The sequence below is a fragment of the Oncorhynchus tshawytscha genome, linkage group LG13 (genome assembly GCF_018296145.1).
Source record: "Oncorhynchus tshawytscha isolate Ot180627B linkage group LG13, Otsh_v2.0, whole genome shotgun sequence".
In the NCBI taxonomy this organism is placed as follows: Eukaryota; Metazoa; Chordata; class Actinopteri; order Salmoniformes; family Salmonidae; genus Oncorhynchus; species Oncorhynchus tshawytscha.
Genome location: NC_056441.1, coordinates 89,511,258 through 89,576,509, shown reverse-complemented (window position 1 = coordinate 89,576,509; position 65,252 = coordinate 89,511,258). Strand labels below are relative to the sequence as shown.

Here is a 65,252-nt window from a genome sequence, read left to right as displayed (position 1 = left end):
TGTTAATTTGTATTGTTTATCTACTTCACTTGCTTCGGCAATGTTAACATATGCCAATAAAACCCTTAAATTGAAAGAGAGGGAAAGCGAGACAGAGAGAGAGAGGGAAAAGGAGAGAGAGAGAGAGAGAGAGAGAGAGAGAGAGAGAGAGAGAGAGAGAGAGAGAGAGAGAAAGAGTGTGAGAACAGGAAGAGAGAGAGAGGTAGAAAGAGAGAGAGAGAGAGAGAGAGAGAGAGAGAGAGAGAGAAAGAGAGAGAGAGAAAGAGAGAGAGAGCACCACTAATGAGAGGTTTGGATTTGTCCTTGCAGCCCGATGATGCAGTGCTTATCATAGCCCTGTTCCAAGTGGCAGCCTGTTCCCTTTATAGAACACTAGGCCTACTTTTGATCTGAACCCAAAGGGCCCTGGTCAAAAGTAGGGCACTTTATAGGGAACAGGGTGCCATTTGGGATAAGAGCCGATTACATTAGCATGTGTTTGGCTGATTAGAGACACTGGTTAGGAAGTCAAGGGCTCCTTCTGACAGGAGACACACAGCAGGCTGCTGTGACAGCAGACACAAACACACAAGACCATGTTTGAGTTTGGCTATTATTAGCATTAGCTATCTAAGTCTAATGGGAAAAATGCTTCAAAAAGACAGTCACAGACTGCTATTTCAGCCTAAGTTATGGTAGGCTACACAGCTATAGACGGTTGGAATACCTGAAAGGTAAACAATTTGCCAGATAGTATAATGTGTGCATAGGGTTTAGCACCTAATATACATTTCACACCAGATAGACCGCAGACGCGGTCGATTATTTTATAGATTCAAAGCGGAGTGTGAGCTGTGATTGCCTATTAGGCAATTCTAGTGTAAATCAACGTGATAGTAGTGTATTGTATAACGATGCCTCCGCCCCTCCGCTATACATCCATCCCATATCTAATAGAAATTCACCTTACCTTTAAATCCAGGAGAGTCCGTGTGAAATAGCCTCAAGTCTTCCTCAAAACTGTACATCCAACCTTACACCTGAGAGGTACGGAACATTCTGCAGCATCACAAGAAAACACAGGAGACGGCGCGGGGATGGAGAAGTGCGAAGGGAACCGCTCGTGAGTGGGGGGTTTAAACGCCCAAATGAGGAGTGAGTTTAGAGCGCCGCCCTGTGGCAAAAGTCGGTAATTCTACACACCCACCTGCAAACATATGCTATGCCAGACCCCATGAAGTAGTATGGGGGGATTGGATGCTGTATTTATCATTTTCAGAGGCGGGGTGCTGAACAAAGATGTTTGCCTGCGCTACGTTATAGCTAACGCCTCCATCACACTGACCACTTCTTGCATTTTGCGTCCACCCCAGAAGTACATTTATGTGCAATGGAATGCTGCGTTTTCCTTGCAGCATTGCTTTGCATAGTCAGTTGCAGCACGTTCTGTGTGGAACGTACGTTGGATTTATCGAACGTGCGCGTCAAAACTGGACGCGTGGACGGCTTGACAGAAATGGTAGCAGAAGGCGAATGTTAAACTTAAGGTGTACACATATCCAGATGATGCGGCGTACCATTTAACGCCATGTGATCGAGACATAATACAATAATACAATAACTATTAAAGGCCCAGTTCACAACTTTTGTGAAGAAGAAAATAAAATGCGTCCACCAAAAATAAAATATTTAATTCATTTTTTTTGTTAAATTGTGATCTTTCAGGGGGTGTTGCAGTACAAAGGGAAATCCTATTTCCCGTGGCTATGGCCTACACCTGTCATATCCTTTTTTTTAAATGTTTTTTAATGTTTATTGTCCTTTTTTTTAAACCTTTATTTAACTAGGCAATTCAGTTAAGAAAAATTATTATTTTCAATGCCGGCCTAGGAAACAGTGGGTTAACTGCCTGTTCAGGGGCAGAACGACAGATTTGTACCTTGTCAGCTCGGGGGTTTGTCCTTGCAACCTTCCGGTTACTAGTCCAACGCTCTAACCACTAGGCTACCCTGCCGCCCGGTCCTATCGTATTAGTTGATGTAAATAGCAGGCCTCATAAAAAAATTATCAATATGGACTAAAGTAACCCGCACAGCTGTTCTCAATTGCAACCAACCCTGGCTACGGATTGGCCACTCCCTAACGCAGACGTCCAGGTTATAGTTTAGTCCTGGTCGCAGCCAATCAAGACTATTTCGCCTTCTGGTTGGTATTATCATCGGAGCAATGTAGTCATTATGAGCAGACTAAGGGCGAATCATCATCTATTTGACAATAATTTCATACAACTGAAATGTTTTCAAGTAATTTCTCGTTTACCACGGCATATTGTGATCTATTTACCCAAAACGTTGTAGGAATAGAAAATTACTGTTGGTGTAGCCTACTCTTTTTATGTTGTGTTTCCAAGTTATGTAATTAAATTACAGCTGTTTTTACTGTGAAATATATTTTCCATGACCCCCAAAAAATATTGTATTTTCAGCTGTTTGAAGTTGGTGAACAAAACCGAATGTGAAAGACACAAAAACTAGAACTTAAGAACGGGAAGCATAGAAATAGCGCACATAGAACATATCTTCCGCTTCTTAGACAGGCTTTCAATGAGAATGACAGATCTATAACTCACATTTCTTTTGTGAATTTTTGTCGGTCCCTCAAAAAGTTCGTTATTACTGTTTTTAAAGCAAGTTTTCTGCTGTTTTACACACTTTGCCATGGGGCAGAGAGAAAAGGTTTGTACATTTTCTAACAAATTGTATGCAATTCTTACCATTCTAAAATTTGACATGGCTAATTGAGTGACTGTCAGTGACTGACATTAACAAGAGAAACATTTCTAATGCGCAAGCAAATTTCTATCTTGCACCTTGTGTAATCTCCATTTTGAAGTACTCAATTTTCTTCAACTACTTCCATGAGTTGATAAACAAACTAAAAAGGTTGCACACTGCCAGTTGGAAGGACACTGCCTGGTTCCTCTCTAGGTTTCTTCCTAGGTTCCTGCCTTTCTAGGGAGTTTTTCCTAGCCACTGTGCTTCTACACCTGCATTGCTTGCTGTTTAGGGTTTTAGGCTGGGTTTCTGTACAGCACTTTGACATCGGCTGATGTAAGAAGGGCTATATAAATACATTTAACTGATTGATTGACTGACTGATTGACTGATTGATTGGCTGACTGATTGATGAATTGACTGACTGATTGATTGACTGACTGACTGATTGATTGACTGACTGATTGACTGACTGATTGACTGACTTGATTGACTGGCTGATTGACTGACTGATTGATTGACTGACTGACTGATTGACTGCCTGATTGACTGCCTGATTGACTAATTGACTGACTGACTGACTGATTGATTGACTGATTGACTGACTGATTGATTGACTGACTGATTGACTAATTGATTGACTGACTGATTGACTGACTGATTGACTGATTGATTGACTGACTGACTGACTGATTGACTGACTGATTGACTGACTGATTGACTGATTGATTGACTGACTGATTGATTGACTGACTGATTGATTGACTGACTGATTGATTGACTGATTGATTGACTGACTGATTGATTGACTGACTGATTGACTGACTGATTGATTGACTGACTGATTGATTGACTGACTGATTGATTGACTGACTGATTGCCCAAAATCTGTCTTCTCCAGCGGGAGGTGTTTTTTCCCGCTCAACAAGCAAGTAGTTTTTGTATGGAGGTCAATGAAAGTGTCAAATTTGTTTAACAAAAATTGTAATGGATGATTTGATCGATTTCAAGTTTCGTAACTAGGTTGCTGCAGGTGCACTGATATGAATAGGAGAAGTGACATCACGGCAACTTGGAGAAATATCTCTTTATATTAGAGTTGTGCCTAGTCATTGTCAGTAGTTACCACATCCACAAAGTCATAAACCCCGCCCATTTCTACAATTGATTTTCTAAAAAAGGTGATTTTAAACCTAATTACACTGCTAACCTTGTACCTAACCATAACCTTATATTAGGACCAGAAATATAGTTTTTTGTTTACATTAATTTTCACGATATAGACGATTATGACTTTGTGGCTGTGGTAACTAATGGAAAAAAGTTGTGCCTGTTCTTCACATGCCTGTACCTGTCCTCTCATTGGCTAGAATGGTCCCACCTGATCTTGCCTCCTCCCGACTGCCTTTCCATTTTTAAAGACTTTTTTTTTTTTTTTTTTTTTTTTTGAGGGCGGCATCTGGTCAATATAATCGATAATCTGCGGCGTGGAGAAAGTTTGGATAAGATCCACGGAAAATAGATTCATTTCCAAACCTTTAATGTGGAAATGAGAAGGCTTTACCATCTACAGTAAAACATGTTGCCTATTGAAATGAAGGTGCCATCGAAACGTCTCGTTTGAATTCAAAACACTAAAACAATTGTAAGCCTACAATCAATATACACTCATGGTGAAAGAAGGTGCAAGTGTTTGCAATAGATCAGTAAGGAACGTACTGTAGCAGATAATACACATTGTCTAAATCCCAAATGACACCCTATTGTCTATAGCGAACTATAATGGGCCCTACGTATAGGCAACAGTGATCAATTTGGGACGTACGCATCGATTCCCTTCTACCCTACAATACTTTTTGTTATAATACCAGACAAAAATGTGACCGTTATACAAAAGACAGAATGTCATGTCATCGATATCATAAAATGTCTCAATTAATGCTCTTAAAAAAAAAAAATAGACGACTTGTTAAAATGATCTAAAATGACCAAAAAAAAAACCTATCATGATCTTCATTTACCTCACTCAGCAAATCAAACTACTGATGGATGGGCGAATGAAAGAATGGCTGAACAGATAAATGGGCTAAGTGGTTTCCTGAGATTCATGAATTCAAATGAATTAATTAATGCAAAGAGAGATGATGGTCAAAGTCTATTGGCTGTGTGCTTGGTATTGTGCACCTACAGAGAATCTCAAATTTAGTGACAAAATACTGGATTCAAATTGAATGGCTATTTTTTTAAGTGAGAAACATTCTATTTAAATTGAATGTATATTATGCTAATGACAAATACTGTATTTAAATTGAATGGATATTATGCTAATGACAAATACAGTATTTAAATTGAATGGATATTATGCTAATGACAAATACTGTATTTAAATTGAATGGATATTATGCTAATGACAAATACTGTATTTAAATTGAATGGATATTATGCTAATGACAAATACGGTATTTAAATTGAATGGATATTATGCTAATGACAAATACGGTATTTAAATTGAATGGATATTATGCTAATGACAAATACTGTATTTAAATTGAATGGATATTATGCTAATGACAAATACAGTATTTAAATTGAATGGATATTATGCTAATGACAAATACTGTATTTAAATTGAATGGATATTATGCTAATGACAAATACTGTATTTAAATTGCAAGGATATTATGTTCATTGAGGAAATACTGTATTTAAGTTGCATGGATATTATGCTGTACAGTTAGGGCAGGTAAAAAGCACATGTAAATGTAGTCAGAAAGAGATCCACATCCTACACCCTAACAGGTATGCATACTGTCACGATAAATATCATGGGGAAAAGGGGCACATGCATCCTGAAAACATGACAGTAAAACCTTCAAAAAGAGGTTTGTGACCTTCGCCGACCAGGGTTAGAATCCAGGTGTCCTGCTGTCACGATACTGTGTTGTAAAATCCCACTGAGCTAAAGTCTATTCGGTTCATACACCAAGTCATTCAAAAGTGTCTTAAAAAAACAAACAAACATGTCATTCTGCTCCACTTCAATTTTCAGACTGATTAGACTGTTCTGTGCTTCTACACCTGCATTGCTTGCTGTTTGGGGGGTTTTAGGCTGGGTTTCTATACAGCACTTTGAGATATCAGCTGATGTACGAAGGGCTTTATAAATACATTTGATTTGATCCTTATCTAGTGCACTACCTTTTGACCAGAGCCCTATAGGTCTTGGTCAAAAGTAGGGCACTGAATAGTGTGCCATTTGGGACGTAAACTGAGACAGTGAATAACAGTGAGAGTTCATCTGAGCCATACAGTATAGAGTTATATCCAATAACAGATCTATATTATCTGTAGTCTATACAGTATAGAGTTATATCCAATAACAGATCTATATTATCTATACAGTATAGAGTTATATCCAATAACAGATCTATATTATCTATAGTCTTTACAGTATAGAGTTATATCCAATAACATATCTATATTATCTATAGTCTATACAGTATAGAGTTATATCCAATAACAGATCCATATTATCTATAGTCTATACAGTATAGAGTTATATCCAATAACAGATCTATATTATCTATAGTTTATACAGTATAGAGTTATATCCAATAACAGATCTATATTATCTATACAGTATAGAGTTATATCCAATAACAGATCTATATTATCTATAGTTTATACAGTATAGAGTTATATCCAATAACAGATCTATATTATCTATACAGTATAGAGTTATATCCAATAACAGATCTATATTATCTATAGTCTATACAGTATAGTTATATACAATAACAGATCTATATTATCTATAGTCTATACAGTATAGAGTTATATCCAATAACAGATCTATATTATCTAGTCTATACAGTATAGAATTATATCCAATAACAAATCTATTATCTATACAGTATAGAGTTATATCCAATAACAGATCTATATTATCTATACAGTATAGAGTTATATCCAACAACAGATCTATATTATCTATACAGTATAGAGTTATATCCAATAACAGATCTATATTATCTATAGTCTAGACAGTAGAGTTATATCCAATAACAGATCTATATTATCTATAGTCTATACAGTATAGAGTTATATCCAATAACAAATCTATATTATCTATACAGTATAGAGTTATATCCAATAACAGATCTATATTATCTATACAGTATAGAGTTATATCCAACAACAGATCTATATTATCTATACAGTATAGAGTTATATCCAATAACAGATCTATATTATCTATAGTCTAGACAGTATAGAGTTATATCCAATAACAGATCTATATTATCTATAGTCTAGACAGTATATGGCTCTGAATTTATATGTTGCTATGTAGCGCTAGGCAGTTCTCTGGGGTAGGTTGATGTTGGGACAGCATTGGGGCAGGATGGGACAGCATTGGGTCAGTTCTCTGGGGCAGTTCTCTGGGGCAGGTTGAGGTTGGGACAGCATTGGGGCAGTTCTCTGGGGCAGGATGGGACAGCATTGGGGCAGTTCTCTGGGGCAGGATGGGACAGCATTGGGGCTGTTCTCTGGGGCAGGATGGGACAGCATTGGGGCAGTTCTCTGGGGCAGGTTGAGGTTGGTGCAGCCTTGGGGCAGTTCTCAAGGGCAGGTTAGGACAGCCTTGGGGCAGTTCTCTGGGGCAGGATGGGACAGCCTTGGGGCAGTTATCTGGGGCAGGATGGGACAGCATTGGGGCAGTTCTCTGGGGCAGGATGGGACAGCATTGGGGCAGGATGGGACAGCATTGGGGCAGGATGGGACAGCATTGGGGCAGTTCTCTGGGGCAGGATGAGGTTGGGACCGTCTTGGGGCAGTTCTCTAGGGCAGGTTGGGACTGCCTTGGGGCAGTCTATAGGGCAGGTTGGGACTGCCTTGGGGCAGTCTATAGGGCAGGTTGGGACCGCCTTGGGGCAGTTCTCTAGGGCAGGTTGGGACCGCCTTGGGGCAGTTCTCTAGGGCAGGTTGGGACCGCCTTGGGGCAGTTCTCTAGGGCAGGTTGGGACCGCCTTGGGGCAGTTCTCTAGGGCAGGTTGGGACCGCCTTGGGGCAGTTCTCTAGGGCAGGTTGGGACAGCCTTGGGGCAGTTCTCTAGGGCAGGTTGGGACAGCCTTGGGGCAGTTCTCTAGGGCAGGTTGGGACAGCCTTGGGGCAGTCTATAGGGCAGGTTGGGACTGCCTTGGGGCAGTCTATAGGGCAGGTTGGGACCGCCTTGGGGCAGTTCTCTAGGGCAGGTTGGGACCGCCTTGGGGCAGTTCTCTAGGGCAGGTTGGGACAGCCTTGGGGCAGTCTATAGGGCAGGTTGGGACTGCCTTGGGGCAGTCTATAGGGCAGGTTGGGACCGCCTTGGGGCAGTTCTCTAGGGCAGGTTGGGACCGCCTTGGGGCAGTTCTCTAGGGCAGGTTGGGACTGCCTTGGGGCAGTTCTCTAGGGCAGGTTGGGACTGCCTTGGGGCAGTTCTCTAGGGCAGGTTGGGACCGCCTTGGGGCAGTTCTCTAGGGCAGGTTGGGACCGCCTTGGGGCAGTTCTCTAGGGCAGGTTGGGACAGCCTTGGGGCAGTTCTCTAGGGCAGGTTGGGACAGCCTTGGGGCAGTTCTCTAGGGCAGGTTGGGACAGCCTTGGGGCAGTTCTCTAGGGCAGGTTAAGGCAGTGGTGGGGCTGTGATTGGGTCTAGGGCTGTGCTGGTGGTTGTGGTATAGGCAGGGGTTGGGGCTGTGATTGGTTCTAGGGCTGTGCTGGTGCTGGTGGTGTAGGCAAGGGTTGGGGCTCTAAGCTCTCTGGCTTCAGTCCCAGGGGGAGGCCGGGAGAGGAGAGGGGGAGGCTGGGGGAGGCCAGAGTGTTGAGGAGGGCTGAGACAGAGACGTCAGGAGACTGGAGCTTGGATAGGAGCTGTAGCTGGTCCTGCTCATGACAGACCCCTGCCTCGTTGCAGACGCTGTGACACAGCCCTGTCAGACTCTGTAACATCTCCTCCATGTTCCTCTGCAGATGGGCCTGCTCCTCCAGCAACCTCTTCTTCTCTCCTCTCTGTGGGGCAGAACAGGATGTTACATCACAACCCACTGGAACAATAAAACACAGCTCAGCTATGAATGTCATTGTGTAATTAGTCACATAAGAGGCAAATTATTTATGCGTTGCTCAATTTACTAAACTCCAGTTGAACTATCCGCTATAACATGTATTGCTGAAATGTTTACAATTAAATCAAATTGCCAGATTATAAATAAGATTATAATGCTATATTATGAGATTATAAATGTCAAGAGTAGGGTTGGCGTCAATTTAATTTAAATTCCAGTCAATTCAGGAATTACACCGAAATTGGAATTTGGTTTACTTTCTGAATGGACTGGAATTGAAATGGAATTGACCCAACTCCGCAAGAGAGATGATAGCAAACACAGACGTACCAGTGTGCCGATCTCAGTCTGTAGTTGACTGATGCCTTCTAGCTTCCTCTTGCGACAGCGCTGGGCGGCCACGCGGTTCTTGCTGCGTCGGCGGACGTCGTGGACGAATTCCAGCTGTTCGTGGGTCAGCTGCTGGCATCGGAGGAGCTGTTGGAAGGCACTACGACTCACTGACGAGATCTGAACCACCGGGAAGGGCAGACGAACCTGGACAATACACCACGGATGGGTGTTAAAGACAGATGGTCTCTGGTCAAAAGTATTTGGTAACTCATTACACCGATACACTGTGACCTTTCAGTAAGAACTCTGACCTCTTGTGCTCTCCTGTTGTTGGCCTCTCTCTCCGTGTCTCCGTCTGTGTCCAGGTCTCCGTCTGAGTCCTCTCCTGAGTTAAGAGATGACATGTAGGGACTCATCTCAGACTGGGACAGGCTGTGGTTTCCACCGGGGGTCTGAGCCTCCCCGGTCTCCTCCACCCCACCCATCACACCCGTCTGTCCTACCTTACCCATCTCCCCCACCCCCCCTACCTCTTCCATCCCCTCTGCCTCTCCTGTCCCCAGGTCTCTAAGGAAGGGACAGTCTGCTGGATTTGAGTTCAGGTCTAGCTGCCAGGGGAAGTCTGTAGCCTTCCCCAGACCTCCGTGCTCCATGGTGTCCAGATTAGGAACTCTCCCCAGACCTCCGTGCTCCATGGTGTCCAGATTAGGAACTCTCCCCAGACCTCCGTGCTCCATGGTGTCCAGATTAGGAACTCTCCCCAGACCTCCGTGCTCCATGGTGTCCAGATTAGGGAGACTAGGGAGAGGTTCAGTCTGTGAGGGGTATAAATCAGGCCAGAAACCCTTGGCCAGATGTTCAGCCACCTCCCTCTCCACGCTGCTCCGCTCTCCATACCCCCTACCATCAGGGGTAAGACCACAGAGGGTGGGGTCAGAGAGGGAGGGGTCAGAGAGGGCGGAGTCAGGGAGATGACCCTCAACAGCCACGCTGCCATCCAGACCAGGGTCCTCTCTCTGCATTAACACAGGTAGCTGATCTACTTGACCTAATCGTCGTGGCCTTGGGAGCATAAGGCATCCACCATGGCTCTCCCCCTCACTATTTTCTGAGTTAGGGCTTTTGTGTATTGCCAGGAGATCCAATACAGGTAGCTGAAGCTCAGCCTCCTCTACCACCCCTGAGCCTCTCAGTGGGCACGTGCTACAGGAACCTGGGTTACACCCAGCTTCTTCAGCCATCAGACTCCCAACAACAGGCTGGTCATCATCCATCTCTCCAACCGTTGCCTCAATAAGGTCTGATGGGCTCGCGTCGTCATGGGACGGCAGTTCACAGGAGAGTGGGCAATCTCTCAGACTCCCCTCACCCATCGTCATGGGACACACCGCTGCCTCCATCCCTAGGATGTCTCCATCACTGAAAACGGAGTCGGGGTCTGGCTTACGGTCAACACCACCAGGACACGGCATAGCCAGGATGGGACAGACACCAAGACCACTGGAGGACGGCAGTCCCCCGAGGGATAAGGGTGACATGTTGGGGCCACAGGTCTGTAAACAGAACTTCTCCCGACCACTGCTGACCGGGTTGACTAGTAAGGCCAGGCTCTTTGGACATCGGGATGACGACAGAAAGTTTATTTGTAAGTTTCCGTCCGAAGGCACTGTTAAACTCTGGTGTGACATTGTTCCACTTGGGTTGGCAGTTGAACACTGTGCCCTGACGTCACTTCCTATGTTCCTGACATCACTTCCTGTTGTCTGGCTTGGGCCCGTGTTCTTGGGATGAGGTATAACCTGCTGCTCTCGGTCTCGGTTGGTGTCTGTATTGTGGGCTAAACTGCCACTAGGCAACATGCCCTGGCTGGGGGTCATGCCACTAGGCAACAAGCCCTGGCTGGGGGTCATGCTCTGGTTGGGGGTCCTGCTTTGAGACTGACAGCCTGTACAGTGGGCTGACTCGACACTGGGGGACCTCCTCTGGCCGGGGGACCTGCCACTAGGCAATCTTCCCTGGTTGGAGGACCTGATCTGGGACCTGCCCTGACAGCAGCCTCCTCTTCTTCTTCTTCTTGTCTCCTGGGCTGTAATGTTGCTACCCTCTAGGAACTTTGGCAGAAGGAAGTCGAAGCAGCTAGTCTCCAGGTTGTGAAACCCCAGGAGCCCGGCACACCTGTGGATGGCCATGATATTGTCTTTGGTGAAGAGCAGCTTGGAGGTGTAGCAGAACTGTAGCAATGGTTCAAACCCCTCTGCTGTTACCTGGAGAGGGAAATATGTTAATATCTAACCTGTACCACAGCACACTGACTCAGTACCGGTACCCCCTGTATATAGCCTCCACATTGACTCTGTACCGTAATACCCTGTATATAGCCTCTGTACCGTAATACCCTGTATATAGCCTCCACATTGACTCAGTACCGGTACCCCCTGTATATAGCCTCCACATTGACTCAGTACCGGTACCCCCTGTATATAGCCTCCACATTGACTCTATACCAGTACCCCCTGTATATAGCCTCCACATTGACTCTATACCAGTACCCCCTGTATATAGCCTCCACATTGACTCAGTACCGGTACCCCCTGTATATAGCCTCCACATTGACTCAGTACCGGTACCCCCTGTATATAGCCTCCACATTGACTCTATACCAGTACCCCTGTATATAGCCTCCACATTGACTCTGTACCGGTTCCCCCTGTATATAGCCTCCACATTGACTCTGTACCGTAATACCCTGTATATAGCCTCTGTACCGTAATACCCTGTATATAGCCTCCACATTGACTCAGTACCGGTACCCCCTGTATATAGCCTCCACATTGACTCAGTACCGGTACCCCCTGTATATAGCCTCCACATTGACTCTATACCAGTACCCCCTGTATATAGCCTCCACATTGACTCAGTACCGGTACCCCCTGTATATAGTCTCGTTATTGTTATGTTACTGTGTTACTTTTTACTTTAGTTTGTTTGGTAAATATTTTCTGAACTCTTCTTGAACTGTACTGTTGGTTAAGGGCTACACACGTTGTTTTCAGTGCATGTGACAAATAAAACGTTTGATTTGATGTGGAGTTAGTCAGCGTCCCAAATGACACCCTATTCCCTATATAGTGCACTACTGTTGAGTAGAGCCCTACGGGGGTCGGTATTTTGGGGAGGGTCTGGCCTGCCCTTCCGTACTTTCTTGCCCGTCCAAATAAATTATTTTCAATATTGATCACTTATTTTCCCAAAGATGCGCACCGACAGAAAGACTCACCAATCAAAGGAATAAATATCATAACCCCCCCCAAAATGCTAACCTGCCTTGTTATTGTGATGGTGAGAGGTTAGCATGTCTTGGGGGTATGATATGAAATGCTAACCTGCCTTGTTATTGTGATGGTGAGAGGTTAGCATGTCTTGGGGGTATGATATGTAATGCTAACCTGCCTTGTTATTGTAATGGTGAGAGGTTAGCATGTCTTGGGGGTATGATATGAAATGCTAACCTGCCTTGTTATTGTAATGGTGAGAGGTTAGCATGTCTTGGGGGTATGATATGTAATGCTAACCTGCCTTGTTATTGTGATGGTGAGAGGTTAGCATGTCTTGGGGGTATGATATGAAATGCTAACCTGCCTTGTTATTGTAATGGTGAGAGGTTAGCATGTCTTGGGGGTATGATATGAAATGCTAACCTGCCTTGTTATTGTGATGGTGAGAGGTTAGCATGTCTTGGGGGTATGATATGAAATGCTAACCTGCCTTGTTATTGTGATGGTGAGAGGTTAGCATGTCTTGGGGGTATGATATGAAATGCTAACCTGCCTTGTTATTGTGATGGTGAGAGGTTAGCATGTCTTGGGGGTATGATATGAAATGCTAACCTGCCTTGTTATTGTGATGGTGAGAGGTTAGCATGTCTTGGGGGTATGATATGAAATGCTAACCTGCCTTGTTATTGTAATGGTGAGAGGTTAGCATGTCTTGGGGGTATGATATGAAATGCTAACCTGCCTTGTTATTGTGATGGTGAGAGGTTAGCATGTCTTGGGGGTATGACATTTGTGCGTCTGTAACTTTCTCACTAATTATTAATCACGATTCATTAGACTATCTGTAATCGTGGTAGCATCGACAATAATGTCAAAGTGTTTACAAACATTCTATTCTTACTTACAATTTTATTTTAAGTGACTCCAAAATGACACAATACATTATTTACCATTAATTTCTTTTGGGCAGAAAATGATCTGAAACACAACCAAACCAAAGAGCAAACTGGTCGTGTTCATGCCACATTGAAAAGAGAATACATTTTTACTGTTGAATAACATGTCTTTACTATAAAACGCTTTAATTATTATTATTATTTTTTTACCTTGGAGGTTCTGTAAATAAAACATGCCCCCCTATGGAAATTAAATGCTCATCCAACTGATTCATCTGGGCTCAGACCCTGGAGCCCCCCCTACAGACCCTGGAGCCCCCTACAGACCTTTGTTCCCTACACAGTGCATTACTTTAGACCAGAGCCCTTCTATGGGCCCTGACACTGTATTCCCTACATATAATGTCACGATACAGTGCATTCGGAAAGTATTCAGACCACATGACTTTTTCCACATTTTCATAACTCAGCCTTATTCTAAATGGATTAAATAAAACATTTTCCTCATCAATGTACACACAATACACCATAATGACATCACAATACCCCATAATGACATCACAATACCCCATAATGACATAACAATACCCCATAATGACATCACAATACCCCATAATGACATCACAATACCCCATAATGACATCACAATATACCATAATGACATCACAATATACCATAATGACAAAGCGAAAACAGGTTTTTAGATTTTTGTTGTTGCAAATGTATTAAAAATAAAAAACAGAAATACCTTATTTACATCAGTATTCAGACACTTTGCTATGAGTCTCAAATTTGAGCTCAGGTGCATCCTGTTTCCACTAATCATCCTTGAGATGTTTCTACAACTTGATTGGAGTCCACCTGTGGTAAATTCAATATGATTGGACATGATTTGGAAAGGCACACACCTGTCAATATAAGGTCTCACAGTTGACAGTGCGTGTCAGAGCAAAAACCAAGCCATGAGGTTGATGGAATCGTCCCCAGAGCTCCGAGACAGGATTGTGTTGAGGCACAGATCTGGGGAAGGGTACCAAAACATTTCTGCAGCATTGAAGGTCCTTAAGAACACAGTGGCCTCCATCATTCTTAAATGGAAGAAGTTTGGAACCACCAAGACTCTTCCTAGATCTGGCCGCCCGGCCAAACTGAGCAATCGGGAAAAAGGGCCTTGGTCAGAGAGGTGACCAAGAACCCAATGGTCACTCTGACAGGGCTATAGAATACCTCTGTGGAGATGGGAGAACCTTCCAGAAGGACAACCATGTCTGCATCACTCCCCCAATCAGGACTTTATGTTAGTGGCCAGATAGAAGCCACTCCTCAGTAAAAGGCTCATGACAACCCACTTGGAGTTTGCTAAAAGGCACCTAAAGACTCTCAGGCCATGAGAAACAAGACACTCTGGTCTGATGAAACCAAGATTGAACTTTTTGGCCTGAATGCCAAGTGTCACGTCTGGAGGAAACCTGGCACCATCCCTACGGTGAAACATGGTGGTGGCAGCATCATGCTGTGGGGATGTTTTTCAGTGGCAGGGACTGGGAGACTAGTCAGGATCGAAGGAAAGATGAACGAAGCAAAGTACAGATAGATCTTTGATAAAAATCTGCTCCAAAGTGCTCAGGACCTCAGACTGGGTCGAAGGTTCACCTTCTAACGGGACAACGACCCTAAGCACACAACCAAGACAATGCAGGAGTGGCTTCGGGACAAGTCTCTGAATGTCCTTGATGGCCCAGACAGAGTCCAGACTTGAACCCAATCGAACATCTCTGGAGAGACCTGAAAATAGCTGTGCAGTGATGCTCCCCATCCAACCTGACAGAGCATGAGAGGATCTGCAGAGAAGAATGGGAGAAACTCCACAAATACAGGTGTGCCAAGCTTATAGTGTCTTACCCAAGAAGACTCGAGATCACTGAAAGGTGCTTCAACAAAGTACTGAGTAAAGGGTCTGAATACTTATGTAAATGTGACATTTACATTTTTTTATTTTTACAAATGTGCAAAAATGTCTTTTTGCTTTATCATTATGAGGTATTGTGTGTAGATAGACGAGGGGGAAAAAACAATTTAATCTTTTTTAAAAAATAAATATGGCTAATAACGTAACAAAATGTGGAAAAAGTCAGGGGTCTGAATACAACTGTAGCAACTTCGGAAGTTAGATCGCGTTTCTTAATAAGGCGTTCTGTTTAACCCTGCGCTATTGGCATTTCCGGCGCCGACAGAGATGGCCGCCTCGATTCGCTATGGGCAACAAGGTAGTACGCTTTCTGAATACAGGGTGCCATTTGAGACAAAACCACAGTGTAGTTTGTATATGACCCTGACCTGATCAGGCAGAGTGAGCACCAGGCTGGGGCTGGTGTGGTTGAGGATCCTGCTGTGGAAGTAGTCACTACAGGAGGCCAGTACAGAGCAGTGGGCCCTGAACGCCCTGCCACCTGCCACTAGTGTAACATCACACAACACATCACTCAGTCTCTGGTCGTTGAGACGCGTCAGGACGTGGGAGCTGTGAACCGTAGACTGGAACGTGAACACGGAGGTACGGTCGCCCCTGAGAGACATGGCGGTGACAACCTGACAAGCTGCTGGGACAAATATCAGACAGACATAAACAAGATAAAGACACGAACAACTGTTGGGATTGTAAACTATGAATTCTCGCTAATAATTGTATATTAGTAATATATTCTCTACGATTGTCCGAATCAATGTCCAATTAAAAGTCTGTGTGTCCGTTGTGTGTTTGTGCGTTTTCCTGGGGTTGAGCAATAGCAGGAAATGCTGACTCATGCTTAGGCAAGTGAAGGAGAAGCATCGTTTTTTCGTTCGTTCTAGACTTCTTTTAAAAACAGTTTTGGATATTGCCGAGTTTCATTTCTTAGTTTTAATGATCCTCATTCCTCAATATATGACTAAAACAAATGAATTAGACCTATGCATAGGTAACTTCTGGCTATAATAGCAGAACTGTATCAAATAGAAAACATCGAGTTAGACTATGGGGATCCATACCCTCCCTATAGAAAGCAGATCAACCGATAAAATAACATTTTTTTGCAACGTATTTTCACACACTACCGTTACTTTCACAACAGGACAATGGCAATAAGGCGCAATCATGATTTCGAACTTTCTTCTCGCATTGGTCAGAGTTTGCAAGTAGTTACAATGTATCGTTCCATTGCTACCTCACTGTCTAGAATTTACACATCGTTTCACTTACCTGTCATGTCACCGAGATGATAGTTCCATTTAATGTTACATCAGTTTATGATAAAATGCTGCTTTCGGTTGGTCTACATTCCACTGGTGAAACAAAATGTCATGTGACAATAAACGTATGCACCAGGAAGTATTTGGCGTTACTCTATTTGACCAAAGATTGTCTATTATATTGACAAGATAGTCAAGTGACCGTTCAAACAATGCAAATACGTTCTCAAAGATGGAAGGCAGGCGAGATCAGGTGGGTCCATTCTAGCCAATGAGAGGGCAGATACAAGTGAAAAACAGGTCAGAGATAAAGGACTGTTTCTGTGCCATTATAGCCTCAATTGCACTGCCTGTGCTGTCACAGACGCTATCTCCATTTTAAAGTAGTCAATTTTTTTCTTCGTTGGCTTATTTGCGCCCTTATCTCAGCTCACTGGTCACTACAGCAGGTATATTTCACTGGTCACCCCCAAAGCCAATTCCTCCTTTGGCTGCCCAGTTCAATGCTGCCAATAACTGGAACAAATTGCAAAAATCACTGAAGCTGGAGACTCATATCTCACTCACTAACTTTAAGCATCAGATGTCAGAGCAGCTCACAGATCATTGCACCTGTACATAGCCCATCTGTAAATATCCCAACCAACTACCTCATCCCCATATTATTTTTTTGTTTGTTATGTTTTTGCTCCTTTGCACCCCAGTATCTCTACTTGCACATTCATCTTCTGCATATCGATCACTCCAGTGTTTAATTACTATATTGTAATTATTTTGCCACTATGGCCTATTTATTGCCTTACCTCCCTTAATCTTACTTTTAAAATGTAGTTTTAAATTTAACTAGGCAAGTCAGTTAAGAACAAACTCTTATTTTTCAATGACGGCCTGGGAACAGTGGGTTAACTGACTTGTTCACTACATTTGCACACACTGCATATAGCCTTTTCTATTGTGTTATTGACTGTACGTTTGTTTACTCCATGTGTAACTCTGTGTTGTTGTTTGTGTCACTGCTTTGCTTTATCTTGGCCAGGTCACAGTTGTAAATGAGAATTTGCTCTAAACTAGCCTACCTGGTTAAATAAAGGTGAAAAAAAAAAATCTACAAGTTATAGCAGTCCTCTATCTCAGGCACACATTTTCAACGTTGCCAAAATTCCACGTGCGTTCACTTATATCAGTGCATTCTAACCATTACTAAACTTCTATTTGATCAAATAAGCCTCACGTAGCAAATTATTTTACTAGACACATTTTGGGCGGAGTAAAACCTCTCGCTTCGCCTCTTCCTCTCTGATTTGACTGCGCATGTCAAAAACACAAGTAAACAGAGACCATTAGCGGCTGTTCAGGCTAGTCCAAACCCAATTGCGTCACAGCAAAATAAATCAGTTGAATTTTTCCTGTATTTCAAGCTTTTTAATTTGCATCTTGACAACACAATATAAAAAGTACTCAAATAAAAATGTCATAAAAATTATCGTTTTTTTTTTCTCCCACTGATCGTTTTTAACAATTTAAATGAGCACTATGCAGAAATATTTGCCATTTCCTGGTTGCTAAAATTATAATTTTCCAAATTACAGTTTGTGACAAAATAAGCAAGTATAGTGTAGAGAATAATTGTACCATCTTAACCTCCGTGAAATATATTTTCCATAACCAAAAATATTGTATTTTCAGAAATAGAACACAGAACATATCTGCCAATTCTTAAACTTGCTTTAATAAGAATGACAGATCTATAACTGCACTTCTATGTGAATTTGGTCAGGTCTGCCCAAAATGTCACATATTGCAGCAATAATAATAATTTTAAAAAAGGTATTGGCAGGTTTATTTTGCTTCTACTGTGTAACACACCAAGCAATCAGACAGATCAATCAACAAACTCTTCTATGGTTTTATGTCTAAGAGGAATAGAATGGCTGGCGTTTTGAATGGCACCCGATTTCCAATTTAGACCTCTGATCAAAATGTAGTGCCCTTATATACGGTGCAAATTGGGACGCACACAATGATCTGTGCTCCCTTCTTTCCTTCTTTTCTTTAGGAAAACACTGTATAGTCACATATGCACAGTAAAAAAAATACTTGGGATTCTTTTTATGTCCATTACTGATACAATTAATTCATCAAAATAGAAACAAAAAAAACTTCCAAGCTAAATATTGTTCGTTTTGGGACATCTCCAGTCATGATCTTAATTAATTATCTTTGTCAAGGTCTCAAATGTCACCCTCATTTTTAATTTTTTTTATTCCCTATTTTAGTGCACTGCTTTTGAACAGGACAAATAGGGTTCTGGTCAAAAGTAGTGCACTACATAGGGAATAGGGCTCCATTTAAGACACACCCCTTTATATTGATTATAAAAAGAAAAGAAAAAAAAATATTCCACTCGTATTCACTCTGCACTTCATCTGGCTTATATCAATACCAGTACAATGTCTCAGGCCATAAGTAGTGCACTATGTAGGGAATAGGGCATTTATAGTGCACTAAATTTGTCTGGGAAAAGCCTCATAAGGCTGCATAATAAGGCTCTGGCCAAAAGTAGTGCACTACGGCTGCGTTTAAACAGCCAGCCCAATTCTGATCTTTTGCCCAAGTATTGGAATTAGATCTGATCGGTCAAAAGACCAATTATTGTCTAAAGATCAGAACCAGGGCTGCCCGTGTAAACACAGCCAACAGTATGTAGGTAAATAGGGTACAAGTTGGGACGTAGGCAGGTCTAGGAGATCCTCTCGTAGAATAGGAGGTAGGCTTGGGAGCTCTGCACTTTGCTCTCCGTGACTGGCTGCACACTACTGTCACTCACGTGGAACCACGCCCCTTTCACCGGCTCTGGCTCACCTTAGGGGAGGAGGAAGGGGAGAGGTAATGGTTGTTAAGTTTTGTTTATTTTTATGTTTAGAAACAACAAGCTCGTATTTTGGGTTCTGATGTGGTCCGACAATCAAACTAAGCTCATCATTTAGAAGTTATACTATAAAAATAATCAATGCCTAGTCTTTATATATCAATAATCAAAATGCCCAAAAATGGATGTACCAAGATGGCTACTGTGTGCTTTAAAAAAAATAATTAAAAAAGGGGTCAATGTTTCCATGAACTTGTCCAGTGATGTTGTTGTTGTTGTTGTCAAACATTTATCATAGAAATTAGACAACAATTTCCACGGTGCGTTTCACATGAAGTGTCTTGCGTGGACAAAAGCAGCTGGAGGTAATGACATCACACCTTCATTTTTTATTAAATCTAGAATATCGAGAGAGAAAAAAAAAAAGAAGTGGTTGAAGTGTTTCCATTGTCCTACTATGATGCATTTGGCTGAGCGTACCACCCTTAGTAGCCAGCCTGTACCACCCTTAGTAGCCAGCCTGTACCACCTTTAGTAGCCAGCCTGTACCACCCTTAGTAGCCAGCCTGTACCACCTTTAGTAGCCAGCCTGTACCACCCTTAGTAGCCAGCCTGTACCACCCTTAGTAGCCAGCCTGTACCACCCTTAGTAGCCAGCCTGTACCACCCTTAGTAGCCAGCCTGTACCACCCTTAGTAGCCAGCCTGTACCACCTTTAGTAGCCAGCCTGTACCACCTTTAGTAGCCAGCCTGTACCACCCTTAGTAGCCAGTCTGTACCACCTTAGTAGCCAGCCTGTATGCCTTGCCAAGTAGCCAGCCTGTACCACCCTTAGTAGCCAGCCTGTATGCCCTGCCAAGTAGCCAGCCTGTACCACCCTTAGTAGCCAGCCTGTATGCCCTGCCAAGTAGCCAGCCTGTACCACCCTTAGTAGCCAGCCTGTATGCCCTGCCAAGTAGCCAGCCTGTATGCCCTGCCAAGTAGCCAGCCTGTATGCCCTTGCTCACCTATCATGTCTCTGGTAGGCCGCAAAAACCAGCATGGATAGAATACAAAAATTGACTAAACATTTGCCATATTGTGTGCCAACATATCGCCATGGTGCACAGTAACTCACGCAGGCCTTGATTATCTTAAAACAATGATGGTGAAACTACAACGTGAAGCAATTCAGACACTCTTATTAAAAAGGCAAGACAATCTTCGTCCTGCAAGAGAAACAATATTTTATTGGTAAAAAAAATGATTTTGCAAGAATTTAGAATTAAATGTGGAGTGAAGGTTTATATTTGATAACATCGTGTTACCAGCATACCTTAAATTATTCGGCAATTATAATTTACAAAAAAATATATATATATAGTTTCCATCAACATTTGTCGCATTAGAGACAGTTGGGGGAAAAAATAAAATATATAGTGGTGCAAAAAAGTATTTAGTCAGCCACCAATTGTGCAAGTTCTCCCACTTAAAAAGATGAGAGAGGCCTGTAATTTTCATCATAGGAACACTTCAACTATGACAGACAAAATGAGGGAAAAAAAATACAGAAAATCACATTGTAGGATTTTTAATTAATTTATTTGCAAATTATGGTGGAAAATAAGTATTTGGTCACCTACAAACAAGCAAGATGTCTGGCTCTCACAGACCTATAACTTCTTCTTTAAGAGGCTCCTCTGTCCTCCACTCGTTACCTGTATTAATGGCACCTGTTTGAACTTGTTATCAGTATAAAAGACACCTGTCCACAACCTCAATCAGTCACACTCCAAACTCCACTATGGCCAAGAACAAAGAGCTGTCAAAGGACACCAGAAACAAAATTGTAGACCTGCACCAGGCTGGGAAGACTGAATCTGCAATAGGTAAGCAGCTTGGTTTGAAGAAATCAACTGTGGGAGCAATTATTAGGAAATTGAAGACATACAAGACCACTGATAATCTCCCTCGATCTTGGGCTCCACGCAAGATCTCACCCCGTGGGGTCAAAATGATCACAAGAACGGTGAGCAAAAATCCCAGAACCACACAGGGGGACCTAGTGAATGACCTGCAGAGAGCTGGGACCAAAGTAACAAAGCCTACCATCAGTAACACACTACGCCGCCAGGGAATCAAATCCTGCAGTGCCAGACGTGTCCCCCTGCTTAAACCAGTACATGTCCAGGCCCGTTTGAAGTTTGCTAGAGAGCATTTGGATGATCCAGAAGAAGATTAGGAGAATGTCATATGGTCAGATGAAACCAAAATATAACTTTTTGGTAAAAACTCAACTCGTTGTGTTTGGAGGACAAAGAATGCTGAGTTGCATCCAAAGAACACCATACCTACTGTGAAGCATGGGGGTGGAAACATCATGCTTTGGGGCTGTTTTTCTGCAAAGGGACCAGGACGACTGATCCGTAAAGGAAAGAATGAATAGGGCCATGTATCGTGAGATTTTGAGTGAAAACCTCCTTCCATCAGCAAGGGTATTGAAGATGAAACGTGGCTGAGTCTTTCAGCATGACAATGATCCCAAAGACACCGCCCGGGCAACGAAGGAGTGGCTTCGTAAGAAGCATTTCAAGGTCCTGGAGTGGCCGAGCCAGTCTCCAGATCTCAACCCCATAGAAAATCTTTGGAGGGAGTTGAAAGTCCGTGTTGCCCAGCAACAGCCACAAAACATCACTGCTCTAGAGGAGATCTGCATGGAGGAATGGGCCAAAATACCAGCAACAGTGTGTGAAAACCTTGTGAGGACTTACAGAAAACATTTGACCTCTGTCATTGCCAACAAAGGGTATATAACAAAGTATTGAGATAAACGTTTGTTATTGACCAAATACTTATTTTCCACCATAATTTGCAAATAAATTCTTTAAAAATCCTACAATGTGATTTTCTGGATTTTTTTCTCTCTCATTTTGTCTGTCATAGTTGAAGTGTAACTATGATGAAAATTACAGGCCTCACTCATCTTTTTAAGTGGGAGAACTTGCACAATTGGTGGCTGAATAAATACTTTTTTGCCCCACTGTATAACGCATAAGAAATATTTTGTTGCGTTTTATAAACGCAGATCTAAAATGGTTCTTATTGTAATTTCTGCTCAGCGTCAGACTCATGTTGTGCTTCAGCTTCACTTCTGAACTCTTGAGAATTCAACAATATCATTCTATCAGCACACAGCACTCTGATGTGGAGCTACTGTTCTCCATCATTCTATCAGCAGACAGCACTCTGACTGATGTGGAGATACTTTTCTCACTGCAGCCTATATTTGACCAGTAAAATGCAAGATTAACTTTAAGCAAAATAATAGGAAATAAAGATGGCTGCATTCTTTCTATGATAGGCCTAAACATTAGGAAATATAATGACCCGGCATCGTTTTTGCAAAAAAATAAAAAATAAAATAAAGACCTTTTTTTCATTGTAAGCTCATTTACTTGTGAGGCTTGCCAGCCTAATAGCATCTGCACTTCTGTTGTCACATGATGAAAATGAAGCCATTTTCTGCTGAATGTGTTGCGTTTTCTGTGAAGGAACACTCTAGTTGCGTTTTCAAACAAAACAAAAACACGACATTCAATATAAAAAGCGGCCCGTGTCAATATAATGTATGCCAGCAGCATACCACTGCTGGCTTGCTTCTGAAGCTAAGCAGGGTTGGTCCTGGTCAGTCCTTGGATGGGAGACCAGATGCTGCTGGAAGTGGTGTTGGAGGGCCAGTAGGAGGCACTCTTTCCACTGGTCTAAAAAATATCCCAATGCCCCAGGGCAGTGATTGGGGACACTGCCCTGTGTAGGGTGCCGTCTCTCGGATGGGACGTTAAACGGGTGTCCTAACTCTCTGAGGTCATTAAAGATCCCATGGCACTTATCGTAAGAGTAGGGGTGTTAACCCCGGTGTCCTGGCTAAATTCCCAATCTGGCCCTCAAACCATCACGGTTCCCTAATAATCCCCAGTTTACAATTGGCTCATTCATCCCCCTCCTCTCCCCTGTAACTATTCCCCAGGTCGTTGCTGTAAATGAGAATGTGTTCTCAGTCAACTTACCTGGTAAAATAACGGATAAATAAAAAATACACAGCTGGGCTCACCTGTTGTTACAAAACAAACATGTGACTGGCTCAACTGGCCTGGGGAACTATGGTAAGCTTCATAATGTGACATGATGACCGCGGTACTGCACAAGTTGACTGCAGGTATTGACTTAAAAATATTTAAAAAAATAGCTACAAATATTCAAATGTATAAAAAATAAATACATTTAAAAGTAGTCTAGACGGGAGATGACAAGTGCCTGGATTAGGACATGCGCCGCTTCCTGTGTGAGGAAAGGTCGTACTCTACAATACTTTAGGTGGTGCTCATACAATATGCATTACGATACTGTGATTTTATTGCGATTCGATTTTCTAACCATATTGCTCACCAAATATCTGCTGCAGAGGGACAAGAGAGCCGTGAGGAAACAATTAAATTAGTCATGAAAACAAATTGGCTCCCTATTTAAAAAGATGAAGAACAAGCTATGACGGAAAAATACTGGAGTTTTTGTGCAGGTACAGCCAACTAGCGCAAAAAAATATGATATATTGTCAAAATTGTTAAAATCCCGGTATGGAACTATCTATTTTTGGATTGTTTCAAATGACCATTCTCAGTAGAAACCCAACCGTCTGTTAAAGCTGTACGTTAACAACAGTCCTACCATGTGTGCCCACTCCGTTGTGTGTCGTGGAGGGGTAGAAAGGTCTGGCTTTGACGTAGGCTGTATAATGGCCACTTCTCATAGTCCCACTGTGTTCTACTATACCATACAGACTGTAAAGCACCTGAGAGCCTCCCTCCGACACACCCTGAATACAAAAGAGAAACAACAGAATGTCACCAGACCAGGAACAACTCAGGACTCTATGCCCCATATATATACAGTGCCTTGCGAAAGTATTCGGCCCCCTTGAACTTCGCAACCTTTTGCCACATTTCAGGCTTCAAACATAAAGATATAAAACTATTTTTTTGTGAAGAATCAACAACAAGTGGGACACAATCATGAAGTGGAACGACATTTATTGGATATTTCAAACTTTTTTAACAAATCAAAAACTGAAAAATTGGGCGTGTAAAATTATTCAGCCCCTTTACTTTCAGTGCAGCAAACTCTCTCCAGAAGTTCAGTGAGGATCTCTGAATGATCCAATGTTGACCTAAATGACTAATGATGATAAATACAATCCACCTGTGTGTAATCAAGTCTCCGTATAAATGCACCTGCACTGTGATAGTCTCAGAGGTCCGTTAAAAGCGCAGAGAGCATCATGAAGAACAAGGAACACACCACTGTCAAACATGGTGGTGGCAGCATCATGGTTTGGGCCTGCTTTTCTTCAGCAGGGACAGGGAAGATGGTTAAAATTGATGGGAAGATGGATGGAGCCAAATACAGGACCATTCTGGAAGAAAACCTGATGGAGTCTGCAAAAGACCTGAGACTGGGACGGAGATTTGTCTTCCAACAAGACAATGATCCAAAACATAAAGCAAAATCTACAATGGAATGGTTCAAAAATAAACATATCCAGGTGTTAGAATGGCCAAGTCAAAGTCCAGACCTGAATCCAATCGAGAATCTGTGGAAAGACCTGAAAACTGCTGTTCACAACTGCTCTCCATCCAACCTCACTGAGCTCGAGCTGTTTTGCAAGGAGGAATGGGAAAACATTTCAGTCTCTCGATGTGCAAAACTGAGAGACATACCCCAAGCGACTTACAGCTGTAATCGCAAAAGGTGGCGCTACAAAGTATTAACTTAAGAGGGCTGAAAAATTTTGCACGCCCAATATTTCAGTTTTTGATTTGTTAAAGTTTGAAATATCCAATAAATGTCGTTCCACTTCATGATTGTGTCCCACTTGTTGTTGATTCTTCACAAAAAAATACAGTTTTATATCTTTATGTTTGAAGCCTGAAATGTGGCAAAAGGTCGCAAAGTTCAAGGGGGCCGAATACTTTTATTTGCAAATTATTATTTTTGCCCCACTGTATATGCTGATATATATATATATATATATGTATATAGAATGATTATCAGCATATACAGTGAGGCAAAAATAATAATTTGCAAATAAATTCATTAAAAATCCTACAATGTGATTTTCTGGATTTTTTTCTTCTCATTTTGTCTGTCATAGTTGAAGTGTACCTATGATGAAAATTACAGGCCTCTCATCTTTTTAAGTGGGAGAACTTGCACAATTGGTGGCTGACTAAATACTTTTTTGCCCCACTGTATATATACACATCATCATTCTATCAGCATATATTACACTAAGATACAGAACAAAACCTTGATTTTATTTTTATTTTCACGTTACTTAAACATTTTATATATTTTTTAAAAAGGTGCAATTAAAAAAAGGTGTTATTTGAGTGCGTTTTACCTTGCACATGACAGAGCAGAATGGTGCTACGTCTAGAATGTGAGGGAAGTTGACGTGGCTGTTCACCTTACACACACTGTATCCAATCTGGACAGGGACAGAGGCAAAAAGACAGAGGTAGGGACATGGACAGAGGCAGAGGTAGGGACAGAGGCAGAGACAGGGACAGAGGCAGGGGCAGAGACAGGGACAGAGGTAGAGACAGAGGTAGAGACAGAGGCAGAGACAGAGGTAGGGACAGAGACAGAGGTAGGGACAGAGACAGAGGTAGGGACAGAGGCAGGGACAGAGGCAGAGACAGAGGTAGGGACAGAGGTAGGGACAGAGGCAGAGACAGAGGTAGGAACAGAGGCAGAGGTAGGTACAGGGACAGGGACAGAGGCAGAGGTAGGGACAGGGACAGAGGCAGAGGTAGGGACAGAGGTAGGGACAGAGGTAGGGACAGAGGTAGGGACAGAGGTAGGGACAGAGGTAGGGACAGAGGTAGGGACAGAGACAGGGACAGGGACAAGTTACACACTTGAAATCACAGTGCATTCGGGATAGTACTCGGACCTCTTGACTTTTCAGATTTTGACGGGATTCTAAAATGGATGAAATAAAAACAGTTGGCAATGAACACAGACAGAGGCAGAGCAAAAACAGAGACAGAGGTAAAAACAAAGGCAGAGGTAGGAACAGACCCTTTGAGGAGAACTCTGGACAGAGACAGGGACAGAGGCTGGGGCAGAGACAGAGGTGAACAGAGGTAGAGACAGAGGTAGGGACAGAGGTAGGGACAGGGACAGAGACAGGGACAGAGACAGGGACAGAGGCAGAGACAGGGACAGAGGCAGAGACAGAGGTAGGGACAGAGGCAGAGGTAGGAACAGAGACAGAGGCAGAGGTAGGAACAGAGACAGAGGTAGGAACAGAGGCAGAGGTAGGAACAGAGGCAGAGGTGAAGGTTCACCTTCAGAGACAGGGACAGAGGCAGGGGCAGAGACAGAGCCAAGACAGAGGTAGGGACAGAGGTAGGGACAGAATGTAGGGCCCAGGGACAGAGACAGGGACAGAGGCAGAGACAGGGACAGAGGCAGAGGTAGGAATCAGAGACAGAGGCAGAGGTAGGAACAGAGACAGAGGCAGAGGAATGGGAGGAACAGATACAGGGTAGGAACAGAGGCAGAGACAGAGGTAGGAACAGAATCGGCAGAGGTAGGAACAAGGCAGAGAAGGGTCTGGACAGAGGCAGATGTGAACAGTTTTATACAGAGGCAGAAAAGGAACAGAGACAGAGGCAGAGGTAGGAACAGAGACAGAGGTAGGAACAGAGGCAGAGACAGAGGTAGGAACAGAGGCGGGGGCAATTTAAGAGGTAGGAACAGAGGCAGAGACAGAAATGTAGTGTTTTTACATCTAACAGCAGAGGCAGAGACAGAGGTAGGAACAGAGGCAGAGGTAGGTACAGGGACAGAGGCAGGGACAGAGGCAAACAGGGACAGAGGCTTTTGGATAAAGTTTGGGACAGAGAAGGGACAGAACAGGGACAGAGACAAAAACAGAAATAATTAACATTTGAAATTATAGTGCATGGTGATAGTACCATTATCCAAATTCCATGACTTTCACAGCATTTTGTTACGTTTCTTATTCTAAAATGGATGAAATAAAAAATGTTGGTCAATGAAACACACAATACCCCATAATGACAAAGCAAAAACAGCTTTTTAGAATTTATTAAAAACAAAAACACCTTCTTTACATAAGAATTCAGACCCTTTGCTAGGAGAACTCTGGCCTGAATGTCAAGCGTCACGTCTGGAGGAAACCTTGCACCATCCCTACGGTGAAGCATGGTGGTGGTAGCATCATGCTGTGGGGATGTTTTTCAGCGGCAGGGACTGGGAGACTAGTCAAATCGAATAAAGATGAAATCAGCAAAGAACAAAGAGATCCTTGATGAAAATAATGTGGTTAGAGCTGAATCATTAGGACCTCAGATGTGGGGTGAAGGTTCACCTATCCAAATATAATGTTGTTAAGCACACAGCCAAGACAACGCAATGTGGTTAGGGACTCTGAATGTTATGAGTGGCCCAGCCAGAGCCTGGATGAACCATCAAACATCTCTGGAGAGACCTGAAAATATCTGTGCAGCGTGCTCCCCATCCAACCTGACAGAGCTTGAGAGGATCTGCAGAGAAGAATGGGAGAAACTCCCCAAATACAGGTGGGCCAAGCTTGTACCGCCCTACCCAAGAAGACTGTCTCTGCCTGGCCAAAGGTGCCCCTTTTCCAAAGTACTGAGTAAAGGGTCTGAATACCTATGTAAATGTGATATTTCAGTTTTATACATTTGCAAAAAAAAAAAAAAAAAAAGTTGTTGATTTGTGTGTAGATTCATGTGTGTGTGTGTGTGTGTGGCCTTGTCTCAGGATGGTAAGGGTGGTTGAAGATATCCCTCTAGTGGTGTGGGGGCAATTTAATCAATTTAAGAATGAGGCTTTAACGTAACATAATGTGGAAAACAAACAACTTTTACCCATAAGCAGCAAAGTAAAAGTAAGTGTGGTTTTACATCTAACAGCCGATATAAGGAGAAAGGTGACAAAACTGAAATGTTGTGTTGCGGAAGTCCGACGTCTGGTTGAATCCGTTGCTGCGGTAACACCGGAGTGGAGGAGAACATTTATTTAAACCAGGTTTACTTTTACTTTTCTGCTTTTGGATAAAGTTTGTGGACTTGAAGCTAAACATTTTATTATGTAATTTAAAAAAATAAATAATAATAATTGCTATTTGAACAATTATAGAAAATGGTGACAAATAGCCATTATCCAAATGTCCATGACTGTCACAGCCCTAGTTTGTTGGAGAGGGTTACCTGCTGGAATCTCTTCAAGTGAAGAGTAAGCACTGGAGGGGGAGACGAGATCAGCATTTGCTTCAGAGCATCTGTGTACACATTCTTCTTGGAGCCTAAACAACAAGCACACACACACACACCTTGTAAAATACACAATGACATACATACACACACACCTTGTAAAATACACAATGACATACACACACACACTGCGGTTGGGCGATATCAACCATTGTCCTATCGTTTATTATGTACCCATAAAACATCACCCCTCCTTATTGGTCAACCCAAAACCTTTATTTAAGGAACAAATAAAATAAAATAATAATAAATCAGCATAGAACAAACTGGATGAATCATTATGAAATATAATGTGGTTAGAGACCGGATGAATCATTATGAAATATAATGTTGTTAGAGACCGGATGAATCATTATGAAATATAATGTTGTTAGAGACTGGATGAATCATTATGAAATATAATGTTGTTAGAGACCGGATGAATCATTATGAAATATAATGTTGTTAGAGACCAGATGAATCATTATGAAATATAATGTGGTTAGAGACTGGATGAATCATTATGAAATATAATGTGGTTAGAGACTGGACAAAGACTAAGTGCAGAAAAATATTTTCTATGAGTTTTTGGTGGAGGAGCCTCAGGATGGAGCTGGTTTGTGTGTGTGTGTCTGTGTGGTGCTGTGATGGGACACTGACAGATCGGATGAGGAACGGGCTGCGTTACCGTAGTAACATCCGGGGGCTGGATAGAAGCAGTCTACCAGACTTCACACCCGGATAAAAATATATATTCTTATTATATGCTTTATTCTATCACAAAGCTGTGATTGACAATAGCCCATTCCTTTCATTCTTGTTATTTTGAACAGTCAAGCATCTGACGGAGAAACAATATTTTGTTTCTGGACATTTAGTGATGCTTTGGTGGAATTCTCTCCACCCACCCCGTCTGGCCTATGCTCTCCCCGCACCCACCCCGTCTGGCCTACGCTCTCCCCGCACCCACCCCGTCTGGCCTACGCTCTCCCCGCACCCACCCCGTCTGGCCTACGCTCTCCCCGCACCCACCCCGTCTGGCCTACGCTCTCCCCGCACCCACCCCGTCTGGCCTACGCTCTCCCCGCACCCACCCCGTCTGGCCTACGCTCTCCCGCACCCACCCCGTCTGGCCTACGCTCTCCCCCACACACCCCGTCTGGCCTACGCTCTCCCCACACCCCGTCTGGCCTACACTCTCCCCACACCCCGTCTGGCCTACACTCTCCCCACACCCCGTCTGGCCTACACTCTCCCCACACCCTGTCTGGCCTACACTCTCCCCACACCCTGTCTGGCCTACACTCTCCCCACACCCTGTCTGGCCTACACTCTCCCCACACCCTGTCTGGCCTACACTCTTCTCGTGTTCTGCAGGCTATATAACACGTATTGAAATAGGCTATAGCATGCAGGTACAGGCTATTTACTCTGAATGTCACTTGTGTGCTGCCCCGCGACCTGCTGCCCCGCGACCTGCTGCCCCGCGACCTGCTGCCCCGCGACGTGCTGCCCCGCGACGTGCTGCCCCGCGACGTGCTGCCCCGCGACGTGCTGCCCCGCGACCTGCTGCCCCGCTTTGTACAGTCCTGCTGCGTACTGAGAGACTCGATTCTTTACTGTGGGGCACCAGTGAAATTCAAATAGACTAAACCATCGTCTGTCACATCACAATGTCTTCGCCATCAACGATGGCCGATCGTAATAATCGCCCAACCTTAACACACACACAGTGGAAATCCATAGACCAAAACCATAGTATGTGTACACACACACACACACACACACACACAGGAAATCCATAGACCAAAACCATAGTATGTGTACACACACACACACACACACACACACACACACACACACACACACACACACACAGGAAATCCATAGACCAAAACCATAGTATGTGTACACACACACACACACACACACCACACACACACACACACCACACACACACAGGAAATCCATAGACCTAAACCATAGTACACACACCCCATATCTGGAACAGGACCAAACAGCATGACCATTCATGTTCATTAGTTTTAAAAAAAAGAGAGAAAAAGGAGAAAAAAAACATTGACAGAATATTTCAAAAACATACCTTCCGCAGCCTTGTTTTTGGTCTGTCTCTTGGTGCAGGTGACACAGAGAAGAGAGTTGTTCTGAGTGAGGTTCTCTACCTCTGTGAACTGGTAGAGACAGGACTCCACAGAGCACTCCTGGTTCTCTGGCGCCGCCCTGGTGGCCAGCGTGTGAAAGGCCAGTTTAGGATCCTGGTGAGAGACTGTGTACTCCTTCCCCTCCAGCTTTGTCTCCGTTTCTATTTTTAGGAATTACATTTTTTTTTTCAGTGTTTTTTTGTAAATAACATTGAAAAAAATATATATTTACAAATATTTTGTTAACTTTAAAACACGATACAACAGGACTTTATGAAATTGACATCCATACTAGTGGTTATATCAACGGGGAGGGTTGGTTCAGGGTCATTAAATAGTGTGGATGAAGGGAGGGTTGGTTCAGGGTCATTAAATAGTGTGGATGAAGGGAGGGTTGGTTTAGGGTCATTACATAGTGTGGATGAAGGGAGGGTTGGTTTAGGGTCATTAAATAGTGTGGATGAAGGGAGGGTTGGTTTAGGGTCATTAAATAGTGTGGATGAAGGGAGGGTTGGTTTAGGGTCATTAAATAGTGTGGATGAAGGGAGGGTTGGTTCAGGGTCATTAAATAGTGTGGATGAAGGGCAGGGTTGGTTTAGGGTCATTAAATAGTGTGGATGAAGGGCAGGGTTGGTTTAGGGTCATTAAATAGTGTGGATGAAGGGAGGGTTGGTTTAGGGTCATTAAATAGTGTGGATGAAGGGAGGGTTGGTTTAGGGTCATTAAATAGTGTGGATGAAGGGAGGGTTGGTTTAGGGTCATTAAATAGTGTGGATGAAGGGCAGGGTTGGTTTAGGGTCATTAAATAGTGTGGATGAAGGGAGGGTTGGTTTAGGGTCATTAAATAGTGTGGATGAAGGGAGGGTTGGTTTAGGGTCATTAAATAGTGTGGATGAAGGGAGGGTTGGTTTAGGGTCATTAAATAGTGTGGATGAAGGGCAGGGTTGGTTTAGGGTCATTAAATAGTGTGGATGAAGGGCAGGGTTGGTTTAGGGTCATTAAATAGTGTGGATGAAGGGAGGGTTGGTTCAGGGTCATTAAATAGTGTGGATGAAGGGCAGGGTTGGTTTAGGGTCATTAAATAGTGTGGATGAAGGGCAGGGTTGGTTTAGGGTCATTAAATAGTGTGGATGAAGGGAGGGTTGGTTCAGGGTCATTAAATAACATGGATGAAAAGGGTCATTAAATAGTGTGGATGAAAAGGGTTTTTGGGTCATAAATAGTTTGAAAACAGGGTTGGTTTAGGGTCATTAAATAGTGTGGATGAAGGGCAGGGTTGGTTTAGGGTCATTAAATTGTGGATGAAGGGAGGGTTGGTTTAGGGTCATTAAATAGTGTGGATGAAGGGAGGGTTGGTTTAGGGTCATTAAATAGTGTGGATGAAGGGAGGGTTGGTTTAGGGTCATTAAATAGTGTGGATGAAGGGAGGGTTGGTTTAGGGTCATTAAATAGTGTGGATGAAGGGAGGGTTGGTTTAGGGTCATTAAATAGTGTGGATGAAGGGAGGGTTGGTTTAGGGTCATTAAATAGTGTGGATGAAGGGAGGGTTGGTTCAGGGTCATTAAATAGTGTGGATGAAGGGAGGGTTGGTTTAGGGTCATTAAATAGTGTGGATGAAGGGAGGGTTGGTTTAGGGTCATTAAATAGTGTGGATGAAGGGAGGGTTGGTTTAGGGTCATTAAATAGTGTGGATGAAGGGAGGGTTGGTTTAGGGTCATTAAATAGTGTGGATGAAGGGAGGGTTGGTTTAGGGTCATTAAATAGTGTGGATGAAGGGCAGGGTTGGTTTAGGGTCATTAAATAGTGTGGATGAAGGGCAGGGTTGGTTTAGGGTCATTAAATAGTGTGGATGAAGGGAGGGTTGGTTTAGGGTCATTAAATAGTGTGGATGAAGGGAGGGTTGGTTTAGGGTCATTAAATAGTGTGGATGAAGGGCAGGGTTGGTTTAGGGTCATTAAATAGTGTGGATGAAGGGCAGGGTTGGTTTAGGGTCATTAAATAGTGTGGATGAAGGGAGGGTTGGTTTCAGGGTCATTAAATAGTGTGGATGAAGGGCAGGGTTGGTTTAGGGTCATTAAATAGTGTGGATGAAGGGCAGGGTTGGTTTAGGGTCATTAAATAGTGTGGATGAAGGGAGGGTTGGTTTAGGGTCATTAAATAGTGTGGATGAAGGGCAGGGTTGGTTTAGGGTCATTAAATAGTGTGGATGAAGGGCAGGGTTGGTTTAGGGTCATTAAATAGTGTGGATGAAGGGCAGGGTTGGTTTAGGGTCATTAAATAGTGTGGATGAAGGGCAGGGTTGGTTTAGGGTCATTAAATAGTGTGGATGAAGGGAGGGTTGGTTTAGGGTCATTAAATAGTGTGGATGAAGGGAGGGTTGGTTTAGGGTCATTAAATAGTGTGGATGAAGGGCAGGGTTGGTTTAGGGTCATTAAATAGTGTGGATGAAGGGCAGGGTTGGTTCAGGGTCATTAAATAGTGTGGATGAAGGGCAGGGTTGGTTTAGGGTCATTAAATAGTGTGGATGAAGGGCAGGGTTGGTTTAGGGTCATTAAATAGTGTGGATGAAGGGCAGGGTTGGTTTAGGGTCATTAAATAGTGTGGATGAAGGGCAGGGTTGGTTTAGGGTCATTAAATAGTGTGGATGAAGGGCAGGGTTGGTTTAGGGTCATTAAATAGTGTGGATGAAGGGAGGGTTGGTTCAGGGTCATTAAATAGTGTGGATGAAGGGAGGGTTGGTTTAGGGTCATTAAATAGTGTGGATGAAGGGCAGGGTTGGTTTAGGGTCATTAAATAGTGTGGATGAAGGGCAGGGTTGGTTTAGGGTCATTAAATAGTGTGGATGAAGGGCAGGGTTGGTTTAGGGTCATTAAATAGTGTGGATGAAGGGCAGGGTTGGTTTAGGGTCATTAAATAGTGTGGATGAAGGGAGGGTTGGTTTAGGGTCATTAAATAGTGTGGATGTAGGGCAGGGTTGGTTCAGGGTCATTAAATAGTGTGGATGAAGGGCAGGGTTGGTTCAGGGTCATTAAATAGTGTGGATGAAGGGCAGGTTTGCTAGCAGGCAGAATAAAGAAAGATAAAATAATACCTTAAAAAAATCCATACATTTATACTTTTTTTGCAATTGATATCTACAGTGCATTCGGTAAGTATTCAGACCCCTTCCCCTTTTTCCACATTTTGTTACATTACAGCCTTATTCTACAATTGATTAAGCTTCCCCCCCCCCCTCATCAATCTACACACAATACCCCAATAATGATACAGCCAAAACAGGTTTTTAAACTTTAGTATTTTTTGTACTCATCCCCATATGTCGTGACAGCCAATTGGTAGTTACAGTCTTGTCCCATCGCTGCAACTCCACTACTTACTTGGGAGAGGTGAAGGTCGAGAGCCATAGGTCCCACAGCCCACGACCCTGCCAAGCCACACTGCTCGCTTAACCCGGAAGCCAGATGCACCAATGTGTCGGAGGAAACACCATCCAGCTGGCGACCAGAGTCAGCTTGCTGGCGACCAGAGTCAGCTTGCTGGCGACCAGAGTCAGCTTGCAGGCAACCAGAGTCAGGCGACCAGAGTTAGCTTGGCGGCGACCAGAGTCAGGGCGGCGACCAGAGTCAGCTTGCCGGCGACCAGAGTCAGCTTGCCGGCGACCAGTCAGCTTGCCGGCGACCAGAGTCAGCTTGCCGGCGACCAGAGTCAGGCGACCAGAGTCAGGCGACCAGAGTCAGGCGACCAGAGTCAGGCGACCAGAGTCAGGTGACCAGAGTCAGCCGACCAGAGTCGGCTTGCAGGCGACCAGAGTCAGCTTGCCGGCGACCAGAGTCAGCTTGCCGGCGACCAGAGTCAGCTTGCCGGCGACCAGAGTCAGCTTGCCGGCGACCAGAGTCAGGCGACCAGAGTCGGCTTGCAGGCGACCAGTCAGGCGACCAGAGTCAGGCGACCAGAGTCAGCTTGCCGGCGACCAGAGTCGGCTTGCAGGCGACCAGAGTCAGCTTGCAGGCGACCAGAGTCGGCTTGCAGGCGACCAGAGTCAGGCGACCAGAGTCAGCTTGCTGGCGACCAGAGTCAGCTTGCAGGCGACCAGAGTCAGCTTGCAGGCGACCAGAGTCAGGCGACCAGAGTCAGGCGACCAGAGTCAGGCGACCAGAGTCTGACGACCAGAGTCTCAGAGTCGGCTTGCCGGCGACCAGAGTCGGCTTGCAGGCCCAGAGTCAGGCGACCAGAGTCGGCTTGCAGGCGACCAGAGTCAGGCGACCAGAGTCGGCAGGCGACCAGAGTCAGCTTGCAGGCGACCAGAGTCAGGCGACCAGAGTCGGCTTGCAGGCGACCAGAGTCAGGCGACCAGAGTCGGCTTGCAGGCGACCAGAGTCAGGCGACCAGAGTCGGCTTGCAGGCGACCAGAGTCAGGCGACCAGAGTCGGCTTGCAGGCGACCAGAGTCAGGCGACCAGAGTCGGCTTGCAGGCGACCAGAGTCAGGCGACCAGAGTCGGCTTGCAGGCGACCAGAGTCAGGCGACCAGAGTCGGCTTGCAGGCGACCAGAGTCAGGCGACCAGAGTCGGCTTGCAGGCGACCAGAGTCAGGCGACCAGAGTCGGCTTGCAGGCGACCAGAGTCAGGCGACCAGAGTCGGCTTGCAGGCGACCAGAGTCAGGCGACCAGAGTCAGGCGACCAGAGTCAGGCAGGCGACCAGAGTCAGGCGACCAGAGTCGGCTTGCAGGCGACCAGAGTCAGGCGACCAGAGTCAGGCGACCAGAGTCAGCTTGCCGGCGACCAGAGTCAGCTTGCCGGCGACCGGTCAGCCAAAAGGAGTCGCTACAGTGCGATGGGACAAGGAAATACTGTCCGGCCAAACCCTCCCCTAAACCGGATGGCGCTGGCCAATTGTGCGCCGCCTCATGGGACACCCGGTCACGGCCGGCTGTGGGATTGAACCCAGGTCTGTGGTGCCTTAGAACGCTGCACCATTCGGGAGGCCCCAAGGATAAACACTTTTGCAAATGTATTAAAAATGAAAAACAGAAATACCTTATTTACATAAGTATTCAGACCCTTTGCTATGAGACTTGAAATTGAGCTCAGGTGCATCCTGTTTCCATTGATCATCCTTGAGATGTTTCTTCAACTGGATTGGGGTCCACCTGTGGTAAATTCAATTGACTGGACATGATTTTGAAAGGCACACACACCTGTCTTTATAAAAAGGTCCCACAGTTGACAGTGCATGTCAGAGCAGAAACCAAGCCAGGCTGAAGGAACTGTCCATAGAGCTCAGAGACATGATTGTGTCGAGGCACAGATCTGGGGAAGGGTACCAACAAATTTCTTCAGCATTGAAGGTCCCCAAGAACACAGTGGCCTCCATCATTCTTAAATGGACAGCCCACTTGGAGTTTGACAAAAGGTAAGATTGAACTCTTTGCCCTGAATGCCAGAAAACCTGGCACCATCCCTACAGTGAAGCATGGTGGTGGCAGCATCATGTCTGGAGGAAACCTGGCACCATCCCTACAGTGAAGCATGGTGGTGGCAGCATCATGTCTGGAGGAAACCTGGCACCATCCCTACAGTGAAGCATGGTGGTGGCAGCATCATGTCTGGAGGAAACCTGGCACCATCCCTACAGTGAAGCATGGTGGTGGCAGCATCAAGATGTGGGGATGTTTTTCAGCGGCAGGGAGACAAGTCAGGATCGACGGAAAGATGAACGGAGCGAGATTCTTGACGAAAACCAGCTCCAGGGCGCTCAGGACCTCACAGTTGAGCGAAAGTTCACCTTCCAATAGGACAACGTCCCTAAGCACACGGCCAAGACAATGCAGGAGTGGCTTCAGGACAAGTCTCTGAATGTCCTCGAGTGGCCCAGCTGGAGCTCGGACTTGAACTCGATCGATCATCTCTGGAGAGACCTGAAAATATCTGTGCAGCGACACTCCCCATCCAACCTGACAGAGCTTGAGAGGATCTGCAGAGAAGAATGGGACAAACTACCCAAATACAGGTGTGCCAAGTTTGTAGCGTCATACCCAAGAAGACTTGAGTCTGTAATCACTACCAAAGGTGCTTCAACAAAGTACTGAGTAAAGGATCTGAATACTTACGTAAATGTGATATTTCAGTTAAAAAAATATATCCAGATTGAAGGGGAAAAAACTATTTAATACATTTTAGAATAAAGCTGTAACGTAACAAAATGTAGAAAAAGTCAAGGGGTCTGAATACTTTATGAATTAACTGTATAAGCTACTTTGAGGTTATCTGGCATTAGTGCATAAACCTAACTTTAAGGGCCTAACCAACAGTAAGTGCGCCAAGTAACCTACACACCAATCACCAGATGCTCTTGAGACCGGGCTGAAAAAGTTAGTTGATCCATGGTGGCAAAAAAGGACAATGTCGGACTTTAATTCAATAAGAGAAACGCTGGAAAATGGCAAGTAGAATATAAAGAGAAGGGAGGGCCAGAAAAGTAATATTTGGAAAAGATTTGGTAAGTAGAAAATAAAGAGAAGAGAGGGCCAGAAAAGTAATGTTTGGGAAAGATTTGGCAAGTAGAATATAAAGAGAAGAGAGGGCCAGAAAGGTAATGTTTGGTAACGTGGTAGAACAGGGTAGCCGCTACGTTATGATGTGATGATTGTGAGGCGCTGTAAGCCTACACATTCAACAGTCACAAGACAGGGGACCTCATCAAAACAGGCCTACGGCACGTCAAGGGACCTGTAGTCTACTGTTCAGATGGGATAAATGGACACTGACATCTGGACACTGACTGTAGTTCTCATTTAGCCTTAATATTAACTCCTGCAGAAGTAAACATTTCTTGCAGTAAAATGATACAATAAATGTAGGCAACATTTTTTTTATTTGGGAACAAGAGTGGGGAAAGTGTTCTTTCAGCATCTTCAGAGAATGTGAATGTGCGGTTAGGGACCGTCTGTAAAGGTGCTAATTTTATCAGCATTTATTTATTTATTTAAGCATCATAAAAGCTGATGGTCCCTAACTGTGGTTGAAATACTATCTGTAAAGGTGCTTCTTTATCAGCATCATAAAGCTGATAGTATTTCAACCAGATAAAATATGCATCCAAGCCGAAATGAATCCTTATCAGAAACATGTTGGCTGGTTTTCATTCTATTTCCTTAAAGGGTCAAACCGATGTCATTTCGAAATGTCGCAAAGAATCCCCGGACCCTAAATGTCTATCCTCTGCAAAGAACCAGAGGTGACAAAGAACATTTAGGGGGCGGAAAAAGTGCAAAATGCAACATTACCCGTTTCAGCAGACGTGTCTCCATCTCTGCACCCCAGCTCCAGGTCCGAGTCCTCAGAGGCTAGGAAGGCTTCGTTCAGAGATAGTTCACCCAGCTTGTCTGAAAGTTTGGTGTCTTGCTCATCTCCAGACGGTTGGGCTGCATCACCATCATCATTCTCCTCCTCTCCTCGAAGTTCAGCCTCGTGTCCGTCTCTTTTTCCAACCCCCTCAGGGGACTGGTGACTCTGCTCTTCTGACATCACAGTGGAGTGGTTGTTGGACACAGCCACTGGTTCACAATCCTCCTCCTCTTTCTCCGTGTGCCCTGCCCCCTGAGGTTTCTCTTGGTCCTGCTCTGAGGGAGCGGTCTCGGACCTCTCGGTCTCTGATGATTGGCTCTCAACCAGAGGCTCCTCCTCCTCCTCCTCTCCCTGGGTACTATTTCCTGTCTCCTCTCCCTGCTCTGCTGGTACTGGGCTCTCTGCGGTGTTCTCTGGAGGTGTGAAGCTGTCCAGGGGGACTAGCTTCTGCTGACGTCTCTGGTTCTGTGGACACAGACAGGAGACAGACATTACAGCGTGGTAAACCCAAAGTTAATACAGAAAGAAAAGGCTGTCGACACTGCTACTGCTTTAATACTGCTACTGCTTCCACACTGCTACTGCTTCCACACTGCTACTGCTTCCACACTGCTACTGCTTTAATACTGCTACTGCTACAATACTACTACTGCTTCCACACTGCTACTGCTTCCACACTGCTACTGCTTTAAAACAGCTACTGCATCCACACTGCTACTGCTTTAATACTGCTACTGCTTTAAAAACAGCTACTGCTTTAAAAACAGCTACTGCTTTAAAACAGCTACTGCATCCACACTGCTACTGCTTCCACACTGCTACTGCTTTAATACTGCTACTGCTTTAAAAACAGCTACTGCTTTAATACTGCTACTGCTTTAAAAACAGCTACTGCTTTAAAAACAGCTACTGCTTTAATACTGCTACTGCTTCCACACTGCTACTGCTTTAATACTGCTACTGCTTTAAAAACAGCTACTGCTTTAATACTGCTACTGCTTCCACACTGCTACTGCTTCCACACTGCTACTACTTTAATGCTGCTACTGCTTCCACGCTGCTACTGCTTTAAAACAGCTACTGCATCCACACTGCTACTGCTTTAATACTGCTAATGCTTTAAAACAGCTACTGCTTTAATACTGCTACTGCTTTAATACTGCTACTGCTTTAATACTGCTACTGCTTTAAAACAGCTACTGCATCCACACTGCTACTGCTTTAATACTGCTACTGCTTCCACACTGCTACTGCTTTAATACTGCTACTGCTTTAAAAACAGCTACTGCTTTAATACTGCTACTGCTTTAAAAACAGCTACTGCTTTAAAAACAGCTACTGCTTTAAAAACAGCTACTGCTTTAATACTGCTACTGCTTCCACACTGCTACTGCTTTAATACTGCTACTGCTTTAAAAACAGCTACTGCTTTAATACTGCTACTGCTTTAAAAACAGCTACTGCTTTAATACTGCTACTGCTTTAAAAACAGCTACTGCTTCCACACTACTACTGCTTCCACACTGCTACTGCTTCCACACTGCTACTGCTTTAAAAACAGCTACTGCTTTAATACTGTTACTGCTTCCACACTGCTACTGCTTTAATACTGCTACTACTTTAATACTGCTACTGCTTCCACACTGCTACTGCTTTACTACTGCTACTGCTTTAAAAACAGCTACTGCATCCACACTGCTACCGCTTTAATTCTGCATTGACAATGGGTTTTGTTGGACAGTGAATACCATGTGTATAACGTACATACCATGAATAAAACTTTAAACTTTAAAGTACACTATTCATTGAGCTCTGGTCAAACATAGTGCACTATATAATCAAATGAAATCACACGTTTATTTAGAATAGGGTACCAGAATCCTCCTACCTCTACCATGGCATTAGGGTACCAGAATCCTCCTAACTCCACCTTGGCATTAGGTTACCAAAATCCTCCTAACTCCACCTTGGCATTAGGGTACCAAAATCCTCCTAACTCCACCTTGGCCTGTTTCTTGGCATTAGGGTACCAGAATCCTCCTAACTCTACCTTGGCATTAGGGTACCAGAATCCTCCTAACTCCACCTTGGCATTAGGGTACCAGAATCCTCCTAACTCCACCTTGGCATTAGGGTACCAGAATCCTCCTAACTCTACCTTGGCATTAGGGTACCAGAATCCTCCTAACTCTACCTTGGCATTAGGGTACCAGAATCCTCCTAACTCTACCTTGGCATTAGGGTACCAGAATCCTCCTAACTCTACCTTGGCATTAGGGTACCAGAATCCTCCTAACTGTACCTTGGCCTGTTTCTTGGCATTAGGGTACCAGAATCCTCCTAACTCTACCTTGGCATTAGGGTACCAGAATCCTCCTAACTCTACCTTGGCATTAGGGTACCAGAATCATCCTAACTCTACCTTGGCATTAGGGTACCAGAATCATCCTAACTCTACCTTGGCATTAGGGTACCAGAATCATCCTAACTCTACCTTGGCATTAGGGTACCAGTATCCTCCTAACTCCACCTTGGCATTAGGGTACCAGTATCATCCTAACTCTACCTTGGCCTGTTTCTTGGCCTGTTTCTTCTGTTTCTTCTGCTGGTACTTGCTGCCAGTAGGAAGGTCGTCGGAGTCACCGTTGGTCATGGAGACAGGGCTAGGGCTGTCTCCGTTGTTATATTTCACCTCAGTACTAGCCTTCTGGTTCCCCGCTCCTTTCTTCTGACTCTTCTTCCTGTAGGCCTGAGAGACCGCGGCAAACCATGGCGTTAAGCAGTAGAGCATAACGGTAACATGGCATAACATAGCGCAACATAGCATAGCATAATATAGCGCAACATGACACAATATGGCATAGCATAACATAGCGCAACATGGCATAGCATGACACAACATGGCATAACATGGCATAACATGACGCAACATAGCATAACATAGCACAACATAGCATAGCATAACATAACGCAACCTGGCATAGCATAACATGACACAACATAGCATAGTATAACATTGCATAACATGACACAACATAGCGCAACATAGCATAACATGATGCAACATGGCATAGCATAACATAGCACAACATAGCATAGCATAACATAACGCAACCTGGCATAGCATAACATGACACAACATAGCATAGTATAACATTGCATAACATGACACAACATAGCGCAACATAGCATAACATGATGCAACATGGCATAGCATAACATAGCATAACATGGCATAACATGATGCAACATGACATAGCATAACATAGCGCAACATGGCATAGCATAACATAGCGCAACATAGCATAACGCAACATGGCATAGCATAACATAGCGCAACATAACATAACATAGCATAACATGGCATAACATGACACAACATGGCATAGCATAACATAGCGCAACATGACGCAACATGACAGAGCATAACATAGCACAACATGGCATAACATGTAATATAAACAGCTGGGCTATGCTCAGAAGATAAACAGCTGGTAAAACGTAGAGGAAATGTCCTCGTCCATCATGGATTGACAGCATGTTTTTCGTGATGATGTCATACACCACTAGGGCACATGTTTTCATGATGTCATACATCCACTAGGGCACGTCGTTTTCATGATGTCATACATCCACTAGGGCACATGTTTTCATGATGTCATATCCAGCTAGTGTAGAAAAAGACAAACCTGTCATCATCATCATCATCATCATCATTACCTGGTCTGAGACAGGAAGGGACAGATCCAGAAACATCTCCTTGACCAAAGAAACCTAAAAAAACAAACAAAAAAACAAAATCAACAGCGACAGACATGTAGCATATTTATGGGTTGTTGTTAAGGTAGGAAACATTTTTTTTATTTGGGAACAAGAGTGGGGAAAGTGTTCTTTCAGCATCTTCAGAGAATGTGAATGTGCGGTTAGGGACCGTCTGTAAAGGTGCTAATTTTATCAGCATTTATTTATTTATTTAAGCATCATAAAAGCTGATGGTCCCTAACTGTGGTTGAAATACTATCTGTAAAGGTGCTTCTTTATCAGCATCATAAAGCTGATAGTATTTCAACCAGATAAAATATGCATCCAAGCCGAAATGAATCCTTATCAGAAACATGTTGGCTGGTTTTCATTCTATTTCCTTAAAGGGTCAAACCGATGTCATTTCGAAATGTCGCAAAGAATCCCCGGACCCTAAATGTCTATCCTCTGCAAAGAACCAGAGGTGACAAAGAACATTTAGGGGGCGGAAAAAAGTGCAAAATGCAACATTACCCGTTTCAGCAGACGTGTCTCCATCTCTGCACCCCAGCTCCAGGTCCGAGTCCTCAGAGGCTAGGAAGGCTTCGTTCAGAGATAGTTCACCCAGCTTGTCTGAAAGTTTGGTGTCTTGCTCATCTCCAGACGGTTGGGCTGCATCACCATCATCATTCTCCTCCTCTCCTCGAAGTTCAGCCTCGTGTCCGTCTCTTTTTCCAACCCCCTCAGGGGACTGGTGACTCTGCTCTTCTGACATCACAGTGGAGTGGTTGTTGGACACAGCCACTGGTTCACAATCCTCCTCCTCTTTCTCCGTGTGCCCTGCCCCCTGAGGTTTCTCTTGGTCCTGCTCTGAGGGAGCGGTCTCGGACCTCTCGGTCTCTGATGATTGGCTCTCAACCAGAGGCTCCTCCTCCTCCTCCTCTCCCTGGGTACTATTTCCTGTCTCCTCTCCCTGCTCTGCTGGTACTGGGCTCTCTGCGGTGTTCTCTGGAGGTGTGAAGCTGTCCAGGGGGACTAGCTTCTGCTGACGTCTCTGGTTCTGTGGACACAGACAGGAGACAGACATTACAGCGTGGTAAACCCAAAGTTAATACAGAAAGAAAAGGCTGTCGACACTGCTACTGCTTTAATACTGCTACTGCTTCCACACTGCTACTGCTTCCACACTGCTACTGCTTCCACACTGCTACTGCTTTAATACTGCTACTGCTACAATACTACTACAATACTGCTACTGCTTACACACTGCTACTGCTTCCACACTGCTACTGCTTTAAAACAGCTACTGCATCCACACTGCTACTGCTTTAAAAACAGCTACTGCTTTAAAACAGCTACTGCATCCACACTGCTACTGCTTCCACACTGCTACTGCTTTAATACTGCTACTGCTTTAAAAACAGCTACTGCTTTAATACTGCTACTGCTTTAAAAACAGCTACTGCTTTAAAAACAGCTACTGCTTTAATACTGCTACTGCTTCCACACTGCTACTGCTTTAATACTGCTACTGCTTTAAAAACAGCTACTGCTTTAATACTGCTACTGCTTCCACACTGCTACTGCTTCCACACTGCTACTACTTTAATGCTGCTACTGCTTCCACGCTGCTACTGCTTTAAAACAGCTACTGCATCCACACTGCTACTGCTTTAATACTGCTAATGCTTTAAAACAGCTACTGCTTTAATACTGCTACTGCTTTAATACTGCTACTGCTTTAATACTGCTACTGCTTTAAAACAGCTACTGCATCCACACTGCTACTGCTTTAATACTGCTACTGCTTCCACACTGCTACTGCTTTAATACTGCTACTGCTTTAAAAACAGCTACTGCTTTAATACTGCTACTGCTTTAAAAACAGCTACTGCTTTAAAAACAGCTACTGCTTTAAAAACAGCTACTGCTTTAATACTGCTACTGCTTCCACACTGCTACTGCTTTAATACTGCTACTGCTTTAAAAACAGCTACTGCTTTAATACTGCTACTGCTTTAAAAACAGCTACTGCTTTAATACTGCTACTGCTTTAAAAACAGCTACTGCTTCCACACTACTACTGCTTCCACACTGCTACTGCTTCCACACTGCTACTGCTTTAAAAACAGCTACTGCTTTAATACTGTTACTGCTTCCACACTGCTACTGCTTTAATACTGCTACTACTTTAATACTGCTACTGCTTCCACACTGCTACTGCTTTACTACTGCTACTGCTTTAAAAACAGCTACTGCATCCACACTGCTACCGCTTTAATTCTGCATTGACAATGGGTTTTGTTGGACAGTGAATACCATGTGTATAACGTACATACCATGAATAAAACTTTAAACTTTAAAGTACACTATTCATTGAGCTCTGGTCAAACATAGTGCACTATATAATCAAATGAAATCACACGTTTATTTAGAATAGGGTACCAGAATCCTCCTACCTCTACCATGGCATTAGGGTACCAGAATCCTCCTACCTCTACCATGGCATTAGGGTACCAGAATCCTCCTAACTCCACCTTGGCATTAGGTTACCAAAATCCTCCTAACTCCACCTTGGCATTAGGGTACCAAAATCCTCCTAACTCCACCTTGGCCTGTTTCTTGGCATTAGGGTACCAGAATCCTCCTAACTCTACCTTGGCATTAGGGTACCAGAATCCTCCTAACTCCACCTTGGCATTAGGGTACCAGAATCCTCCTAACTCCACCTTGGCATTAGGGTACCAGAATCCTCCTAACTCTACCTTGGCATTAGGGTACCAGAATCCTCCTAACTCTACCTTGGCATTAGGGTACCAGAATCCTCCTAACTCTACCTTGGCATTAGGGTACCAGAATCCTCCTAACTCTACCTTGGCATTAGGGTACCAGAATCCTCCTAACTGTACCTTGGCCTGTTTCTTGGCATTAGGGTACCAGAATCCTCCTAACTCTACCTTGGCATTAGGGTACCAGAATCCTCCTAACTCTACCTTGGCATTAGGGTACCAGAATCATCCTAACTCTACCTTGGCATTAGGGTACCAGAATCATCCTAACTCTACCTTGGCATTAGGGTACCAGAATCATCCTAACTCTACCTTGGCATTAGGGTACCAGTATCCTCCTAACTCCACCTTGGCATTAGGGTACCAGTATCATCCTAACTCTACCTTGGCCTGTTTCTTGGCCTGTTTCTTCTGTTTCTTCTGCTGGTACTTGCTGCCAGTAGGAAGGTCGTCGGAGTCACCGTTGGTCATGGAGACAGGGCTAGGGCTGTCTCCGTTGTTATATTTCACCTCAGTACTAGCCTTCTGGTTCCCCGCTCCTTTCTTCTGACTCTTCTTCCTGTAGGCCTGAGAGACCGCGGCAAACCATGGCGTTAAGCAGTAGAGCATAACGGTAACATGGCATAACATAGCGCAACATAGCATAGCATAATATAGCGCAACATGACACAATATGGCATAGCATAACATAGCGCAACATGGCATAGCATGACACAACATGGCATAACATGGCATAACATGACGCAACATAGCATAACATAGCACAACATAGCATAGCATAACATAACGCAACCTGGCATAGCATAACATGACACAACATAGCATAGTATAACATTGCATAACATGACACAACATAGCGCAACATAGCATAACATGATGCAACATGGCATAGCATAACATAGCACAACATAGCATAGCATAACATAACGCAACCTGGCATAGCATAACATGACACAACATAGCATAGTATAACATTGCATAACATGACACAACATAGCGCAACATAGCATAACATGATGCAACATGGCATAGCATAACATAGCATAACATGGCATAACATGATGCAACATGACATAGCATAACATAGCGCAACATGGCATAGCATAACATAGCGCAACATAGCATAACGCAACATGGCATAGCATAACATAGCGCAACATAACATAACATAGCATAACATGGCATAACATGACACAACATGGCATAGCATAACATAGCGCAACATGACGCAACATGACAGAGCATAACATAGCACAACATGGCATAACATGTAATATAAACAGCTGGGCTATGCTCAGAAGATAAACAGCTGGTAAAACGTAGAGGAAATGTCCTCGTCCATCATGGATTGACAGCATGTTTTTCGTGATGATGTCATACACCACTAGGGCACATGTTTTCATGATGTCATACATCCACTAGGGCACGTCGTTTTCATGATGTCATACATCCACTAGGGCACATGTTTTCATGATGTCATATCCAGCTAGTGTAGAAAAAGACAAACCTGTCATCATCATCATCATCATCATCATTACCTGGTCTGAGACAGGAAGGGACAGATCCAGAAACATCTCCTTGACCAAAGAAACCTAAAAAAACAAACACAAAAAAAACAAATCAACAGCGACAGACATGTAGCATATTTATGGGTTGTTGTTAAGGCGGTTGGTGGTCCATCAGTGTTCATAGAGGATGGATGATCTTTAGTTGGGGCGGCAGGGTAGCCTAGTGGTTAGAGCGTAGAGGCGGCAGGGTAGCCTAGTGGTTAGAGCGTAGAGGCGGCAGGGTAGCCTAGTGGTTAGAGCGTAGAGGCGGCAGGGTAGCCTAGTGGTTAGAGCGTAGAGGCGGCAGGGTAGCCTAGTGGTTAGAGCGTAGAGGCGGCAGGGTAGCCTAGTGGTTAGAGCGTAAAGGCGGCAGGGTAGCCTAGTGGTTAGAGCGTTGGACTAGTAACCGGAATGTTGCAAGTTCAAATCCCTGACCTGACAAGGTACAAATCTGTCGTTCTGCCCCTGAACAGGCAGTTAACCCACTGTTTCTAGGCCGTCATTGAAAATAAGAATTTGTTCTTAACTGACTTGCCTAGTTAAATAAAGGTAAAATAAATTTTAAAAATAGTATCGTTCAGTTCATGGCTTTTTTTGCTCTGACAGTTGGTGTAATCGGATAGAAACCTGAAGCGGGAGTGATTTGAACTGTTGAGTTATCATACGTACCGTCTTGCATTGCTGACACATGACCGTGCTGGTCATCTCCCCACCAAACACCTGGTCTACGAAGTTATTAGGAGCTCCCTTCTTCTCATACTCTGGAACAGGCAAACCACAACATGGGATAACGAAGGATAGGCACAAGGGGCGTATTGGACTAGGGTCGCCTGGGAGAGTTACCTAGGCTAATGTAAGAATATTTGGAAGATAAATACACAAAACGCAGAGGACTAACGGTCAAGAGGGAGTTAACGCTCAATGGGTCAGAGACAGGGGAGGAATTTGTCTAGGCATTGAGCCTGAGACAGGATACTTGCCATTTGGCCATTGGCCCAGTTTTATTATAAGGAATTCTAATTGGTCAACCACAGGCTAGGGGTTGGGTTATAAAACTACATCCTGTCTCTTTGTTCTGTGGAGAGAATCACTGAGGACAGGGGAGAATGAACATCTACCTCTCAGCATAACATATATGATTTGTCCTCTTTGAATAAACCCATTTTTCTCCCCCTGATTTGCTTTGTTATGGAAGAGTAACATCAACTGGTAACACTAACTACAATGGTATGTAATATACTCTAGTATGCAAGATGTCCAAATTCATGGACTATCAATCTAATCAAATGTATTTACAGAGCATTCAAAGTATTCAGACCTTCACCTTTTCCACATTTTGTTACATTACAGCCTTAGTCTACAATGGATTAAATAAATAAAAAATCTCATCAATCTACACACAATACCCCATAATGACATCACAATACCCCATAATGACATCACAATACCCCATAATGACATCACAATACCCAATAATGACACCACAATACCCCATAATGACAAAGCAAAAACAGGTTTTGAGAAAAGTTTGCAAATGTAAAAAGAAATACAGAAATACCTTATTTACATAAGTATTCAGACCTTTTACTATAAGACTTGAAATTGATCTCAGGTACATCCTGTTTCCATTGATCATCCTTGAGATGTTTCTACAACTTGATTGGAGTCCAGCTGTGGTAAATTCAATTGATTGGCAATGATTTGGAAAGGCACACACCTGTCTATATAAGGTCCAACAGTTGACAGTGCATGTCAGAGCAAAAACCAAGCCATGAGGTTGAAGGAATTGTCCATAGAGCTCCGAGACAGGATTGTGTCGAGGCACAGATCTGGGGAAGGGTACCAAAACATTTCTGCAGCATTGAAGTTCCCCAAGAACACAGTGGCCTCCATCGTTCTTAAAAGGTAGAAGTTTGAAACCACCAAGACTCTTCCTAGAGCTGGCCGCCCGGACTCAAACTGAGCAATCAGGGGAGAAGGACCTTGGTCAGGGAGGTTCTTGATCACTCTGACAGAGCTCCAGGGTTCCTCTGTGGAGATGGGGGAACCTTCCAGAAGGACAACCATCTCTGCAGCACTCGACCAATCAGGCCTTTATAGTAGAGTGGCCAGTCGGAAGCCACTCCTCAGTAAATAAAAGGCACATGACAGCCTGCTTGGAGTTTGCCAAAGACACTCAGACCCTGAGAAACAAGATTCTCTGGTCTGATGAAACCAAGATTGAACTCTTTGGCCCGAATGCCAAGCGTAATGTCTGGAGGAAACCAGACACCGCTCCTCACCTGGCCAATACCATCCCTACGGTGAAGCATGGTGGTGGCAGCATCATGCTGTCGGGATGCTTTTCAGCAGCAGGGACCAGGAAACGAGTCAGGATCGAGGGAAAGGTGAACGGAATCAAGGGAAAGATGAATGGAGCAAAGTACAGAGAGATCCTTAATGAAGTCTTGAGCGCTCTGGAGAAGGCTCTCACACTGGGGCGAAGGTTCACCTTCCAACAGGACAACAACCCTAATCACACAGCCAAGACAACACAGGAGTGGCTTCGGGACAAGTCTCTGAATGTCCTTGAGTGGCCCAGTCAGAGCCCAGACTTGAACCCGATTGAACATCTCTGGAGAGACCTGAAAATAGCTGTGCAGCAACGCTCCCCATCCAACCTGACAGAGCTTGAGAGGATCTGCAGAGATGAATGTGAGAAACTACCCAAATACAGGTGTGACAAGCTTGTAGCGTCACACCCAAGAAGACTTGAGGCTGTAATCACTGTCAAAGGAGCTTCAACAATACTGAGTAAAGTTTCTGAATACTTATGTAAATGTGCTATATATAAAAACGAGCAAAAATCTCTAAAAACTTGTTTTTGATTTGTCATTATGGGGTATTGTGATGTCATTATGGGGTATTGTGATGTCATTATGGGGTATTGTGATGTCATTATGGGGTATTGTGATGTCATTATGGGGTATTGTGATGTCATTATGGGGTATTGTGTGTAGATTGATGAGGGGGAAAAAAACTATCGAATCCATTTTCTACTAAGGCTGTAACGTAACAAAATGTGGAAAAAGTCACGGGGCCAGAATACTTACCAAAAGCCATTTATAAAGCCCTATTTACGTCAGCAGTTGTCAAAAAGTGCTTTTCAGACACCCAACCTAAAACCCCCAAAGAAGAAGCAAATGCAGAGGCAGAACCCCTAGCCTTACCCTTGACTAACTTCTTTGATTGTTCAGCATCTCTTCCATGTTTTTTCAGTGCTTCCGATATTCCAGAGTTCAGTCTCTGGAGACAAAAACAAATGAATGATACAGGTGTATATATATATATATATAAATGCTACAGCAGAACAGGTTTCCATTTAGAGGAGAAAGGGAAGTCTTATTTGGAGGGCTAGGTACACATCCTGTTCAGCTAAATAACCTTAATAACCTTAACATCTAAAATGTCCAAACTAAAAGATGTTGAATTATAAAAAGAGATCATTAAAACAGTTCATCTCCTATGTGTCTGTAGTCTATTATAGGTTACAAGTGTACCAGGAATGAGATCTGGTAAAACACAGTCTTACTTTCATCTCCTCGGCTCTCATCCCATCCAGCAAGTAGCGTAGAAGCTCCTGGCTATCCTGTTGCTGGAACCCTTTAAACCGTGCCGCTCTGGCGAGGTGGGTGGGGAGCGATTAAAAAAAAAAAAACCTTTCTGATGTAAGAGTGCTGATTTCAACAGAAACTTCACTTGAAAGGAGAAATCTAAAAAAAAAAATAAAAAAATAAAATAAAGATAGCAACATTAATATGTATAATCTCACTACTCACTTTTTGCAGACCTGACTGAAAAGTTCTCTCGGGGTGACCACCCCCTTCTTAGTCTCCTGGATCTCATTCAGGATCTGACACATCGCCACGGTCAGAGACCCCGGAGGACCTAGCTGCACCAGGATGGGTTCCTGGAGGAAACAGCATCATCAGCAACAACAGAACAGGGTATTCCGTTGAAGTATAAACCAGACTTGGCTGGGGGGGGGTGTCAGTCAGGATAAAACGTTTAGCTACAGTGTGATCTACTGAATCTCCAGGTTTAGTTCATTAGGATCTCTATTAGCTACTGCACATGCAACAGAAGTACAGAACAGTAAGGTGAGGAGGTCTAACAGGAGAGGAAGGGGAACCTACCAGGTCTGAGGAGACTCCACGTGAGGAGAGGAGATCTAACAGGAGAGGAAGGGGAACCTACCAGGTCTGAGGAGACTCCAGGTGTGATGGTGACACTGGTCTTCTCTTCAGCCGTCACCTTGTTGATGACCTGTCTCAACATCTGTGTCTGAGAGAGGGTCTGCAACAGAAACATGGAGAATAATGGTTTATTACTCTACAAATATAATTCTGAACTAAGCCTACTAATAAATAGCAATAGTAACAAGCTGAACTGTCACATTCAGACCAAGGCTGTGTATGTATACCAATAGGGCTCTGGTCCAAAGTAGTGCACTATATGGGGCCCTATAAGGTCTGGTCCAAAGTAGTGCACTATATGGGGCCCTATAAGGTCTGGTCCAAAGTAGTGCACTATATGGGGCCCTATAAACTCTGGTCCAAAGTAGTACACTATATGGGGCCCTATAAACTCTGGTCCAAAGTAGTGCACAATATAGGGCCCTATAAACTCTGGTCCAAAGTAGTGCACTATATGGGGCCCTATAAACTCTGGTCCAAAGTAGTGTACTATATGGGGCCCTATAAACTCTGGTCCAAAGTAGTGCACTATATGGGGCCCTATAAACTCTGGTCCAAAGTAGTACACTATATGGGGCCCTATAAACTCTGGTCCAAAGTAGTGCACTAGATGGGGCCCTATAAACTCTGGTCCAAAGTAGTACACTATATGGGACCCTATAAACTCTGGTCCAAAGTAGTGCACTACACCATGTAGCCATTTCAGACACAGCCCAAGGTTCCTTACCTGAACAACAGAGTTGAAGAAACAGGTGTTTCCAAGGTTACTGAGTCCTCTAACTGACAACGCACAGCTGCTGACTCCTCCCACTGCACCGCTGCTGGCTCCTCCCACGGCCTTCTGTCCTCTAGTCAAACTGCTGCTCTCTTTCAAACCATTTTCTTTCTTGCCGTTCTTCTTCTGGTTTTCTTTCGGTTGTGTCACTGTGTTCTCTTCCTTCTCTTCTGGCTTGGTTTCCTGTGGCTCTTCTATCATGCTGTCCTCCAGCTTCACTATTGAATGCTCTGAGTCAAATCACAACATAATATCATTACAATACTCGTCAAATCTGATGCTTATCTAATCATGTAGTCGTATTGCGGTAGAATTCTGTGAGAATTGATTGACTGATTTAATTTGATCATTCAAAGTAGAAAGCTGTTCCAAGCAGAGACAACATTACATACGGTAGAAATTATCACACCAAAGCCCAACAGGAAACGCAGTCTAGATATGGCACTCACTTCTCTGTGGACTTTGTTTCCGAGGCTCAGACAAGGCCTGTTTCTTAATGTTGTTCACCAACTGAGCCAGATGGCCTGTTTTAGAGTACTGGACATCATCATCACAGATGTAACACCTGTATCATAAGACCACACAGGACAATGGTCAGGGATGTAAAATGTTGAGGGGGCGATTTTTGACAACAACAAAAACAGCAAACAACAAGTGTAATGTGGTAAAGACAGACTTTAAAATGTGAAATTATAAATATTTTTCTAGTATCATGGTTCTAAACTTTGACCCAGAGTTTTGCCTGGTCAACTCACGTAGTCAGGTAAAACTCCTTTCCCTAGTTATTGGGCCCGTCACCAAGCTTTTATTCACTACCATTCACAGATCCTTGTGTACAATATGACGTTCTTCTTACATGCGCAGTCTTCAGTGAGAGTGATGCAGGGTCTGGAGTTTACCCTGACCCTCTGGTCTCTTTTCTTCTGGTCGTGGGACATGGTCAGTTAAACCTCCTGGACCCAGTATGATAAGAGGAACAGGCCTCCGTCCCAAATTGCACCCTATTCCCTTCATCTTACACTACTTTGGACCAGAGCCCATACGTAGTGCACTATGTAGGGAATAGGGTCCCATTTGGAACGCATGGCTCGCAGAAACAGTGTTCTATTGGCTCACCAAACGCTCCAGTTGTCCAGGCTGAGCACCAGGCAGTGAGGGTCTGACCGAGGCTTCTCGTAGTGCTTGATAGCATGCTGATCCTCAGAGGTACGCCCACACCCCTGGCAAACCAGAAAGACTGTTTGTCAGGTACATTTCACACACACCTCTACAATTGTTCACCTAATACCTTTTTTGCACTATTGGTTAGAGCCTGTAAGTAAGCATTTCACTGTAAGATCTACTACACCTGTTGTATTCAGCATTTCACTGTAAGGTCTACTACACCTGTTGTATTCAGCATTTCACTGTGAGGTCTACTACACCTGTTGTATTCAGCATTTCACTGTAAGGTCTACTACACCTGTTGTATTCAGCATTTCACTGTGAGGTCTACTACACCTGTTGTAGTCAGCATTTCACTGTAAGATCTACTACACCTGTTGTATTCGGCGCACGTGACAAATAAACGTTGATTTGATATCTAATGTATTTAAGGAACCTTACTCGGTGTCCGCATTTTAAGCACATCCATATCGTTGGTGTTTCGCTCATCTCCTCTGATGGAGCCTGTACAGCAGCAGCCGGCTCTTCACCCCTACAGTCTTGGCAGCTGTTACAGGCGGAGTCTATCCCAGTCTTCTTCAGGAAGCTGGAGTCTACACCTTTACGGATATGGTTGCACGACGGACCTGCGGTGAGAGGGACACACCAGAGAGGAGTTAGGCTAGTTCATGGTCGCTAATAATGACATTGTCTTTGTGAGTGAGTGAGTGAGTGTGAGAGAGAGACCCTACCAGTCAGGTCTATCACTTCGTCCTCTCTAGGACCTTTCTGCCTCCTCTTCACCATCTTGTCTGGAAGACTTTAGACACCTGACCTAGACAGAATGAGTCATCATCACAAACTGCAAGTTAGCCAGAGAGGAGTGTAACGTTAGTAACATGAAACTGCTAGCTCAGTTAAATATAAACCTTCTGACTTGAAGAAAAAAAAAAACTGTAGATAACTTAACGTTACTACCTAGTTGTCATTTATAGGAACAGATTTAGCTAGCCTACTTAGAAGCTGTGTAACGCTAGCTAGTTAGTTAATAAGAAAAGCCATTGTTACTGTAGCTACCATTACCGTCCACGGGCGTCTGTCATGCCTCCACTACACATGTTTTGATTCATGTATTTGGATAATTGCAAGAAAGAGATCACACAATAAATAAACATACCCAGCAACGTGACTAAATAGGTACCCGTCACCAACCTACCCGGCAGAGGAGCGCTTTTTGTGAATCACAGTCGGCCGTTTCCTTTTCCCTTCTTTGAGTAAGACTCCAAACTATACATATCTCTGTGCCGAGTCCACATCTATAGCTAACGACCTTCAGAGGAAAAAAACACCAAAACTACACAAAATGACAACTATCCATATTTTAAAACAACAACATCTTAAGCCAGTTGCCACATATACTTGAAAAAATAAGAAGCGCTGGTGGTGGTGTACGGCCACCGATAGAACAATGAGACAGATATTTTACCGGATGTATAAATGTGAAGCATCCGCTTGGTGTTTCCATCCAATATTCTTGTGAGAGGAAGCCCACTGGCCGGCAGTGGGAGAAGACTTTGGCCAACATTCAGCAAATTTTCTCATTGATAAAACATTTGATTTCAATAGTTTTCTGTTCCCGAAATCTGTTATGAACAGAGTGGACTAAGTTTTGTAGACAACCCTTTGCGAAGAAAAATAAAAAACAAAACAAAGTCGAATTCAAGTTGATGCACACGCGCACTTCATATAGTAGGCGTTCCCTAACGGAAATATGCAGATCATGCTGAAACGCGCCAATAGGATCTCTCTAGCTCTGCCCACCTTCTTGCTTGTTCCGCTCAGTGTGACTAATTTGTTCCCATTGGAAACGACAGGCTATGGTCTATCTTGGTATAGTTATACATCTTTGGTAGCACTGTGAAGCAAGGTTTTGACTAGAGGGGGTACAGCTACGACCGGAAATGACTATTCGTAGCAGGTTAAAATAGCATTTTAACTAAGCCGAACCCTTTTCCTAACCTTAACCTAATTCAAATCAAATGGTATTTGTCACATGCGCCGAATACAACAGGTGTAGACCTTACACTGAAAGGTATATTTACAAACACTTAACCAACAATGCAGTTCGCCTGACCTGCCACGTGAATTATCCTAACCTTATGCATACATTATCCTAACCTATTACGAAAAAGTAACTTCCCCGAAGTCGACAAGAATAGCTAAGTACTTCCGGGTCACGGATTTGTGGAATTCTTCAGAATAAGAGGCTGTATACTTTGTAAATTATTAATTACAGCGAACTAGTTATCATACAAATGACAATAAAAAAGATGTATTAGATATGTTTTTATTATTATTTTCACGTCTAAATGGTGAACAATGTTTTTGTTGTGTGTATTCCAATAATTTATTGCACAGAGTTAAACGTTTGCTGTACATTGTGTCGCAGTAAAAGGGGGTACATTCTACTCCGGAGTGCTTCTAGTTTCCAAATCCAGAGTTGACACCCCGAGGAGCGTCGCTGCTAATTTAACAGACCCTTAATTAAAGAGTGGCGAATCCGTTTAAATCTAATTGGACATACATATACATTTTTATAACAACCAAATAATTTTAATAACTAAACCACAGCCTGTCGTTTCCAACGGCAACTATTGAGTCGTTCTGGGCAGAACCAGCTAGGTGGGCAGAGCCAAGCAGAGCTAGCCGAGATCCTATTGGCGCGTTGTAGCATTATCTGCATATTTCCGTTAGGGAACGCCTACTCTGTGCAATAAACTCAATACGCCCTTTCGCACCTTCTAAACAAAGCGATTTATTAAAACGTTTGCAAAGGGTAAAGTCTACAAAATTTAGTCCACTCTGTTCATAACATATTTTAGTTTTGGGAACAAAAAACTGTATTGAGAACAAATGTTTAATCGATGAGAACATTTGCAGAATATCGGCCAAAATCCATTTCGATCCATCTTTGACGACGGTATATGTGTTACATTATATCTGTCCCGGCGTACAGCCGATCTAGTAGGTAAATGTATCCGGGTCGTTTGAAACGCCACGCTAACATCGTAAACTAATCGTAGGGATTTTAAATAATTATATTTGGTAGTGTGTTAAATAATCACTGATTCCCTCTTACAGAATCGGATTTTCTGTCCAACTAGCCATAGATAGTTAGCTAAGTTTTTGACGATTTGCAACTAGCATACTGATGGCTAACAACGAATGAGTTTGGGTCCTTCGCCATGGAAAGCATGCTGTTATCTGTTCGCCTTATCAAGAGAACATGACACTCCCTGTGATGGTGACGTGTAACTTAAGTTCTTTAAATCTGTTTGACATCTGCATGTGCTGAAATAATCACTGCCCCATATGTCCTCATAGGCTAATTCTGAACAAGGAGTCTTAATAACAACAAGGCTTTAACACGTATTTTCTGCAGGAATCTTCGAACATTATGGCCCATCTAGAGCAGGCGGAATCTCACCTGGCTGAGATAGAGCTACTCTCCAGTATGTACCCCGGTGAAGACGAGCTGGTGATTACTGACCAACTAGCTGTGGCTGAGCTCAGGGAGTATGTGGAGGGAGCAACAGATACCTATCCTCTGTCCAGACCACACATCCTCATCAAACAGAAGTTGGACACTGACACTGTGAAGGGGGTAGGTTAAAAGCACAGCACATGATAATCATTCTACATTCATTTGGCATGACTGACTCACTCAGCTGAGGACATATTTGATTTAAATTTGATTTATTTAACCTTTATTTAATTAGGCAAGTCAGTTAAGAACACATTCTTATTTACAATGACGGCCTGGCAAAAGGCCTCCTGCGGGGACAGGGGCTGGGATTAAAAAATAATAATATTAATATAGGACAAAACACACATCACAACATATAGAGCAGACGAAGTCCAGAGCCTGCTGGTTTTCTGTTTTACCTGATGATTAATTGCACCCACCTGGTGTCCCAGGTCAAAACCAGTCCCTGATTAGAGGTGACCTGGTGTCCCAGGTCTAAATCAGTCCCTGATTAGAGGTGACCTGGTGTCCCAGGTCTAAATCAGTCCCTGATTAGAGGTGACCTGGTGTCCCAGGTCTAAATCAGTCCCTGATTAGAGGTGACCTGGTGTCCCAGGTCAAAACCAGTCCCTGATTAGAGGTGACCTGGTGTCCCAGGTCAAAACCAGTCCCTGATTAGAGGTGACCTGGTGTCCCAGGTCTAAATCAGTCCCTGATTAGAGGTGACCTGGTGTCCCAGGTCTAAATCAGTCCCTGATTAGAGGTGACCTGGTGTCCCAGGTCTAAATCAGTCCCTGATTAGAGGTGACCTGGTGTCCCAGGTCTAAATCAGTCCCTGATTAGAGGTGACCTGGTGTCCCAGGTCTAAATCAGTCCCTGATTAGAGGTGACCTGGTGTCCCAGGTCTAAATCAGTCCCTGATTAGAGGTGACCTGGTGTCCCAGGTCTAAATCAGTCCCTGATTAGAGGTGACCTGGTGTCCCAGGTCTAAATCAGTCCCTGATTAGAGGTGACCTGGTGTCCCAGGTCTAAATCAGTCCCTGATTAGAGGGAGACCTGGTGTCCCAGGTCTAAATCAGTCCCTGATTAGAGGGAGACCTGGTGTCCCAGGTCAAAACCAGTCCCTGATTAGAGGTGACCTGGTGTCCCAGGTCAAAACCAGTCCCTGATTAGAGGGAAACCTGGTATCCCAGGTCTAAACCAGTCCCTGACTAGAGGGAAACCTGGTGTCCCAGGTCTAAACCAGTCCCTAATTAGAGGTGACCTGGTGTCTCAGGTCAAAACCAGTCCCTGATTAGAGGTGACCTGGTGTCCCAGGTCAAAACCAGTCCCTGATTAGAGGGAAACCTGGTGTCCCAGGTCTAAACCAGTCCCTAATTAGAGGGAAACCTGGTGTCCCAGGTCAAAACCAGTCCCTGATTAGAGGTGACCTGGTGTCCCAGGTCAAAACCAGTCCCTGATTAGAGGGAAACCTGGTGTCCCAGGTCTAAACCAGTCCCTGACTAGAGGTGCCAGTCCCTGACTAGAGGTGCCAGTCCCTGATTAGAGGGAAACCTGGTGTCCCAGGTCTAAACCAGTCCCTGATTAGAGGTGCCAGTCCCTGACTAGAGGGGAACAATGAAACAATGCAGTGGAACTGACTTGGAGGTCCAGTTGAGTTTGAGGGCTACAGGGTATATAAACACACAACCTGACAATCATTATGTTATATTAATCATTATATTCTACATTCACTGACTGTCGTACAGTAGCCAGGGATATCTATAGACCTGGATCAGCTTACCAATATGTACGGCATTTTTATATTTATTAATTTAAACATGAATTACCTTCCTTTGTCCTCTTCCGCTCAGGTGAACGTGACCATATCTTGCACCTACTCATCCGACTACCCTAATGTCTTACCTGAAATAGCTGTACGGTAAGCCAGATCTGTAACCCTGTAGCCTTAATAGAATTGTTTGATGGACACAAATGAAGTTGTTTGAATTGAATTGAGTTCTCTCTCTTCCCCCCCCCCCCAGGTGTCCTGACCTCAGCCGATCCCAGCAGGCCCAGCTTCACTCAGACATGAACGCCTACCTCTCAGAGAGCTGCCGTGGAGATGTCTGCGTCCTCTCTGCCGTGGAGTGGGTGAAAGACAACGTACACCTGTACCTGACCGACAAGAGCACATCATCATCATCAACAGCAGCCCCTGGCAGGAAAGAGTCTCGGTCTACCTGCTCATCTCCGCAGCCCAAAGGTGTCTTTATACCTGCTTTATTTATTGTACAACATTATGTAGCAAAATGTTCCAAATAACAACCCTTAGCACTTTGGAATTTTGACCAATCAGTAACTAACATGTATTGTTAGGTTCTAAAATGAACCAATTAAAACTCAGACGATTAGTAAAGAAGCTAAAACCAAGTTTATTCACCCTATTGGGTCAACACAGCTGCATAAGACACAAGACATTCACACAAGCACTGATATTTAACCCTTTCTCCTCCTACACATCTGTACAAGCAGTGATATTTAACCCTTTCTCCTAGGCCGAGTCTCCTCCTACACAACTGATCAGAACCTTAGTGAGATCTGTTCTTCCTCACTTCATCAGACTTGACCTCTACCCCAAAGTGCTCACTCCTCCCCAACTCATCGCTGTCATGTTGACTCGTACCAGACGGTGTCTCTCTTTTCCTCCCATAGGATCCCTGATGGCTAACAATAACATATATGTACACGTCCCCTCTCTCCCTCAGTTTTTAAAATTTTACCTTTATTTAACTAGGCAAGTCAGTTAAGAAACAAATTCTTATTTTCAATGACTGCCTAGGAACAGTGGGTTAACTGCCTGTTCAGGGGCAGAACGACAGATTTGTACCTTGTCAGCTCGGGGATTTGAACTTGCAACCTTCCGGTTACTAGTCCAACGCTCTAACCACTAGGCTACCCTGCCGCCTCTACACTCTAACCACTAGGCTACCCTGCCGCCTCTACACTCTAACCACTAGGCTACCCTCTCTACACTCTAACCACTAGGCTACCCTGCCGCCTCTACACTCTAACCACTAGGCTACCCTGCCGCCTCTACACTCTAACCACTAGGCTACCCTGCCGCCTCTACACTCTAACCACTAGGCTACCCTGCCGCCTCTACACTCTAACCACTAGGCTACCCTGCCGCCTCTACACTCTAACCACTAGGCTACCCTGCCACCTCTACACTCTAACCACTAGGCTACCCTGCCGCCTCTACACTCTAACCACTAGGCTACACTGCCACCCAGTGACATGAATAAGTATATTTCCAGAACCCAACAGTATATATTATTGTAATGTATTATTCTAATTATTATTATTATAGAGCAGTTCAGTCGCCTGTGGATCTACAGCCACCACATCTATAATAAGAGGAAGAGGAAGAACATTCTGGAGTGGTCCAAGGAGCTGGATCTGTCAGGGTTCAGTATGCCTGGCAAGCCTGGGATCATCTGTGTGGAAGGCCCTCAGTCGGCCTGCGAAGACTTCTGGGCCAGGTAGGGTTATACATGTGTTGGGTTTCTTTGGAGGGGGGGTTCTCCATCCATTCAACATTTATTTATAGTTTTTTTTAACCACTAGGCTACACTGCCACCCAGTGACATGAATAAGTATATTTCCAGAACCACTAGTATATATTATTGTAATGTATTATTCTAATTATTATTATTATAGAGCAGTCTATCTACCACCACATCTATAATAAGGGGGGGAACCATTCTCCACCCATTCAACATTTCTATAGTTTTTTGGAGGGGGGCTCTCCACCCATTCAACATTTATATAGTTTTTTTGGGGGGGCTCTCCATCCATTCAACATTTATATAGTTTTTTGGAGGGGGCTCTCCACCCATTCAACATTTATATAGTTTTTTTTGGGGGGGGTTCTCCACCCATTCAACATTTATATAGTTTTTTGGAGGGGGGCTCTCCATCCATTCAACCTTAACATTTTATAGTTTTTTTTTTTACAAACGTACTATTCTCAATAGGAATAGCATTAGCATCAGACTGTAATATAGCATGTCACCATGTGTGTTGGTGTATTCTAAGGCTTCTAGAACTCTCTCCTCTGTCTGTTTCCAGGGTGAAGGTTCTAACCTGGAAGAAAATCATTATTCGTCACAGAGAGGATGTTGCCGTGGATAGTCGGAGGGCTGAGGCCAGCGTGGCAGACAACGCGGATTCCCTCCGTAGGTTCACAGGGTTCGAGGAGGCCATGTTTGATCCACACGGGAACAGAGGAAACCATATGAACCTGGGCCAGCTCTATCAGTACCTCAACGAGAGAGGATGTGGAGACGTCTTTCAGCTTTACTTTGGAATTGAAGGAAGGTAGTATAGCTGATAGGATAGGTCCCATAACTGTTGGTTGTACCCACATGAACCAATGGCAGGAATCATGTACCCAAATGAACCAATGGCAGGAATCAAGTACCCAAATGAACCAATGGCAGGAATCAAGTACCCACATGAACCAATGGCAGGACTCAAAGGATTTGCACATTAGATGATGCATTCTCAGTAGGAGCCTAGTATGCTTTTATTTGTTGTTTACTGCATACATTACTAAACAGTACGTTCTAAATAGTACGATTAGCACAGTATGTTGTTTCAGTAGTATGTAGTATGCAAGACAGATTTTGGACACAGCCATTGTCTATGGGGGTTATTTTTGAATGTTAAAGAAATCTGCTTCATACCAAAATAATCTACAGGTTGAGCTCAAACTACAGAATACAGACACATGATCCACAAAGTCCTTACGTACAGAACACAGTTGCTTCTCTGTAGAATCCCTCTTACTGTTCTTAGCCTGATGCTCACCAACAATGTAGCACCACAGGAGTCAGGGACAACAGAAATTGAGAGAGGTGCAGCTAATCCACACAGAGATGAGCCCACAGCTAATCCACACAGAGATGAGCCCACAGCTAATCCACACAGAGATGAGCCCACAGCTAATCCACACAGAGATGAGCCCACAGCTAATCCACACAGAGATGAGCCCACAGCTAATCCACACAGAGATGAGCCCACAGTAAAGTGAGAATGGTGGTTGGCTGGGGGGTTTACTGAACCCCTTCTCAAATACAGGCCTTGAAGTCTAACCCCTACTGGAGTTTATCCTTCCTCTCTAAACACAGATTCAGAACTGTGACACCAGGTAGGGGGGAATCCCTAACTACCAGGGAGAAGAGACAACCACCAGTGCTGTGGATACCATTGCTCAGATTTGTGTACGCCTAGTTTCCACACCTCGTCTCCACCAGCCCCTATTTTCAGAAGTGTCAGCTCCAAATCCTTTGTCCAGGATCACCTGAAAAGTGGGATGGTAGTTTGAACCATAGTAGCAGTCAAATGGAACACACTGAAACACAAAGTGAGAATGGTTTTACAGATTCGTCACAAGTCTGATCAAACTTCTTATTTTATGCATTCAATATATTCTACAAGCAAAAAACAAACTCGTGTAAAATATATCCAACTATAAATAACAATAGGGGTGGTAAATGACTGAGTTTTAAAAAAAACTCAATGGTGCTCAAACTCGGATCGGGAATTACTGTGCTAATGGTTTGTCCCGGGAGATGAGTAACCTTGCCTGAGAACTGAAAACGTATGTTAGCTTCCTGAGCCAATGTCTTGGCTTTAGCACAGTTCATCATGTCAAATACTGCACAAGTTGCACCTGTATAATGATTTTGTAGATAAACGATGTTTGAGGATAAATGCAACACTTATAAACATGTCAATTGATATGTGAATAAATTCAATAGGAAAATGAATACAACTAATTTACTAAAGTTGCAACTGGTGAATCTTCTGTGAATCAAAACTACATTTTGCGCTCTTGAGTTTTGGCACTAAATTCAGCGACTAACCTCTGCCAAAAGTTCTGTAGCTGCAAACAAGCATCCGAGAATAACACGAGGTCTGGTGGACCAACCGGGTGAGGCGTTGTCATTCTTACACTTGCTTTCACGTTTCACTGGGTTCCGGTCTGGAAGCATGCTTTCCATTGTGCTAAATATGGATCAAATGTGTTAAAATTACGAGCTAGCTAAATGATATTCACAGAATTTGAAAGCTACGACATGGCGTTACTGATGAAGAATTAAAACTAGTGTTTCCACATAGCATAACCGCTACAAAGCTGGTGCAAGCTATCCAGCCTCTTTTCTATTGGCACAACATGTCTGTTTAGCGAGTGAGCTATCATTAGAGCCTTCTGGCCAGCCTGCATCTTGTGGTTCTAACTTTGTGTAACAGAGCAATAGGTCTAGCTATGTACTTGTCATTTCTTACTAAACGACAGCTGTTGCAGAGATATTATAGAATGGAGGAGATAGGAATCTCATTGGACAATAAATGGAGGAACGTGTAACGCCCCATTCAGCAGACTGATCAATGGCGTTCGCGTTGTCATGGTGCGTCACACCTTTGTTAAGATCAGTAACGCAATCCTTTTCATCAAAGTCAAGGGTATGAGTCGAGAAACCTGCCTATTATCCTCGAAAGTATGTAATGTCACGATTTCAAAAGCTATACGATATTACAGAAAACAAGTTAATTATCTCACATCTAGGAAAAGAGATATAATGTAGTTCTTCTTGTAAATTCTTCTTCGGTAGGGTTTGTTGGCAGCTGGCATCCAACATTATGGCGCATTACCGCCACCTAGTGTACTGAAGTGTGGGCGACTGTTTCCAATGGCGACGTTCTCAGTATACTCTTTAAACTGATTTCCTGGTTCCCCTTCATGCTGGATCTCAGTCTCTCTCTCTTTCCCTCTCATACTGACCACACTGTATCAATACATGCTCCACCATCTCTGTTTGCAGGCAATAATCACACTTTCCTATCACATTTAAAGATGTATTCAACCGACTGTGTCCCCACCCTTAATCTTTTAAAACAAATAGCCTGCCCTCTTCTGTCCCTTCCTGCCATCCTTCCTCCCTGACTTTCCTCTGTACTTGAAATAAATGCCTGCTCTTTGTGTCTCTATTCCACTGCTCCTGCCATCTCTGCACCGTCACTAGCTAGCATCATGTCCATATCAGACGTTTAGCCTCTGCTTACTACTAAGTGCTTGTGTAACAGTATAACTTTAGACCGTCCCCTCGCCCATACCCGGGCGCGAACCAGGGACCCTCTGCACACATCAACAACAGTCACCCTCGAAGCATCGTTGCCCATCGCTCCACAAAAGCCGCGGCCCTTGCAGAGCAAGGGGAACTACTATTTCAAGGGCTCAGAGCAAGTGACGCCACCGATTGAAACGCAATTTAGCGCGCACCGCTAACTAAGCTAGCCGTTTCACATCCGTTACACTTGTTTAGCCAGTACATCAGCTGCCTAGTTCCCCTCCACCCCCACATGGATCAACACCCTCCCTATCTTCCTGTAGTGTCTCCAATCAGATGGATCAACACCCTCCCTATCTTCCTGTAGTCTCTCCAATCAGATGGATCAACACCCTCCCTATCTTCCTGTAGTCTCTCCAATCAGATGGATCAACACCCTCCCTATCTTCCTGTAGTCTCTCCAATCAGATGGATCAACACCCTCCCTATCTTCCTGTAGTCTCTCCAATCAGATGGATCAACACCCTCCCTATCTTTCTGTAGCCTCTCCAGATGGATCAACACCCTCCCTATCTTTCTGTAGCCTCTCCAGATGGATCAACACCCTCCCTATCTTTCTGTAGCCTCTCCAGATGGATCAACACCCTCCCTATCTTCCTGTAGTCTCTCCAATCAGATGGATCAACACCCTCCCTATTTTTCTGTAGCCTCTCCAGATGGATCAACTACTGGAGGTGGGAGGAGCCATGGTGGAATTACAGGAATACCTACCGTTGGACTAAACTCCCTTCCATACAGTCCTGTCTCCCTCGCCTGGGTATTACCCACCCACCCAAAGTGTTCTGTCCTCGCTCATGTTCCCAGCATGCCTGTAAAATCTGTTTCGAAGGATGAGAAACCCCATGTCCCTGTAGGTTGACCCAATAATGAATTGCCTGTTGTTGGCTCCTAATCCATTCATCCTATATGACCTCTAGCATGTCCAATGAATTCCGGGCTGCTGAACCATACTCTATACTGCCACAGTCTATTACAGATCGGATCAATGCAACATACATGGTCCTCAACGATGAACTCCCAGCCCCCAGGTCAGCCTACTGTGTTCTGCCCAGGTCAGCCTACTGTCAAAGTTTACTCCAAGGAACCTGAAGGCCCCCACCCTAGTTTACAAGTTTCTCCCATATAACCTCATCTCCCAAAATCCTCCTGGTAAAGAACACTGTCTGGAGTTTTCTCTACAGAGAACCCGAATGAATCCCCACGTTAAATGCCCACTGCTCTACCTTGTCAATCGCTTCCTGTATCTTCCTGACCATATATGGCACATTTCTTCTTCTCTTCCGTAAGGCTCCATCATCTGCAAATAACGACCTCCCGATATCCGACCGTACCTGAGAGTAAACCTCATTGATCATGATTGAGAACAGAGGAGTAATCGCTCTCCCCTGCAGTGTGCCGTTATCCACCAGTTAGCTGCCTGACGTTGTATCAAGACTGCCCAAATGTGCCTAATGTGTTTATGAATAACTTTTCATGTTCAAAATTGTGCACTCTGCTCAAACAACAGCATGGTGTTCTTTCACTGTAATAGCTACTGTAAAGGGGACAGTGTAGTTAGATGAACAGGAATTTAAGCTTTCTGTCCAATATCAGATATGTCTATGTCCTGGGAGATGTTCTTGTTACTTACAACCTCATGCTAATGACATTAGCCTACGTTAGCTCAACCTCATGCTAATGACATTAGCCTACGTTAGCTCAACCTCATGCTAATGACATTAGCCTACGTTAGCTCAACCTCATGCTAATGACATTAGCCTACGTTAGCTCAACCGTCCCGTGGACGGGACACCGATCCCGAATATGTTTTTTAACTGACTTGCCTAGTTTAAATAAAGGCTAAATAATCAAATAAAATTGTCATTTAGATCTTATCCAGCACTCCAGGATGCTCCTCTCTCGTTGACCCTCTGACAGATTAGCAGAGCTATGCACATGGACAAACGCTTTGGCCATCGTCTCTGCCTTCTCATCAGTTACTGTCACATCCTTCCAACTCGTCAACACTGGA

The 65,252-nt window shown here is 44.0% G+C and overlaps 4 protein-coding genes across 9 annotated transcripts in view; 1 reads left to right on the top strand and 3 right to left on the bottom strand.

The window, feature by feature from the left end:
• Window positions 1–1,107, bottom strand: part of LOC112266219 (protein piccolo) — a 42,698-nt gene extending 41,591 nt beyond the window's left edge. The window contains exon 1 of the mRNA XM_042296509.1: window positions 950–1,107. The gene's annotated coding sequence lies outside the window, so the exon portion shown is untranslated. The remainder of the gene's footprint in view (window positions 1–949) is intronic.
• Window positions 1,108–4,700: 3,593 nt separating this feature from the next.
• On the bottom strand, window positions 4,701–16,720 carry LOC112238418 (transcription regulator protein BACH2). 6 transcript variants are annotated; one of them, XM_024407002.2, is made up of 6 exons: window positions 16,597–16,718; window positions 15,696–15,958; window positions 9,870–11,451; window positions 9,499–9,827; window positions 9,185–9,391; window positions 4,701–8,798 (listed from the first exon to the last, which is right to left on the bottom strand). In XM_024407002.2, the coding sequence occupies exons 1-6, from the start codon at window positions 16,601–16,603 to the stop codon at window positions 8,496–8,498; spliced, it is 2,691 nt and encodes an 896-aa protein (XP_024262770.1). In that variant the 5' UTR covers window positions 16,604–16,718; the 3' UTR covers window positions 4,701–8,495. The 6 variants fall into 6 exon arrangements, with proteins under 6 accessions (XP_024262770.1, XP_024262772.1, XP_024262771.1 ...); XM_024407004.2 differs by having other exon boundaries at window positions 9,912–11,451; XM_024407003.2 differs by having other exon boundaries at window positions 9,499–9,899; window positions 9,942–11,451.
• Window positions 16,721–18,293: 1,573 nt separating this feature from the next.
• Window positions 18,294–54,015, bottom strand: usp16 (ubiquitin specific peptidase 16). Its single transcript, XM_042294982.1, has 22 exons — window positions 53,754–54,015; window positions 53,290–53,372; window positions 53,000–53,184; window positions 52,511–52,614; window positions 51,844–51,959; window positions 51,347–51,624; window positions 50,621–50,719; window positions 50,203–50,333; window positions 49,956–50,043; window positions 49,594–49,669; window positions 47,054–47,145; window positions 46,376–46,429; window positions 45,222–45,404; window positions 42,464–43,108; window positions 42,028–42,081; window positions 40,874–41,056; window positions 38,247–38,772; window positions 30,904–31,122; window positions 28,758–28,852; window positions 25,892–25,978; window positions 24,160–24,307; window positions 18,294–19,448 (listed from the first exon to the last, which is right to left on the bottom strand). The coding sequence occupies exons 2-22, from the start codon at window positions 53,342–53,344 to the stop codon at window positions 19,327–19,329; spliced, it is 3,540 nt and encodes a 1,179-aa protein (XP_042150916.1). The 5' UTR covers window positions 53,345–53,372; window positions 53,754–54,015; the 3' UTR covers window positions 18,294–19,326.
• Window positions 54,016–55,373: 1,358 nt separating this feature from the next.
• Window positions 55,374–63,101, top strand: rwdd2b (RWD domain containing 2B). The gene is made up of 6 exons (XM_042296508.1): window positions 55,374–55,841; window positions 55,980–56,201; window positions 57,917–57,984; window positions 58,088–58,308; window positions 59,416–59,587; window positions 60,177–63,101. The coding sequence occupies exons 1-6, from the start codon at window positions 55,824–55,826 to the stop codon at window positions 60,427–60,429; spliced, it is 954 nt and encodes a 317-aa protein (XP_042152442.1). The 5' UTR covers window positions 55,374–55,823; the 3' UTR covers window positions 60,430–63,101.
• Window positions 63,102–65,252: the final 2,151 nt, after the last annotated feature.

Bases quoted from the DNA above. Each gene is read 5' to 3' on its own strand.
- rwdd2b (XM_042296508.1), top strand. The intron at 57,985-58,087 runs GTAAGCCAGATC...CCCCCCCCCCAG, and splicing joins TTACCTGAAATAGCTGTACG to GTGTCCTGACCTCAGCCGAT. The intron at 59,588-60,176 runs GTAGGGTTATAC...GTCTGTTTCCAG, and splicing joins TGCGAAGACTTCTGGGCCAG to GGTGAAGGTTCTAACCTGGA.
- LOC112238418 (XM_024407000.2), bottom strand. The intron at 11,452-15,695 runs GTCAGGGTCATA...TTCCCTCTCCAG, and splicing joins TGCTCACTCTGCCTGATCAG to GTAACAGCAGAGGGGTTTGA. The intron at 9,392-9,498 runs GTCAGAGTTCTT...TGTATTGTCCAG, and splicing joins ACAACAGGAGAGCACAAGAG to GTTCGTCTGCCCTTCCCGGT.
- usp16 (XM_042294982.1), bottom strand. From the start codon at position 53,344: ATGGTGAAGAGGAGGCAGAAAGGTCCTAGAGAGGACGAAGTGATAGAC. The intron at 51,625-51,843 runs GTGAGTGCCATA...GATTTGACTCAG, and splicing joins GAAACAAAGTCCACAGAGAA to AGCATTCAATAGTGAAGCTG. The intron at 31,123-38,246 runs GTAATGTTGCAT...TCCTAAAAATAG, and splicing joins AGACACGTCTGCTGAAACGG to AAACGGAGACAAAGCTGGAG.